This window comes from Caretta caretta, chromosome 26 (genome assembly GCF_965140235.1).
Source record: "Caretta caretta isolate rCarCar2 chromosome 26, rCarCar1.hap1, whole genome shotgun sequence".
Lineage (NCBI taxonomy): Eukaryota > Metazoa > Chordata > Testudines > Cheloniidae > Caretta > Caretta caretta.
In genome coordinates this window covers 2,287,629-2,359,204 of record NC_134231.1, presented here as the reverse complement: position 1 = coordinate 2,359,204, position 71,576 = coordinate 2,287,629, and the positions used below count along the sequence as shown (strand labels likewise).

Sequence of the window (71,576 nt, the reverse complement as noted above, 5' to 3'; positions counted from 1 at the left end):
GGGATTTGATAGCTGCTTTTAACTACCTGAAAGGGGGTTCCAAAGAGGATGGCTCTAGACTGTTCTCAATGGTAGCAGATGACAGAACGAGGAGTAATGGTCTCAAGTTGCAGTGGGGGAGGTTTAGATTGGATATTAGGAAAAACTTTTTCACTAAGAGGGTGGTGAAACACTGGAATGCGTTACCTAGGGAGGTGGTAGAATCTCCTTCCTTAGAGGTTTTTAAGGTCAGGCTTGACAAAGCCCTGGCTGGGATGATTTAACTGGGAATTGGTCCTGCTTCGAGCAGGGGGTTGGACTAGATGACCTTCAGGGGTCCCTTCCAACCCTGATATTCTATGATTCTATGGTCAGGAGCTCTCTCATGACAGAGGGGCCTGGGCACAAAACCTGGATCTGGATTTCCAACACTCCATAGCTTGGAAAAGTTCAGACCCAGGGGTTTGCTTCAGGTCCATCCCTAACTGTAAGGGACTCCTTAAAAGGTGAATCACATGGGAGACATGAAGGGTGGGAGACTCTGGGGAAGCTTTGGGGTGTCACAAACTTTTTAATGCTGAGTTTGGTGAAATATTTTCCAGGCCTTTGTCTCTCCCTCATTAGAACCCCTGATCTTTTTTTCAAGGGAAAACTAAATCTAAAAGAAAAGGAGTACTTGTGGCACCTTAGAGACTAACCAATTTATTTGAGCATGAGCTTTCGTGAGCCACAGCTCACTTCATCACTTCATGAAGTGAGCTGTGGCTCACGAAAGCTCATGCTCAAATAAATTGGTTAGTCTCTAAGGTGCCACAAGTACTCCTTTTCTTTTTGCGAATACAGACTAACACGGCTGTTCCTCTGAAATAAATCTAAAAGGTTTCTAATTGCAAGTCAAAAGAGGGTCCATCTCAGCCTTCTGCTACAAGAGCACATCTTATTTATTTTGGCTGTCAGGAGCATGCATCCAGAAGCATCCTAGCCCAGAGATGAATGCGACTACTTGCTCTGCTTCTAGGAGTAAACTCAGACCTACCGCAGCCCCAAATTTACATGTGTCCAAGCCAAGCAGAACTTATACTTCCAAAGTTTCAAATTTTCTTTATCTAGAATCCATTTTTGGATGACAAATGAGTTCCCCCTTCCTTACCTGTTACCTGCTCCACCAGCCTGACTTCAGAGGCACAAGCACCCAGAACTCCTGCTGAAATAACTGGGAGATGTGAATGCTCAGAACCTGAGCGCTGGAACAAGAGGGACCTAGCCCCTTCAGAAATCCTAGTCATGCTTTGTGCTTCACGGGTCACTTACAAAGCAACAGAGCCTGATTGTGATCTTCCACTAGGCTCATGTTGGTGCAGCGTAATCTCCCACGTTATCACTACAAAAGGTTTTTTGTCGTCTCCTCGTAATAGCTCACCTTATCTAATCACTCTCATTATAGTGTGCATGGTAACACCCATTGTTTCATGTTCTCTGTGTATAAAATCCCCACTGTATTTTCTACTGCATGCATCCGATGAAGTGAACTGTAGCTCACGAAAGCTTATGCTCAAATACATTTGTTAGTCTCTGAGCTGCCACAAGTCCTCCTTTCCCCCCTGTACATGAGCCATTCTGGGTGGGTTCACTAAGGCAGCATGTGCAGTACTGGGATCACAATCGTATTGCTTTCCTTTAATGTTCACCTCTTTACTTTCTGGGCCTCGTTTGCATTGCCCACTTCAAGCTCCCTGTCCCACTGATTTTCTACAGCTATTGTGCTTGTCAGTCTGTCTTCAGTACCAACGTGGTGGTTTTGTCTCCTCTCATCCCTAACATGCTTATGTTTTCCTTCGCAGATTGAGAGCTTCTTGTGCCATCTCTTGAAATATCAGATCAAGTTTTCTCTTCCTTTCCAGTTGTGCATGACAATATTTGCTTGTTTCTTCCAGCAAATCATTTATTTTTCCCTGCTGGCTGGTTACGGGTGCGTTGTGTGTTTGTGTTGTAAGTTACTAATGCAATGGGCTATCTAACTCTAGAATGTTAATCATAGTAAATGGCCGTCAGCAGAACTGAGTTTGTTCATGGCAGGGCCAGAACTTCAAATGCTTTAGCACAGGTTTTGGAACTTGTCACGCTTGCAGAGATTTTTCAGCTAGACTGTAAGCATTTTATGGATGACTATCTTTGTTATATGGGTACGATGCCTAGCACAATGGGCTGTTGATGATTAGGGCTGCAAGCAATACACATAATAAACAGACCAAGGTCTCAAACTGCCTGCAGCAAGCAAAGCGGAAATAAATTGGATTTGTTAGAACTGCCGGCCTCTTACCTTTGAAAGTTCAGCCTTAGGTGTTTCTCAGCCAGTCTCCTCTTTCTGCATGCAATCACTTGCACACATCATTTTTGTGCCCTAAGGTTTGCATCTCCACTTGTGAGGTAACTCCCTTCTCCAAAAAGAAAAGGAGTACTTGTGGCACCTTAGAGACTAACCAATTTATTTGAGCATGAGCTTTCGTGAGCTACAGCTCACTTCATCAGATGTATACCGTGGAAACTGCAGCAGACTTTATATACACACAGAGAATATGAAACAATATCTCCTCCCACCCCACTGTCCTGCTGGTAATAGCTTATCTAAAGTGATCAACAGGTGGGCCATTTCCAGCACAAATCCAGGTTTTCTCACCCTCCACCCCCCCCCTTCTCCAAGTGTCAGTATATTTGTCTGCATCTGTAATTTTCACTCCATGCATCTGAAGAAGTGGGGGTTTTACCCACGAAAGCTTATGCTCAAATAAATTGGTTAGTCTCTAAGGTGCCACAAGTACTCCTTTTCTATATACAGGAACGTAACCTTTTCCTCCCACAAGATCTTGTTTGCATGCCCAAGTGAAAGGAGGTGGGAAAGGTCATGCACAAGTGATCTGCATACCCAACACACAGAATCCATGCTTTGAAAAATCCTCCCTAACGTCTACACTTCTACAAAGAGCCACTCTCTAGGCCTGGTATCCATGCTCGGTTGAGAAGACAGGAGATGTGTGTGTGGTTGGCTTTTTATATTTATAAGCAGTAAGATGTTTTTGAAAATTCTTTGTAAACAGCAACACTTTATACTGTGCAATTTACAGGTTTTGATGTGGCAGAAAAGGAGGGAGGTGAGGGTTTTGTCCCTGAGAAGCACAATCAAACAGATGGAAATGTTAATGAGCCAGCATTCCAGGGTGAGGAACCTTGATACAGGTGTCCTTGTAAGAGAGAGACTCTGCTTTGTAGCAGTGCACAGAGCAGAAGTGGGATTTGGAAAGTCTTCAAAGGACATGCCTGAAACCTCATTATAAAACACACAATCTGCTTGTTGGCATTAAGGCACAGCCAAGATCTGCCAGGGTCTTCTGTGAATTCTAATCAATGCTAGGGACCATCTTGGGAGGCCTGTTAATAAATAAAAAGGTGGTTCTTCTATTAAGGATCCATTGGTAAGAGTTGAAGGATGATGTGGTTGCTAGGTGTGTTAATAAATGGTTATTCCATTCATTTGGGTCCAACAGACGAATTATATTGCTTATAACAATCAACACATGACTCACCTGTGACATGCTTATGAAATTAGACCCCTTTCTATCTATTTAACAAAGTAACGTTAATGTAAAGTGTCACCAATAAGAGACCAAAATTCCCAAACCTGGCTGCCTGAACATAAGCTCCTCAGGACATAGACACTTGGGATGGGACTTCCAAAAGTTTGAGGGAATGATGTGCCTCCAAGTCCTTGAAAATCAAGGGATTTTGGCATTCGAGTCCTATTATTTCCTTCTGGAAATGCCACCCTCTAAATAAGAAGCCTCACTTCCAAAGTGCTGAGACCCACAAATTCCAGACTTCAGTGGGTTCACTGCTGAGTTCTCACTGCATGTGAAAATCAGACTGCTTTTATTCTGGTGCTGAAATATGCCCTTGAGAGCCTATTTTCAGAAATCTTGGCCTGGGCATCCATATCCTCTATGCAGCTCTGAAAATCCCACACATAGCACATTGTGGTGTTCACCTCCCTCTGCAGCTCTGGGGCCTCTGCAGGGCTTTTTCCTGCTGAACAAATCCTAATCTATATCCTGTTTCTGTTTCTTTGCAGCCTCATCTTCTCTGCATCTGCTTAGCCTTCAAAGGATTCCCCATGCTGCCAAAGGTCCAGACACACTCTTAAGCTCATTTAAAGTCCCTAGAACAGAATTCACATTTTCTGAAGGGTCTGGCAATGTTAAATCCCACTAGTCAACAGGCTGGGCGAACTAAGTGGTAAAGCAACATTGCTCACATCTGACTGCTCTCAGATGGGGCAGCAAGCTGAGCAATCCTGGACTGCAATCTCAAAAGTAAAAGCACTCTGCATTCCGAGCTGGGGTGGGAAACTCATGCGGTCGTATTTCAAACCCTGCCTATCTGTTGAAGGGTTTTTTCCTCCCATTGCTGTAATAACTAAGCACCTTCTGTACATCAATAGCAATAACCAGCTCCTTAGTGGAACTCTCGGTCTCATCTCCCTCCTAAGGTAAAACCTCTAGAGGTATTTCCCTTTTTTCCCTCTTTGGCTCACTGCTTGTTTTTTTTTTTTAATGGGGTTTTTAACTCCTAAGGGGTCCTGTTTGGATAGGTAGGGGTCAGTGTTGAAACATCTCTCTTGTACTGGCGGAAGAGGGTTTTTGAAGAGGAAGGTTCTGCAATCTCTCCTACTGACAGCTGAATGCTGTGCCTGTCAGATATTTTTGTCTTCGAATATAAACATCGTTGTGGATGTTTGCCTGCTTGGATTCTGCTGCTGAGCTGGGGCTTTGTTTAAAAAACACTCCTATTGCTTTGCGAAAGTGAATCGGTGGCACCAGGCTGAGATGAGCAGAGTCACTCAAGCTGGAGTCTTAGTCGTATCAACGGGAGCTGCTGCCCGTTGGTGGGGGCACAACATGGGTTTGGGATTCACTGCTCCCTTTGGTCCAAAATCGCTTGACTCAGAAGTCATCCAGGCCTGTTGCAAAGCTTCTTCCTCCAGTCACTTAGCAATGAGTGGGGAGGGCTGACTAGCTCTAAGGGTGGGTGTTGGAGCTGGAGGGGGATCTGAATGCTGCACCACAGTGACAGGGTGTCTAGTCTGACACTTGAAAACACTTGAAATGCACGTCGTCTGTTCCAGACTAGTAACTCCTGGGAGCAGAGTGTGTTTTCCTCTCCAGTTTGTACAATGCTGAGCAGACCTCCAGAACGTCTCTCAGAATGAGGCAATGGCTCCATCCCCTTGTGTGATTGTCAGCAGCTCGTGTTGAGCGCCGAGAGGTACCAAAAGCGATATGATACCCCGGCATGTTAGAACCTCAGCGAACTGTGAAACTCCCTTAATCCGAGTCCCACTTCTGAGATGATTCATAAATCTGGAGCTGGAGTGTACGTTAGCTCTCAGATGTCAGATTGCAGGGGCATGGGGCACACATAATTAGGAGTGGGTGGGAGGGTCAGGTTTAGAAGAGGCAGGTGACAAATTAATTTTCTTTGTGCGAGAGAGACACATTTCTTGCCTTTCCAGGCTCACTGAATTTCTCTTCTTGTATCACTCCAGTGCCCTCCCTCAAGCCCTGCTGTGTTAAAGATCCTCCATGGCATAATTACCAGCTCCTCATTTAAACATGAGGGTTGAATGAAGCCCAAGAGACCAAAGAAACAGAATTCCAATCCTGAGTGACTCTTCACTCCCCCTTAGCTTGTTGTTTAAGCCTAGGTACGGCTGCCTAATTGGATCTGTTTGTCTGGTGATTTGTCCACGGGCTGCAAGCATTGCTGAACACACATATAGCTAAATCCCCAGTGACTACAGGCATCTTCCACTGTCATTGACTTTACTGTCTGTGATGCCCTATCTGTCTGACTAGCAGGGAGGGGGACAGGATTTGTGTTAGCTGCTGAGGATTGGTAAATAACAAGTTCCCTTACTATTCCTCACCTAGGGGCCAGAGTGTAAAACCTAGAATTATAGACATGTAGGGCTGGAAGTGACCTCGAGGTCTTCTAGCCCGTTCCCCTGTACTGATCCAGGATTAAGTATACCTAGCCCATCCCTGACCGATGCTTGTCTAACCAGATCTTGAAAACCTCCAGTGATGGGTATGACAGATATGGTAACTTCCTGCAATATCCTGGGCAAACTTTAAGTTAATAAGTGTATGTCTCACTCTTGACCAGGGATCGTATGTAATTCCATAGGGAAGGGGGACTACAGCCCTCCAGGGACTAAACCATAGGGGGTGATTGGGCAAATTGACTTGGGTTGTAACCCCTCCAGGGGGGTACTGCCACCTGAAGAGGCTCGCATATGCTGCTTGAAACTGGATTCTCTAGAGACCAACAGACCAAGAAAGGACTTTCAGTAAATAGTCTGAGTTAGAACTGACTCAGGACCTGCTTTCTGATCCACCAAATGGATAGGGCATTCTGTCCAAGGGAGGCCCCAATCCTTCCTGGGAAAGGATGGAGGGACTTGACCTATTCATGGGAGGGGGGCTTGTTTTCAGCAAAAGCTGTTATGAACTTGTAACCACAGAAGCACCCTGTTGTGGGGTTTGAAGGACTGTTGACTTGCCAGACCCTTGCTGGAGGTTGGGTGACCTCCTGGTAAGATGTATGCATGTCGGCTCTTATCGTTTTAAGGTAAAGCATTACAGAGAAAACATGAAGAATAAATGTGCTTGCTTAGAAAGAGTTGCGTGATGACTTCACTGTAGGCCATTAGGCTGTTTATCGCTTTTGAGGGAAAACAGCAAAGCAAGCCTCCTTAAACAGTCTGGCTCACTGCGGAATTCACAATATAGGCAGGAAACTGTCCAGCCATGGAAAACCCCAGCCAGGGGAGAGATGCACATCTGCCCAATTGAGGTGATGGTTGAGGAGACCAAGCCTGAGAGTAGGTGCCCTTGGTGGACCACAGAGGGGGAATATGGGTGCGATTGCTCTGAGCTGTGACAATGGGGATTCTACAACCTCCCTAGGTAACCAGTTCTAGTACTTAACTATCCTTCTAGTTAGAAAGGTTTTACCTAATGGCTAACCTCAATCTCCCTTGCTACAGATGAAGCCCATTGGTGCCGGTCCTACCTTCAGTGGACATGGAGAATTGATCTCCATCCTCTTATAAGAGCCCTTACCATGTTGGAAGACTACTACATTTTATTTCAAACCCAAAGGCAAAAAATAAGATGCCATAGGCTGCATCCCCAGCTGGTTTAAGTCACTCCATTGATGTTGACACTGTTTGACTCCATTTTACACCAGCTGGGAATCTGACCCATGGTCTAATATGCTTCGTGAGCCAATTGATCATATCCGCTGGAGGCAGGCTCACACTCAGCTACTCACTCTGAGCAGCCCGGGGCTTTGGGGCGGCTGAATTTTTCCACTTGAGCTGATCTATAAGTTTTTTACATGATGATTTTATTTAAAAAAATCTGTCCCTGTACTCAGGACAAAGGCGGCCAGCTCATCAAGTGCGTGACTGACTTGCTGCCACCTTTCAAATGGCAGCTGCTTGCCACAGAAGCATCTTCCTCCAAGCTCAAGCTCAGTTCCTGGGCAGCAACTTGAAGAATACCTCCAAGGAGGAGCTCTCTATGCTCAAGTATTCTGTGCTCTTCAAGTGTTCCAATGAGGGGATATGCAACGATGCTTGATAGCTGTTTCTGAGGCTATGCTCTTTCCCATTGCACTAGTGTCTGTAGGCAGTGTTCCCTTCCTAGCAAAATGCAGAAGGGCTGCAAATGCCTCTTAATAAAGCATTTGCATAAAATTGCAATTGCATCAGTGTTCGGAGCACTGGAGGCTGAAATGCTCCCCTCAAAGTAATAGTGTTTCTGGCCACTTTTTCCTCCAGGGACAATTTAAATACTAATCAGGCCATAGCAGGCTGGCTTGGCTCTTAAGGGACAATTATGCAATTCCAGAGGGAGGCACGCTTTGAGTACTTGGACATTTTTATGCACCGCTCTCGGACTTCCAAAAGGATAAAGGCAATCTATCTAGAAACATTCCCCCTTGGTCTCGGGTGAAGGAATGACACTCACTGACCTTCCCAAAGTGTGACAACTCTAGCTAGGGCAATATAGACTTCCTGGGCCTGGTTTTGTGTTTTTTCCCATATAGCAAGTCTGGATGCTTGCAAATGCTTTGGAGCACATGCTCACACAACATTCACGTGCAAATTATCTGCCCAATGCCTAAAGTGTGCAAGGTGCTGTACAGGGCAAATGGAAGGCCCCAAAGTGCTTATGATCCCTGTGTAGACAAAACCTGTTTAAGAGCAATGCTCAGTGGGAGATAGGGAGAATAGGTCTCTTTCTGCCCCTTTTCCAGGAGTGGACCTTGGACTTTGTGGAGAGGCCTTTACAAGCCCCAGAAGAGGGAGTGCTATTGGGGACCCTCCATGTTTGGATGGGGAAGAGGAGTCAACACGCAGATATAGGGAGGCACAGTAATACAGTTCTCTTTACCCATGGCTGGGTCCAGACCATGCTGCGGTGTGTTCTTTCCTTGCTTGTGTAGATAGAAGTTTGTCATAAGTATGTGTGAGAACCATGCTATAACCCTGTTTGAGATCTGTGATATTGGTTCTGTGCCACTATTCTAATATGATTTGGCTAAAGGGCTAGATTTTCAAAGGTATTTAGGCACTAGAAATGCAGTAGGGGAAGGGGTGTTAGGTACCTGACCCGCTTAGGTTCCTAATGCGATTTCAAAAGCTCCTGTCTGCATCTTTAGGTGCCCAAATACCTTTTCCATTCCATAGTGACCAAATCTCAGTTTCACCAGGGCAGTCCTACTTTTCTATATGGTGTCCCAGGCCTTTCTCTCAAACCATCTGACATGACCCAGATTTTAATGTCATCTGCCCACACATTTGGGGTAAAATTTTCTAAAATGCCAAAGTGAGTTACGCATCTTTCTGAAAGTGAGCCTAGGAGCTTATTTAGAGTTTATTGCTTGACTGGAATTTGCTCTGTATTTACCTGGGTGGGTGGGAATGCAGTGGAACAAGTAAGTATGAGGAACAATGTTTAGGATGAAGCTGAAGGAGAGATCCTCTCAGAGCTGTTTTTTTGCTCCAACTGATTAACTGGACTTGTTCAGTGTTACATGACAAACTCATTCCGACACACAGTTACTGGGAGGTAGAAGCTATTGTTTGTGCGTGTTCTCCATTGCTCTAAGGTGACAATCTCATTTACCAGGTCCTTGCCCCTCTGGTATGATAGCAGGTGCTATCTTTCTAGCTGTTTTCCTGCATGCTGATGACTGTTTTGGCCTAGCTCATAGTGTTCCCCGTGTGACCTGCCAGGGTCAGAAATGTATGTTGTTTCTCAGCTCCACAAAGATAGCCTGAACATACTGTCTAACCTCAGGTGGCTGTCATTACAGAAGCAGAGAATAAATTTGTAACTGCCTGCATTCTTGACACATTTCCAGATTATACAGGCACGGACCCAGTTTCAATGCAAGTTTTCTGTCCTGTGTCTCTCTAAAACAAAACAAACCCACAAGTGCAGAGAAGACAAGTGATCCAGCAATGCTTTATCCTTGGAAACCTGGAGTGCTGCACTAGGAGAGACTTGAGCATGTTCAATCAGCTGGGACCAAGCTGCTATTGGTAGAGATGGGTAGGTAAAACTATTCTTCTCCCTGGCCACGGCAAGTTCGTGGTTAAGTGTCTGCCAACAACGCCCTGACTATCTAACCCACCAGTGCTTTCATGGGGTGTTCTCCCCATCAGCACCTCCTTGCTGCAGGGATGCTTCTTGGAAGGGTGGGTTTGAGGTGGGTCAGCGTGGGTCATGCTGTCATGATGAACGCTCCAGATGTCCTGCAGTGTTAACAACGTGATGTGTGCTCCATGAGGGCCCAAAGGCCCCGCTCAAGGATAAGGGCCCCTTGGTGTAGGAGCTGTACAAACATCTGTCCCTTCAGTTGAGGACTAGACTTTCAATCTAGCTCACGGCATTGGGCTATAGGTGTCACAATGGGAGCTGCTGGGGGCTGAGTCTGAACTGGAGTTTGATGCCACGGATGCTAACACACATGACTGCCACTGTCCTGTTCTCAGCCCTAGATCTCCATGAAGACACTACACCGATGTCCCCTTTTTGTTGTCCCCATTTCCAGAGGGATAGTCAGGCACAGAGAGGCTAAAGATGTTGCTACAGTTGGAAAAATTAATCTGAATTAACCAACAGTGGATTAGTTAAACTGTGTTAAACCGTGTTAAACCCCTGTGTGGATATTCTTTGTTCAGAATTAAAGTGGCCTTAATTTGGTTCAGTTTAATTCACTTTGAATTAAGGTGACTTTAATTCTGAATAAGAGGGTCCACACAGGCTTAAGAGGTGGAAATGAGGTTTAAATAATCTGCTTTTAAAAGTTAATTTACATTAATTTTCCTGAGTGTCCTTGGCAGCTAAGAATGAAACCTTGCTCCGCTGCCTATCTGTCCCTTGCCCTATTTGTGGGCCCTGGCGCGCCCACTTTGACACATCTGACACGTTCCCAGCTTTCTGCTTGCATTGATACACTGTGCATTCTGCATCTGCCTTGCAGTGAAAACTCTTCCCTGCTTCCCCCCTCCCTCCGTGACCCCAGGTTTCTAGCAAGTATGATGTCCTCTGCCTCCACTTTACCCCTGAGGACTGAGCAGTGAGGCGCTTCCACCTAGATCCCCCTCGTTCTCTCTTAGAGCACCTGGCCAATCATATTGTAGTCTTTTGCTCTTTCTCATCTCTCCATCTAAGTATTTCTACAGCTCCTATCACTGTGGTATCTAAGCTCTGGAGTCCCACCCTCCCCCCCCCCCCCCCCCCCCCGTCCCCAGTTGGCACTGCTGGGAATTATTTTAAATCACAGTAGGAAACACAGGTTTCATGTCTCCCACAGCCTCCTCTCTGGCCAAGTAATGACAAAAGTAGTAAACTGTTTAGGGTGATTCTCTGTTACACTGGGGTAGTGTAAAAGGGCCTTAAACTGGCTGCAAACCCTATGTCAGTCATATTGGACAGCTCCCTCTTCAAAGCCACAGTACCAGTTGTTCTCTACAGTGAACTGAGAACAGCAGCATCGGAAGGGAGGAAGAGGCAGTATGCCATAGCCATGCAGCCTAATCTGTTCTGTGACACATCTAATTACCAAGGCTCTTCACTGAAAGCCCCTTCTTGGAGCGAGTCACTGGAAAGCATGAAGAGGAAAACTGCGAGTGCGAAAGGATTCCAGGCTGTTGCCACACCTCTCATATGCAGAAGTGAGGCTCCCTTTGGCAGTGACTGCATTTCAGTGGAAGGGGCAGGCTGCACAGATGCTCAGCGCCCTGCCATTGAACTCTTTACCAGGGACCAGAGCTTCACTGTGCTCTGGAAGTCATGGACCCAGGCACGTGCCCTCTTGACCATTAATTTAGTGGCTGCCAGGGAAATTCCTGCATTCAAAGGGTTGATTATTTTGGAATTTTGTTTAAGACATGCAGACACAGCCTGACCACTAGTGGCATATCACTGCTTCCAGGGGAATGGGCCTTGCCTGGCTACCCAAGGAAACTGCTCTCAGGAGCTGAAGAGAGTGATCAGAAGAAGCCCACGTTATTACAAATAGGGCCCTGCTTGGGAGGCATGCAGGATGCAGCACTCTAGGGAGACATACTCCTACTGGATCTGTAAATTTATTAGTCCAAAGTGGATATGCTTGAATAATGCACAAATGCTTATTCCCCCCGGAGGCCTTTAAATGAGTTAATTTAATTGGGCATGGCTCATTCAGACCACGCTGTATGAATGTAGGCTTGTTCTTTAGATCTTATTGGACAAATTCTGCTGTGGTGTAAGCAGTTCCAATCACTGATGTAAATAGAATCAAGTCCTCTTATACCAGTGGTGAATTGAGCTTTGCCATATATATTCCACACTAGCTATATCCCCTGACAGCAGCTTCCTCTGTCTGAGTTAGCAGTGTGATGGAGGCTGCCAAAGAATACATCACAGTTTCCAAGGCCATTCCACTGGATGTTTGTCTAAAAGATCTGCTCTAGGAATTATTTTGGGGAAGTTCAATGCCGGGGTTATGCCAGAGGTCATGATCACACTAGTCCCTTCTGGCCTTGGAATCTATGAACCTATTGTTTATGGTTCATTTTGGAAGCCTGAAACCTGCCTGTTTTTCTTACCCATGTTTTCCTCTGTCGATGCAGGGCTGCCAGGGGGCTGGTGGTTGCTGCAGGGTGGGTGATGCATTATTGTAGGGTTGCTGTGAAGAGTGTTTTGACTGGGGTACAAGAGGGCCAAGCTAAAGTCATCCCTGGGAAATGGGGTAGAACTCAGCGTGCACTTGGGAGAGTTGCTAATCCCACATAAAGGCCGAGGATTTGCCACTGTGCTGTGAGGTTTATGGACAGAATATTTTCACAAGTCTGGGGGCAGGCTCAGAGCTCCAGTGCTGAGAGGCACCTATTGCTTCTCACCATGCCCTGTGCAGGAACCCCACATCTTCACCCAAGGCCCCACCCTACTGTGCCAGCCCGCTCAGAGCCAGACGAGAGCCAGGCCTTCCCAGGCCGTAGGAGATGTAGAAGCCTCCCAGGGCAGCAGCTCTGCCTATGCACTCCCAGGGGGACCCCATTAAGTTGAGATACTAATGGGCTGGGACCATGGAGAGAGCTTTGCAGCATGGAGGCCAGCGAGTAAATTCCACAACACCAATGAGAAGTGCCTTGCTGCTCTCGCAGACAGTAGCTGCCAATGGAGGACACAGCATTCTCATTCCCTCGCATCCATGAGTTTACCATCTTGAACAAAAGCCCGGGGGCTGGTCAGAAATGACTGCTGCGTGATACATATTCAGCACTGCAATGAGCACAGCACACCAAGCCATGCTGGGCAGAGAGGAGCAGGCCTAGAGCAAGGACATTGCCTCGAGGAGTTATTAGAATTGCAGCAGATTTACCCACGGATGACAAGCCTGTAACCGTGTTCTCTCTCAAGGAGCTCGTTTTCACGGGCTCGCTCATCTACCAGACTGCCTGCTGCTCTGTTTGCACAAATGATGTACAACTGGAGGGTAATAAATACATAGGAAAGGATTCAGGGAACGCCCTCTTGGTTACCTAAATAACTCCCAAATCGGCGCAAGGGCCTTTCACGTCATTCTCGCTCTTTCTCCTTGACTTCCTCTTGCATACGTTTGCTCTGGGCTTTACTCTTGCTTCCCTCCATTACAGTTAAGCCCTGCTCACATTGCTTTTGCTAGCATGATCTTCCCCAAGGCCTCTGGCACCCCATTTTTCAAAGGAAAATTCCCCCTCCATACAAGGCAGGAGATCCTGCAGGATCTGGCTTGTAGTGTTTTGCTCTTGAAAAAAACAGAAAAAGCTCTGGCAGGAAGCTTGAGCAGCATGATGCTGAGGAGACTGCGAGGGCTCAAATCTCAGGGGAGTAGGCTCCGTAGCCACAGGGAGGGCTTCTCACCTGCATAAATATTTGCTAGCGCGGGACATGCCAGCTATGAAATGGAGTAATCGGGCATGGCTAACTGCACACAACACAGCTGTTGCTGGTACATTTGCACTGCAGGGCGCATGGGCAGAGTGCTGGCAGCAAAGCTGCTTGCTTTGTCTGGAACAAATGGCAGGACCGATCAATCCGTGGAGAAGCGGGTGCATCCCACGTGCTGGAAACCCTAGGGGAGCTTTCAGTGCTATTTTGCCAAGCCACCTGGAGTCTCTGCGTTCGCTCATCCAACGTGTTTGCTACCAAATGAATTTCTTAAGCACTTGGTGCTTGAGCTGGGGGACAGGAGAGTGCTGGCTGACGGTGCTGGCAGAGCCATATTCCCTGCTGGAGCAGCTTGTCAAGCAGCCCTGACTGTCCCCGCAATTAGCTCCTAGAACTGTGGATTTAACGTTTGTGGCTTGGCTGCACTAGAGTTTTACCTCCATTTTCTCCAAACCTTTCCCTAGGAGAAGCCACAAACATCTGGGCAATGGGCTCTGTCCACACTAGCCTTTACAAGCATGCTGCTAACTGTCTCGAGTGAAACGTCAGTCAGTCAGCTGGCTGGAGGTAAACATACCCCTTGGGGGCTTGATTATCCACGTGCCAGCTAGGAACTTCTTTAATCCATCATAAAATGGAATAATTGGGTGTGATTAACTGCACCCAGCACAACTGTTCCTGGCACGTTTCCACAGCAAGGTCCACGGGAAATGCACAATTTGTGCAGCTATTTGCACAGATGCATCCTGATTGCAGAGAGGGGGCAAAGCACTGCCAGGTCAGAAGGGCAGCACTTCACACCCACTGCACACTTGCTTCGCACGAGGGCAAAGGGCTACAAGAGGAGGCGAAACAGTGGAAAATCTGGCTCATATGTCTTTTGTTGGCCAGAGCAACCAGGTCTGGTTCTCCGCTCTCGCACACCAAGGTGAATGAGGAGTAACTCCACTGAAATCGAAGGAGCTGGCCCGGTGCAAGATCAGAATCCGGCCCCAAGTATTTAATATCTCATTCACCAACTTCACTAGTTAGTCACTGACTTGTGAATGAGACGCAAAACAGGGTGTGGTCAGGATACGGGTCCTAGCGCGCCCACGTTGACACGTCCGACACGTTCCCAGCTTTATGCTTGCATTGATTCACTGTGCATTCTGCATCTGCCTTGCAGTGAAAACTCTTCGCTGCTTCCCCCCCGCCCCACCCCAGTGACCCCAGGTTTGTAGCAAGTGTGATGTCCTCTGCCTGCGTTTTACCCCTGCAGGACTGAGCAGTGAGGCGCTTCTGCTCTTTGTCAGGGGCACGTTCAGCTGTGGCGTGTGTTCGGCTCAGCCTTCGAAAAAAGACCCCCATTCAAAGTGGATCACAGCCACACAATTCCCCTCCTAGGCCTAGCCTGCTGCTGCCAAGATTTCCTTTGTTTGCTTTCTGCAATTATCTGTTGCCCTAATTCAATGGCTGTTCGTAATTACAGGAGCTGGTGGCAGTGCTGGGATGCCAGGTGTCCCTGAGCTGTGTGGAGATGGAAATTCCAGCTGATTTTCTGATTTCTGCCCCACCCCCCCAATACCTGCATTTCAGTTACTCAGTGAGGATTCATGCTTCACTATGATGGGTAAGAAACCCCCATTTCAACAATATTCTGTCTTCACTGGAATGGAATCCGCAGGCACAGCATGAGAGGAAGGATGCTGTGTTAACACACCGGATGGGATTCGCAAGGCGCTCAGTTAGCCACCTGGCTCTGCCACAGACTAACTGTCTGACCTTGGGCAAGTCACTTCGCTTCATGTCTCTATGCCTCAGTTCTCCATCTTTATCATGGGGGGAGGTGGAACAGTGCTTCCTCTCTGCCTTGGCTATTTAGGCTGGGATTTTGAAAGGAGCTAGGCTCCTTTATGTTTCTTTGAAAATCCCGTGAGATTGTAAATTCTTCGGCGCAGGGGCTGGAGTTTGCACTGGTTTGGCTACATCAGTAGCTAAAAAACCCATTGCAGAGCTGGAGTCCCAGGTTCAGCACCACTGCAAGTTCACCCCCACCAATGTACCTGCACCCTTACGGCTGGTCTGCACTGGGGCATGAAAAATACGAGACCACCAATAAAGGGCTCCGCAGGATGGGGATGGGTTCGGCACAAAGGCGCTGGCTCACTAGTGGCTGCCCATGGTGGGGGGGGGCCACTGCCACACTGTGGCTTCCGCAGACATCCCTCCCTATCCCAGTCATTAAGTTTTTAGGGCAGAGAATAGACTGTTTAAAATATTAACATTGGCACAAATGTCTCACTTCCCGCTGCCAACAAAAACATCTCTCTGCCTGATGCTTGTCAGGATGGGCTTGGGAGATCCCCCCACAGCTCTCCTTTCAGAAGCAGCTTTGCCCTTCTCATTAGATCCTATCCAATCCCATCCTATCGGGAGGTCAGACTAGACGATCATAATGGACCTTCCGACCTTAAAGTCTAAAGTCTATGATTCTATCCTTAGAGTAGCGTCTCCTGGGGTCCCCTCCCCCTCTCTGATTGCTCTTTTAATGACTCATTGTCTTAAGAGCCTATTGTCATTATCACCACTCTATCTTCCTTTGTTCTCAGCAAAGATTTGGGTTCAAAGTGCAATTTCACTTGTCAGAACATCTATCGCTCATTAAAATCAAGTCCCTTGGGCTCTGGACAACTCACTTGTTAGTTGTCAAAATGTATGTATTTAAGACTGAGCCTAATTGTCAAAAGTTTTAGCCATACCATTGCCGACGCCCACACAAAATACATGCAGTTACACAGGTCGGGAATTTGCATGGCTCCATACCTGCGTCCTTCGTTATCATTTATAGATAGGTAATACGTAGTCGCCTCAACCATGTTGGGGCCCCATTGTGCTAGGTGCTGTACAAACATAGGAAATGTCACTCCGTGCCCCGAAAAGCTAACAATCAAAGGTTCTGACCCTGCCAAGATGTACATGTGCAGAATTTTAACCTCCTCGATAGTCCAGTGAAGGTGGCTCCTGCACTGCTCCTCCATTAAAATCCAGGCAGATGGGACAAACAAGTGGATGGGGAGGAGGGAGGACAGGATAATGAAAATAAGCAAATGCTTAAACAGAGAATAGCTGTGTGAGCAGTATCTCGCCATGGGCCTGGCCAGATGTGCAGTCTCCCAAGGCAAATATCCAATTTGCACATGCAGGCACTTTAATGGACTTCGTAATTTTTCCCTTGGTGAATGATTGATTTGGGTTTTGGTAGCTGCAAAGCTTCATTCTCATGCTCCTGCCTACACTCTGATTCTCAGGCATAGAGCACCTAGGTTGACCAGACAGCAAGTGTAAAAAATCGGGACAGGGGGTAATAGGAGCCTATATAAGGAAAAGCCCCACATATCGGGACTGTCCCTATAAAATTGAAAAGGAGTACTTGTGGCACCTTAGAGACTAACCAATTTATTTGAGCATGAGCTTTCGTGAGCCACAGCTCACTTCATCAGATGTGTACCGTGGAAACTGCAGCAGACTTTATATACACACAGAGAATATGAAACAATACCTCCTCCCACCCCACTGTCCTGCTGGTAATAGCTTATCTAAAGTGATCAGCAGGTGGGCCATTTCCAGCACAAATCCAGGTTTTCTCACCCTCCACCCCCCCACACAAATTCACTCTCCTGCTGGTGCTAGCCCATCCAAAGTGACAACTCTTTACATAATCAAGTCGGGCTATTTCCTGCATAGATCCAGGTTTTCTCACTTCCCCCCCACCCCCAAACACACACAAACTCACTCTCCTGCTGGTAATAGCTCATCTAAACTGACCACTCTCCAAGTTTAAATCCAAGTTAAACCAGAATATCTGGGGGGGGGAGGTAGGAAAAAACAAGAGGAAACAGGCTACCTTGCATAATGACTTAGCCACTCCCAGTCTCTATTTAAGCCTAAATTAATAGTATCCAATTTGCAAATGAATTCCAATTCAGCAGTTTCTCGCTGGAGTCTGGATTTGAAGTTTTTTTGTTTTAAGATAGCGACCTTCATGTCTGTGATTGCGTGACCAGAGAGATTGAAGTGTTCTCCGACTGGTTTATGAATGTTATAATTCTTGACATCTGATTTGTGTCCATTTATTCTTTTACGTAGAGACTGTCCAGTTTGACCAATGTACATGGCAGAGGGGCATTGCTGGCACATGATGGCATATATCACATTGGTGGATGTGCAGGTGAACGAGCCTCTGATAGTGTGGCTGATGTTATTAGGCCCTGTGATGGTGTCCCCTGAATAGATATGTGGGCACAATTGGCAACGGGCTTTGTTGCAAGGATAAGTTCCTGGGTTAGTGGTTCTGTTGTGTGGTATGTGGTTGTTGGTGAGTATTTGCTTCAGGTTGCGGGGCTGTCTGTAGGCAAGGACTGGCCTGTCTCCCAAGACTTGTGAGAGTGTTGGGTCATCCTTTAGGATAGGTTGTAGATCCTTAATAATGCGTTGGAGGGGTTTTAGTTGGGGGCTGAAGGTGACCGCTAGTGGCGTTCTGTTATTTTCTTTGTTAGGCCTGTCCTGTAGTAGGTAACTTCTGGGAACTCTTCTGGCTCTATCAATCTGTTTCTTTACTTCTGCAGGTGGGTATTGTAGTTGTAAGAAAGCTTGACAGAGATCTTGTAGGTGTTTGTCTCTGTCTGAGGGGTTGGAGCAAATGCGGTTGTATCGCAGAGCTTGGCTGTAGACGATGGATCGTGTGGTGTGGTCAGGGTGAAAGCTGGAGGCATGCAGGTAGGAATAGCGGTCAGTAGGTTTCCGGTATAGGGTGGTGTTTATGTGGCCATTGTTTATTAGCACTGTAGTGTCCAGGAAGTGGATCTCTTGTGTGGACTGGACCAGGCTGAGGTTGGTGGTGGGATGGAAATTGTTGAAATCATGGTGGAATTCCTCAAGGGCTTCTTTTCCATGGGTCCAGATGATGAAGATGTCATCAATATAGCGCAAGTAGAGTAGGGGCTTTAGGGGACGAGAGCTGAGGAAGCGTTGTTCTAAATCAGCCATAAAAATGTTGGCATACTGTGGGGCCATGCGGGTACCCATAGCAGTGCCGCTGATCTGAAGGTATACATTGTCCCCAAATGTGAAATAGTTATGGGTAAGGACAAAGTCACAAAGTTCAGCCACCAGGTTAGCCGTGACATTATCGGGGATAGTGTTCCTGACGGCCTGTAGTCCATCTTTGTGTGGAATGTTGGTGTAGAGGGCTTCTACATCCATAGTAGCCAGGATGGTGTTATCAGGAAGATCACCGATGGATTGAAGTTTCCTCAGGAAGTCAGTGGTGTCTCGAAGGTAGCTGGGAGTGCTGGTAGCGTAGGGCCTGAGGAGGGAGTCTACATAGCCAGACAATCCTGCTGTCAGGGTGCCAATGCCTGAGATGATGGGGCGCCCAGGATTTCCAGGTTTATGGATCTTGGGTAGTAGATAGAATATCCCAGGTCGGGGTTCCAGGGGTGTGTCTGTGCGGATTTGATCTTGTGCTTTTTCAGGAAGTTTCTTGAGCAAATGCTGTAGTTGCTTTTGGTAGCTCTCAGTGGGATCATAGGGTAATGGCTTGTAGAAACTCGTGTTGGAGAGCTGCCTAGCAGCCTCTTGTTATCTTGTTATCTTATCACATCCACCAATGTGATATATGCCATCATGTGCCAGCAATGCCCCTCTGCCATGTACATTGGTCAAACTGGACAGTCTCTACGTAAAAGAATAAATGGACACAAATCAGATGTCAAGAATTATAACATTCATAAACCAGTCGGAGAACACTTCAATCTCTCTGGTCACGCAATCACAGACATGAAGGTCGCTATCTTAAAACAAAAAAACTTCAAATCCAGACTCCAGCGAGAAACTGCTGAATTGGAATTCATTTGCAAATTGGATACTATTAATTTAGGCTTAAATAGAGACTGGGAGTGGCTAAGTCATTATGCAAGGTAGCCTGTTTCCTCTTGTTTTTTCCTACCCCCCCCCCCCAGATATTCTGGTTTAACTTGGATTTAAACTTGGAGAGTGGTCAGTTTAGATGAGCTATTACCAGCAGGAGAGTGAGTTTGTGTGTGTTTGGGGGTGGGGGGGAAGTGAGAAAACCTGGATCTATGCAGGAAATAGCCCGACTTGATTATGTAAAGAGTTGTCACTTTGGATGGGCTAGCACCAGCAGGAGAGTGAATTTGTGTGGGGGGGTGGAGGGTGAGAAAACCTGGATTTGTGCTGGAAATGGCCCACCTGCTGATCACTTTAGATAAGCTATTACCAGCAGGACAGTGGGGTGGGAGGAGGTATTGTTTCATATTCTCTGTGTGTATATAAAGTCTGCTGCAGTTTCCACGGTACACATCTGATGAAGTGAGCTGTGGCTCACGAAAGCTCATGCTCAAATAAATTGGTTAGTCTCTAAGGTGCCACAAGTACTCCTTTTCTTTTTGCGAATACAGACTAACACGGCTGTTCCTCTGAAACCTATAAAATTGGGGCATCTGGTCACCCTAAGAGCACAGCTCTGGGGGTTGTGCTGGTGGAAACAGTCAAAGAGCCTAAGCAGAACAAATAAATTAGAACATCCATGCAAGGAGCTCAGGGTCTGCGCCTATTCCTACAAGAGTCAGTGGGCGTTTGCCTTAACTTCTGTGGAGCTGGAAGGGACTATTAGTTATCTACGGTCTTTCAGCAGATACGGATGGCAATTAATTAATTGAGCAGTAACGGCATTAAAGTCAGTGCTAGAAAATCAATTTTAAAATTGCTGAACAAGCCTATGTCTTCAGGGAATTTATCCACTGCCATCTGAGACCCAGACTATCCACTCTGTGCTTGGAAATGACCTTAATTGGGTCTTTTAGTTACTAAGTGGCTTAGCTGGTCTGAAGCTGAGACTCCCCTTGCTGCAGAGCAGCGGCTGCTCTTTGTACTTGTACTTCTTGTGTTACTACCTCACTCAGGGTGGCTTCAGCAAAGATAAGAAGGGCATGATACAGCTCCATGGCAGAGGATGGTCAGCAGGGGGAGTTCAGATTTGTGCCATAGGAAATAACATTCAGAAGCATAGAATGGGCCAGAGTCATCCCTGGTTATAAATTAGGCCTAATATATGTTTAGCGTCTGATCCAGCTACCTGGGTGTTTGCTTGACAGGGACTGTGAGAAGGCTGCGAGTATGTTCCATGTTAAAGGTGTTTTTCTGCTGCTTTGATTTACTGCATGGCTGAGCTAATCAGTGACCCATATGTCATTATTAACACTGCTGGCTGGCTGAGCTAACAGGCTACCCTGCGTGAGTGGCTAATGCTGCTGAGTGGTCATCAGGATGTTACTCTGAGTTTTATTAATTGTTAGACGGCCTTAGACCAATGTCCTTTGGTGTGGACATTTTTATGTTTAAATCCAAATAAGTAAATAAACTGGGCTTGATGAAGAAATGCACTGGACTAGGTAATCAAGCCAGCTTAGAATGGCCGATCTGCCATGTAGACACTCATATACGATCTGTTGGCCTGCCTTTGTTACTGTGTATGGCACAGTGGTCTGATCACAGCTCTGAGAGCCAGGAACTCCTGAGTTTTGTGACTCGGAGAAGGGCAATTTCCTTCTGTGCCGCGGTTGCTGAGGGATTTGATTTGTCTGTGTTTACACAGTTCTTTGAAAATGCAGAGCACTATAGATGTGGTTATGTTGCTGTTTCTGACCTCTTAATCTTGAGCTGTAGCTCACGAAAGCTTATGCTCAAATAAATTGGTTAGTCTCTAAGGTGCCACAAGTCCTCCTGTTCTTTTTAATCTTTCATGCATTTTTTAAGTGCCATGGGTTGTTTTTTTCCATCACCCGACTGAAGGGAAGGTAGGAGCCTTGCAGAAGCTCACAGGCATGAGTAGCTGCAGTCTCTTTAATGAGATGAGTGCTTCTGCATGTGTTTGTATTTGTGAGCTGTCCACTAATGGGCAGGGAAATTATTGTCCATTATCTGAAGCAACCAAATATCTCTAGTCTCTTCCTTTCAACCAGCACCCATGGGCTATGGCCACATACCAGAGATAACAATGACGATAATACCTACTTCATATTTAGTGCTTTTCATCCATAGTTCTCCAACGGTGTGTCTGCACAGCAAGCAGAAACCTGTGGCAGCGAATCCCAAAGATTGGGGTCCACAGACTCGGGCTCACGCAATGGCACTAAAAATAGTGTGTGTAGATTTTCAGGCTGAAGCTTGGGGGTCTGACGCTTACAGAGTGGGGCTGCTTTTAGCACCACAGAGCTAGCCCTGTTAGCCCGAGTTTGTAGACCTGGGCTCTGTGACTTGCTGCAGCAGGTTTTGGCTTGGCATATAAAGGTACCCAAAGTGCCCAAGAGAGGAAGTAAGCTGTCCAACTCTCCTTGCTCCAGGGGACTTAGACTCCAGAAAGGACTGCTAGCGGCTGCCTGTCTTAGAGAAGAAATAGGGCTTAGCTGTGATGGATATAAAGGGGGTTCTTTATGTAGTCTGCTGGGCACAGATCCTGGTTCAACACAGCCTAGTGCTACCGAGTGTCACCACACCGTGTCTTCCTGGCCTGGACTCGACGGCAGTCATGGAAAGGGCTGTTGATGCCGTGGCTCCAGTCACATCTGCCAGTGACCTCTCTCCAGGACATGTGTTTCTCTGGGCACAGAGGGTGCCTTGTAACACAGGAACAAGGGAGCATCCACTGACAGGAAAACACAGCAAAGTCAAAACTGACAAAAGGAAGTGCTTTTTTTACTCGATGCATAATTTGACTGTGGAACTCAATACCACAGGAAGCAGCTGAGGAAAAGAATTTAGCAAAACTTGAAGAGGGACTGGATATTTATATGTATAACTAGAATCGCCAGAGTTAATGTTATAATTATCCTAGTTAATTTTTGGAGGAGCTATAAAGGCTCCTAATTCAGGGCTTCCACTAATCTCTAACTATTAGGGATTAGGTTGAGACCTGTATGGGGGCAGATTATACCACATCTGCCTGTGGCAGAGTTCTCCCACCTTCCTCTGAAGCTGCCCGCTGTCACTGACAGGGTCTGGAACCGTCTGGACCTGGGGCCCGATCCAGTCTGGCAGGGCCTGTGTTCCACTGAAGTCTTTGCTCAGGCAACACAGTGCAAGGGAAGAGGAGCCAGTGGGTTGACATTGGGTCAAGAAGGGGGACTGAACAGGAGAAGTGGTGGGAGCCAGGGAAGGGGGGGAACCTTGAGCTCAGGCAGGAGTGGGGGACTGTCTGGGCTCGGAAGCAGGAGCGCTGGGAAGCACTGAGTTTGCAGTCCACACTGACCCCGGTTATTCCAAGGGAGTAACGTTTCCTTTTGACAATAAAGGCCACAGGGCTCCAGCCAACTTGTCCATCGCCCCACGTCACCCTCTCCGTAGTAGCTCATCATATGGCTGTGAGGGACGCTGAGATGATACGGGCCGCTTGCTTCTTTGCGTCGCAACCATCTGCCCAACTGAGCGCAGCCTGGAGAACATTTGGCTTGTTTGTTTCATTTCCAAGAGCTGAGGTTTTCCCCCTTCCCTGCCCCAAGAAACACACGAGAGTTTACCCTGCTCCTGAGATGTGGTTCTTAAAATAAAATAAATTGGCGTTTCGAAAACAGGCTGGCATGACTGGAATGCCAATGAATGGGCCGCACTACCTGATTGAAACGTACCAACAAAACAATTCTTTCGTGTGTCAGGAATGCAGCCCATTGTCAGAGGGAAATCTGAATTAATGAGTCATTGCAATAATCCCAGGAGGCCAGGCAGCAAGTGACATGTCCAACTCGTCTGAATTCAGGCAGCGCAGTTCCACCCTCCATTTCCAGGTGCATCCTTTGCAGCCTCCTGCCATGTCCGTGTCCAGCATGCATGTGAGCCTGGCACAAACACCAGCTCCTAACCCCAGGCACATCTGGAGTGGACCTGCAATGAGGCTCTCTGACACAGGTGGGATTGAGAACGTGGGACTGTGACTGTGTGTAGGAGCTGATGGACCCTGCCAAGGAAGGCTGGCCTTGTGATTAAAGCATTGGATTGGGACTCAGGTGATCTAGCTTCAGCTCCTGGCTCAGACACTGGCTTCCTGTGTGACTGTGGGAAAGTCTCTTCGGGTGCAATTTTCAAAAGCCTCTAAGCGACTTTGAAGCCCGAGTCCCCTTTTCATAAGTGACTTGGGCCCCTGGAGCCTGAGCCTAACTGAATGGCAAGGCCTCCTAAGTCACCTAGGCACCGGGAGAATGTTGTCCATTGTGTTTCTGCACCTCAGTTCTGCAAAGTAGGGATGATGATCCTTCCTTTGTCCTGCCTTGCTGTTTAGGTTGTCAGTGCTTCGTGTCAGGGGCTGTCTCCTACTACGTGTGCGTACAGCACTAGCAGCATGGGGCAGGGGCCTCTAGATGCTAGCGTACAGTAGCTCATTGACACACACGCACACCCCAGAGCCACCCTCAGAACCTGCCGCAGCCGGGAATGCGGACTGGGGTCTCAATGGCGTGCACGGGCACGCTGCCTGGTGTACCTTGTAGAAGGAGCTGGGCCTGAATCCTTGGCATTTGGGCTGGCAGATTTCTCAACCTCCCTTTACACGTCCCTTGGTTTTTGAGCCGTTGATCATGATCCTGTCCCTGTGCATCAGGTACATGATTGAAGCCAGTAGAAGCTACCGGTGCTCAGCACCTGTGCATATCAGGCTCTAAGAGTTTCCGAGCAAGGATTTTTCACTAACAGTAGTGATACCTAGGCTAGGTCTACACTACCACTTATGTTGCTCAGGGGTGTGAATAAGCCACCCCCGTGAGAGACATAAGTTACACCGACCTAAGCGTCAGTGTGGACAGCGCTATGTTGGAACAAGAGCATCTCCTACCACCATAGCTACCACTGCTCCTTGGTGGGATAGTCAAGTTGCCCGGAGAGCTCCCTCCTGTTGGCTAAGCATGGTTACACCGAAAGCACACAGCTGCATCAGTGCAGGTGTACGGCTGTAAGCTCTCCAGAGTAGCTATAGGCCTTGCTCTTCTGAAGCGACTCCCACCCAGGAATCTCCCGGCTCGTTCTTCATTAAACCTCACAGTGCCCCAGGGAGCTGGAAAAGCATCATTGCACCCATTTCTCAGACAGGGAAACAGAGAAAGGGGCAGAGACTTGTCCAGTGCCTCCCTTGAACTCATCAGGCCCAAGGGAGTCATTAGAATTCATTATCTGTGTCACCCAACATGGTACCAAGCACTGTTTCCTCTAAGGTGTGTGCGTGTGTGTGCACACAGACCCTAAACCCTGCACACACGGCAAAACACCGCACGCACAACAATTTGCACAGAATAAATTTTTTGCACATACAGCCTGTCAAAAATTAGAGGGAACATCGGTACCAAGGCTCCTGTGTGAGGTATTGAGCTCTGCTGAAATGCACATAATAACAGTCCTAACGCCATCGTTTCTGTATTTCCCTTGACAAGCTACAGATCACGATCCATTGTGACTGCTGCTCAGCCAGACCCAGCGAGCGCTCCAGCCGCATCATGATAGGTACGTCACATGCCTCCTGTCCTTCATGGATTGTCCCAGAGGAAGGCATGTGGTGCAGTGACAGCTGGCAAGATGTGCTGGCTATTCCTTCCTCTCCCTCTGTACAGAGAACAACCCTACAGCCCAGCCACCCCCCTTGCTGAAGGAGCCCAGCTGTCCCAATGCACACTGCTACGTGCTTCTCGACTCCCCATTCTGCTTGTTCTGTCAGGCCCTCAACATGTGTACGCCTGCTTTCATCTTCTAAGTGGGGAAAGGTTTCAGAGTAGCAGCCCCGTTAGTCTGTATCCGCAAAAAGAAAAGGAGGACTTGTGGCACCTTAGAGACTAACCCATTTATCTGAGCATGAGCTTTCGTGAGCTACAGCTCACTCCATCGGATGTGAAGTGGGGAAATGCAGTTTGCTTGCATTTGATATGGCGGTGATCAAAGTCATTCAATGGTGATTTATGCCTTTGAACGTTCAGACAGATGCACACTGCCAATAGGCAGAAGTCTGATTCCTTGTGGGATGAAGAGGCAGCTACCGCAGATGCCCTGGTGCTCGGGACGGGTTTGCTGGATTGGCGTCGTATAAACATGCCACGAGAACTCTCCAACCCGGAGCTGCGTTAAGGTGTGAGTCTGCTGCCCTTATGTTCCCTGATACCCTCCTCTGCCAGCCTGCCCCCGACCCTCAAATCAATGGGACTCCAGTGAAATCCATGGGAGGGCTAGAATACCAGATCCTACTCTGTGGCAAGGCAGCAGGAATAGACACGTAGGGCTGCGTTATGCCATTTCAAATAGGACGGGGGTGTCACATTTCTAAGTTGCTGGCTGCTCTCATTTGCAAGGCCTGGTGTGCTGGGACATCAAGCAGTGAGCAAACCAGTTCAAAATGACAGGCCCCACTCCTAGCCAAGTGCAGCCAAGGTTTCAGTCTGGGTCTGGCCAGAGCGTATGCAAAATGCCAGTCACTAACCAGGAAATGGTATGTGCTAAAATCCTAGAATGGTGGAGTCAGGAACACAGGGCTGCTCGTACTCTCCCTTGCACCTACAGCTGCTAGTTTTCATTTGGAACAGGTTTTGGAGGAAAAATGGCTTTTTTTTATCAAAAAGTAAATTTCTAGAGGAAATGCCCCTTTCCAGCTGAATTTCCCCGGTTCTGATCAGGACTGGTTTCAGTTAAGGGGGAGAGGGGTTGGGTTTTCAATGAATCCTGAAATTTTTTGAAGAAAAACGTTGACAACATTTTTTTTTCACATGACCAAAAACTTCGAACACCACTGTCAATCCATCGGCGTCCGTGGGGTTACTCCTGATCTGCACCAGCCTGGGGCCCATTCTGTGCAATGTCAATCTGAAGCAAAGGCACTGCTGAAAGGGGACCCTTTCCCTCCCGCTGCGTCCCTCTGCCCCATCTCCCCTCCATCCATCGCCCTGAACTCAGTGAGAGACTGGGACAAAACAAGGAACTTCTCAAACTACCTCCACTCGCACCTCTCTGCCTGGCATTGGTCGCGCTGATAAGCCCCCTTCCCCCAAGGGCAGCAGAATTCTGCACTGCCCTGAACAGCCAGAGGTTCATTAGTATGCTTGGCTTCCTACCTCAAAGTCCTGATAGCTGCTGACCCTGAGCCTTTCCCAGCGAATCACATCCCTTCAGATGCTATTTGCACCATGGCAATGGGTTTCGGAGTGACGCTCGAATGGCAGATTCCATTAAGGAAATAGCTGTCAAACACGTAAAGTGAAAGTGAGAGCCATCAAGTGCTGCTGGAAACCCATGGTCTGTCTACACTGCCTTGTAAACTTGGGCTCAAGCTCAGCTTTGAGTCCAACCCCTCCCCCCACTACCACATGCGTAAGAACGGCCCTACGGGATCAGACCAAAGATCCATCTAGCCCAGTGTCCTGTCTTCTGACAGTGGCCAATGCCAGATGCCCCAGAGGGAATGAACAGAGCAGGTCATCATCAAGTGATCCATCTGCTGTCACTCATTCCCAGATCTTCTGGCAAACAAATCTTCCTGACTTGGCCCTCAGGTCTTAGGGGTTGGGTTCAAGCCCAAGTCCCACTGGGATTCAGGGCCAAGCCCTGTCACTTTGCAGTGTGGATGCAGCTCAGGCCTGGGTTTGTAGGCGACTTGAGTTGGGTCTGTGTGTAGTATTGTCACTCCAGCCTAGTCCAGCAATTGTAAACCTGGGTTTACAACGCAGGGAGGACGCACGAGTGCAGGCTTGGAAAGACCAAGTCTGCAGCTGTGGGTCCCACAGACCCCAGTTTATGGTGCAGTGTAGATGCACCCGGACCGGTCTCCAGAGAGTCCTCTGAATCAGCCAGTCCAGTAAACAGTCATGTTCTCATTCCCTGCTGCTCTGATTTGAGACGGAGCTGGGGTGGGGTGGGTAACTCTGTGTGGACCTCAACACGCCACAGGGCCAGCGGCTGTTCCAATACTGTTCCAATACTGCACAGTCCATAAGGGGAGCCCTGCATTGACTAGGAAGGAGGCTGAGTGGACTTCCCATCTCAAATTTCTATGATACTCAGTTATAAACGAGATGTTCAATTAATTCTTTTCCTGAAGTTGTTTTAATGGTAACTCTTCCTTGCGTAGTCTGGTCATGAGTTCTAATCCTGCCTCTCTGTGCCATTCAGTATGTTACTTGGCCACTCTGTGCTTCAAGTTTCCCCAGAACCTCCCTAGGGCATTGTGCAGATTACTGAGTTAATGTCTATGTGTAGTGCTTTGAAAATGGAAATTTCTGTAAACATGTTCAGTGTTATTGGTCTTCATTGTTCTGCTATGTCAGGTGAGCTCTGAGGGAGGAGAACTCAGCACGTAGTACTTAACGGAGGAAGGATGGTCCTGTGGCTTATGTATAGAACAGAATTTAGGAGATCTGGGTTAAATTCCCTGCTCTGTCACTGACTTGCTGTGTGACCTCAGGCAAGTCACTTAGCCTCTCTGTGATTCAGTTCTCCCTCTGTAAAATGGGCAGGATATATCTCTTCACCCACCCTCCTCTGTCTTGCTCATTCAGACCCATGAGCTCTTGGGGGCAGAGACGGTCTCTCACTATGCATTTGTACAGGCCCCAGCACAGAGAGGCCCCCCAATCTCAGCTGGGACTCCCACATGCTAATATAATATTATTGCCCCTTGAACTCACACTGGATCAACAGACACTCCAGCCAGCTGATTCTGAGTTATACTAATAAACGTAGTTACACTCACTCTAAGGCCCCTTTCCCCTGCCAGAGCACTGGGAAGGGGCCCTTGTGTGAATGAGAATCAGCCCCAATCTGTCTCCAAACACATAAAGCACCAGCAGTAATTGGGCAGTCTCTGGGAATGAGGAGTTGGGTTTGGATCACCCATAGGGTTGTTCTCCAAATCCCGCTGACAAAGGGCAGCATTTCCATTCACTGGGAAGAAGGTGGAAGGAAACCTCCCAGGGAACAAACCCTTCTTGGCATATGAGAGCACTGGGTGTGTGTGTGTTGTCATATTAATTGAATAACTGTATAATGCAATGTGCTGGCAACAACGCAGAAAAACAACAGTTTTTGCCACTGTAGACAAAGTGATTTCAGAGGTGTTAATTAATGAGTTTCTAAAAGCCCCCTGCAGATGAGTTGTCATAAATATAAAGGGAAGGGTAAACCCCTTTGTCAAGGTTCCTCCCCCACTCTGAACTCTAGGGTACAGATGTGGGGACCTGCATGAAAAACCTCCTAAGCTTATCTTTACCAGCTTAGGTCAAAACTTCCCCAAGGTACAAAATATTACACCCGTTATCCTTGGAATGGCCGCTACCACTACCAAACTAATACTGGTTACTGGGGAAGAGCTGTTTGGACGCGTCTTTCCCCCCAAAATACTTCCCAAAACCTTGCACCCCACTTCCTGGACAAGGTTTAGTAAAAAGCCTCACCAATTTGCCTAGGTGACTACAGACCCAGACCCTTGGATCTTAAGAACAATGAACAATCCTCCCAACACTCGCACCCCCCCTTTCCTGGGAAATGTTGGATAAAAAGCCTCACCAATTTGCATAGGTGACCACAGACCCAAACCCTTGGATCTGAGAACAATGAAAAAGCATTCAGTTTTTACAAGAAGACTTTTAATAAAAAATAGAAGTAAATAGAAATAAAGAAATCCCCCCTGTAAAATCAGGATGTAGATATCTTACAGGGTAATTAGATTCAAAAACATAGAGAACCCCTCTAGGCAAAACCTTAAGTTACAAAAAAGATACACAGACAGAAATAGTTATTCTATTCAGCACAATTCTTTTCTCAGCCATTTAAAGAAATCATAATCTAACACATACCTAGCTAGATTACTTACTAAAAGTTCTAAGACTCCATTCCTGTTCTGTCCCTGGCAAGAGCAGCATACAGAGAGACCCAAACCCTTTGTTCCTCTCCCTCCTCCCAGCTTTTGAAAGTATCTTGTCTCCTCATTGGTCATTTTGGTCAGGTGCCAGCGAGGTTACCTTTAGCTTCTTAACCCTTTACAGGTGAGAGGAGCTTTCCCCTGGCCAGGAGGGATTTCAAAGGGGTTTACCCTTCCCTTTATATTTATGACACGCCCCCCAAATCTCAGCTAGGGTGAAACACTGGCTGGGATTTCTTCCTGGAGCTCTAGGAAAAACAGAGTTAATAAGACACATGCATCTCTAAATATACTACCAAGTACATAAAGACTAACAATATTTTCCACATCTCAAGGATGATTTTAACCAGTTGATTCTGGGAAACTTTCACGGGAGAGTGCATCAGCCACTTTGTTAGAAGCTCCTGAGATGTGTTGGATGTCGAAATCAAAATCTTGGAGAGCTAAACTCCACCGAAGAAGTTTTTTGTTAGTTTCTTTGACGGTGTGAAGCCACTTCAGTGCAACATGGTCGGTTTGCAGGTGGAAACGCCGTCCCCAAACATATGGGCGTAGCTTTTCCAGAGCGTAGACAATGGCGTAACATTCTTTTTCAGTGACTGACCAGTTGCTTTCCCTCTCAGACAGTTTTTTGCTGAGAAACACTACAGGGTGGAATTCTTGATCAGGTCCTTTCTGCATTAAAACTGCTCCCACACCACGCTCGGACGCATCTGTGGTTACAAGGAACGGTTTGTCAAAGTCTGGGGCCCTTAGTACAGGGTCAGACATGAGTGTCGCTTTAAGCTTGTTAAAGGCCTTCTGACACTTTCCGGTCCACTGAACAGCATTTGGCTGTTTCTTTTTGGTTAGGTCTGTCAGTGGGGCAGCGATTTGGCTGTAGTGCGGTACAAAGCGTCTGTAATAACCAGCCAAACCTAAGAAGGATTGAACCTGTTTCTTTGACTTTGGGACAGGCCACTTTTGGATAGCATCCACTTTGGCCTGTAGGGGGCTGATAGTTCCTTGACCCACCTGGTGTCCAAGGTAAGTCACTCTGTTTAGGCCTATTTGACACTTCTTAGCCTTAACAGTTAGTCCTGCCTCCCTTATGCACTCAAGGACTTTTTGTAGATGTTCCAGGTGGTCTGCCCAGGAATCCGAAAATATGGCCACATCGTCAAGGTAGGCGACTGCATATTCTCCTAATCCCGCTAGGAGACCATCTACAAGTCTTTGGAAAGTGGCGGGTGCATTTCGCAGCCCGAAAGGGAGTACATTAAATTCATACAGCCCGAGATGTGTGATGAAGGCTGACCTTTCCTTGGCAGATTCATCTAGCGGTACCTGCCAGTACCCCTTGGTTAAGTCCAAGGTAGAGATGAACTGGGCCCGTCCCAGTTTCTCTAATAGTTCATCTGTGCGTGGCATTGGATAGTTGTCTGGGCGAGTTACAGCATTTAGCTTACGGTAGTCCACGCAAAAACGTATTTCCCCATCTGGTTTGGGAACTAGAACCACTGGAGATGCCCATGCACTTTCAGAGGGGCGGATTACCCCCATCTGTAACATATCCTGGATCTCCCGTTCTATAGCAGTTTTAGCTTGAGGAGACACCCGGTAAGGTTGGACCCTAATTGGGTGAGCATTACCTGTGTCAATGGAGTGGTATGCCCGTTCAGTCAGTCCTGGGGTGGCTGAGAACGTTGGCGTGTAGCTAGTGCACAGCTCCTGGATCTGCTGTCGCTGCATACGCCCAAGGGTCATGGAGAGGTTCACCTCTTCCACACCACCAGCACATTTCCCTTCGTAGTAAACACCTTCAGGCCACTCAGCGTCGTCTCCTCCCTGGGCTGTAAACTGACAAACCTTTAATTCTCTGGAATAAAAGGGCTTTAGAGAATTAATATGGTACACCTTAGGCTTTCGGTTGGAGGTGGGGAATGCTATGAGATAATTAACAGCTCCCAGGCGCTCCTGGACCATGAATGGCCCTTCCCACGATGCTTCCATTTTATGGGCCTGGAGCGCCTTTAAGACCATGACCTGGTCTCCTACTTTGAAGGAACGCTCTCTGGCATGCTTATCATACCAGGCTTTTTGCTCTTTTTGAGCATCCTGTAAGTTTTCTCTAGCAAGGGCTAAAGAGGTTCGGAGGGTGTTTTGAAGGTTTAGTAAAAAGCCTCACCAATTTGCCTAGGTGACTACAGACCCAGACCCTTGGATCTTAAGAACAATGAACAATCCTCCCAACACTTGCACCCCCCCTTTCCTGGGAAATGTTGGATAAAAAGCCTCACCAATTTGCATAGGTGACCACAGACCCAAACCCTTGGATCTGAGAACAATGAAAAAGCATTCAGTTTTTACAAGAAGACTTTTAATAAAAAATAGAAGTAAATAGAAATAAAGAAATCCCCCCTGTAAAATCAGGATGTAGATATCTTGCAGGGTAATTAGATTCAAAAACATAGAGAACCCCTCTAGACAAAACCTTAAGTTACAAAAAAGATACACAGACAGAAATAGTTATTCTATTCAGCACAATTCTTTTCTCAGCCATTTAAAGAAATCATAATCTAACACATACCTAGCTAGATTACTTACTAAAAGTTCTAAGACTCCATTCCTGTTCTGTCCCTGGCAAGAGCAGCATACAGAGAGACCCAAACCCTTTGTTCCTCTCCCTCCTCCCAGCTTTTGAAAGTATCTTGTCTCCTCATTGGTCATTTTGGTCAGGTGCCAGCGAGGTTACCTTTAGCTTCTTAACCCTTTACAGGTGAGAGGAGCTTTCCCCTGGCCAGGAGGGATTTCAAAGGGGTTTACCCTTCCCTTTATATTTATGACACCCTTTGAAATCCTTCCTGGCCAGGGGAAAGCTCCTCTCACCTGTAAAGGGTTAAGAAGCTAAAGGTAACCTCGCTGGCACCTGACCAAAATGACCAATGAGGAGACAAGATACTTTCAAAAGCTGGGAGGAGGGAGAGAAACAAAGGGTCTGTGTGTCTGTCTATATGCTGGTCTTTACCGGGGATAGACCAGGAATGGAGTCTTAGAACTTTTAGTAAGTAATCTAGCTAGGTATGTGTTAGATTATGATTTCTTTAAATGGCTGAGAAAAGAATTGTGCTGAATAGAATAACTATTTCTGTCTGTGTATCTTTTTTGTAACTTAAGGTTTTGCCTAGAGGGGTTCTCTATGTTTTTGAATCTAATTACCCTGCAAGATATCTACCATCCTGATTTTACAGGGGGGATTTCTTTATTTCTATTTACTTCTATTTTTATTAAAAGTCTTCTTGTAAGAAAACTGAATGCTTTTTCATTGTTCTCAGATCCAAGGGTTTGGGTCTGTGGTCACCTATGCAAATTGGTGAGGCTTTTTATCCAATATTTCCCAGGAAAGGGGGGGTGCAAGTGTTGGGAGGATTGTTCATTGTTCTTAAGATCCAAGGGTCTGGATCTGTAGTCACCTAGGCAAATTGGTGAGGCTTTTTACCAAACCTTGTCCAGGAAGTGGGGTGCAAGGTTTTGGGAAGTATTTTGGGGGGAAAGACGCGTCCAAACAGCTCTTCCCCAGTAACCAGTATTAGTTTGGTGGTGGTAGCGGCCAGTCGAAGGACAACGGGTGGAATATTTTGTACCTTGGGGAAGTTTTGACCTAAGCTGGTAAAGATAAGCTTAGGAGGTTTTTCATGCAGGTCCCCACATCTGTACCCTAGAGTTCAGAGTGGGGGAGGAACCTTGACATGAGTCAATAAAGCAAGCAATATATCCAGCACTAATTGCCTGAGTGTGGAAGCCTTCATACTGGATTGATTTCTGATTTAAGTAGGAACCACCCTCTCTGCACAATTGAGTGTTTTGTTCCTTCTTCTGTCTGCCAAAAGAGCTAGTTATACGTGCAGGTGATGGATTCAATTGAGAACAGGGCCTTTGGCTTTTCTTCCAGGAGACTGGACAAATGAGGATTAAGCTTCAAGTTTAATTTACTGGACTGCAGATGAAAAACAAATTCACAACATCCTCCCTGAATCAGTAACCTGCCAGCCATGTTTGGTATGATGGAGCAGCCAGGGGAGGCCCTGTAACAGAAACAGATGGCCTCAAGGTTTGGACAGAATCAAGTGTATTCTTGATACATGGATTCACCAAGGGAAGGTCATGCCTGACTAATCTAATCGCCTTCTATGATGAGATTACTGGTTCTGTGGATGAAGGGAAAGCAATGGATGTATTGTTTCTTGACTTTAGCAAAGCTTTTGACACGGTCTCCCACAGTATTCTTGTCAGCAAGTTAAGGAAGTATGGGCTGGATGAATGCACTACAAGGTGGGTAGAAAGCTGGCTAGATTGTCGGGCTCAACGGGTAGTGATCAATGGCTCCATGTCTAGTTGGCAGCCGGTATCAAGTGGAGTGCCCCAAGGGTCAGTCCTGGGGCCGGTTTTGTTCAATATCTTCATAAATGATCTGGAGGATGGTGTGGATTGCACTCTCAGCAAATTTGCGGATGATACTAAACTGGGAGGAGTGGTAGATACGCTGGAGGGGAGGGATAGGATACAGAAGGACCTAGACAAATTGGAGGATTGGGCCAAAAGAAATCTGATGAGGTTCAATAAGGATAAGTGCAGGGTCCTGCACTTAGGACGGAAGAACCCAATGCACAGCTACAGACTAGGGACCGAATGGCTAGGCAGCAGTTCTGCGGAAAAGGACCTAGGGGTGACAGTGGACGAGAAGCTGGATATGAGTCAGCAGTGTGCCCTTGTTGCCAAGAAGGCCAATGGCATTTTGGGATGTATAAGTAGGGGCATAGCGAGCAGATCGAGGGACGTGATCGTTCCCCTCTATTCGACATTGGTGAGGCCTCATCTGGAGTACTGTGTCCAGTTTTGGGCCCCACACTTCAAGAAGGATGTGGATAAATTGGAGAGAGTCCAGCGAAGGGCAACAAAAATGATTAGGGGTCTGGAACATATGAGTTATGAGGAGAGGCTGAGGGAGCTGGGATTGTTTAGCCTGCGGAAGAGAAGAATGAGGGAGGATTTGATAGCTGTTTTCAACTACCTGAAAGGGGGTTCCAAAGAGGATGGCTCTAGACTGTTCTCAATGGTAGCAGATGACAGAACGAGGAGTAATGGTCTCAAGTTACAGTGGGGGAGGTTTAGATTGGATATTAGGAAAAACTTTTTCACTATGAGGGTGGTGAAACACTGGAATGCGTTACCTAGGGAGGTGGTAGAATCTCCTTCCTTAGAGGTTTTTAAGGTCAGGCTTGACAAAGCCCTGGCTGGGATGATTTAACTGGGAATTGGTCCTGCTTTGAGCAGGGGGTTGGACTAGATGACCTTCTGGGGTCCCTTCCCACCCTTATATTCTATGATTCTATGATTCTATGATTCTATTCTGTGCAATTTCATTAGCAGCGGTCGTGGAGACGGTTTTCCTGGGCTCCCTTTCCCTGATGCCTCTGGCTTGAGTGGGGAAAACTAATCCAACCTGATGTTTTATGGTGTGATCATGTGGTTCAGGACACATTGGTTTCAAGGCCGCTCTTTGGTGTAGGATTCATTTTCTCCTGGAACTCAGGTTGGGGCAAAATGCAATGGTCCCTTTTGGTCTTTAACGCATATGGGCAGGAATTTCTGTTGGCATCCAGGATCTAGTTTTCTGCATTTAAATATTGAGATTCCCTGCTAGATTAATTAGGAAGGTTACAGCACTAGTTTGGAAGCTCATTTTAGACTGTTCTCTTTATATTCAGTTCTTTCTGCTTCCAATCCCCTTTGTTCTTTGGAGTTCTTCCTCCATTTCTCGTTGCCACAAATCCCAGAAATCCAGAGAAATGACACAGAACCCATTAAAACACTGGAATGAATTTCCCTCTGTATCGCAGGAGCAAGACACAGGCGTGAGGAAAAATAACTGATTCACAGTGTGATTATGAATAGACATGAGCTGATTTAGCATGGGCGTTGTAACTAACAGGAAATAGTTAGGCTATTGTTTGTACAATTTGCATGAGCTAATCTACATTCAGAGAATGGGTACAGATGGATCAAAGAGCACAACAGACTCATGTTCTAGCAGACCTGTGTGGCTGACACCTGCTCAGGCTGTGTTGCCAGTGAAATCTCCAAGGGCCAACCACTGGAACAGGCACACTGTGTATTCCACATCACAAGCTCTGCTGAGGGGCTCTGAAATGGCAATGCCCATGGGAGACATACAGTTCTGCATTGTCCCCAAGCAACCCCTGGCAGCTGGGGAGATGGTGAGGTGAGTTCTCCCCTCTGACACAGCAATGTGAATCTGGAGTAACTGCAACTGCTATTACTCTAGAGACACAAGTGTAAATGAACAGAATTTGGCTCATGGTCTTTGGTGATGTCTGTTATTCCATTGTTTCAGTAGTTCATTGTGTCCACGGGGGAATTTTTGCTGAGCAAAGTGCCAAGCGGTAACAAAGTCCTAGTCCGTACTAGACGAGTGCACTGGCTGAAATAAATCAATCAGAAAATTGATCCATTATACTGGGGAAAACCCCTAATCCAGGTGCACTAAACCAGTCTAACCCTTGCCTATTTCACTGGAACTTACTGACTCAGCTGAACCTGTTTAAATAAAGGTTAAACCATCTGACGTGTATCTGTTAAGGGTTTGCACTTGTTGAATTAGATTTTTTTTTTTTAATCTATTTAGTTAAACCGGCTCATATTTCTAGTCTAGTCAGGGTCAAAGAGTAGGAATGGTGAAAAGCATCAGGAACCTGCCTGCTCCCATGCTTGAAGATAAGCATCTGCTTACGTGCTCTGATGGACTGGGGCCTAGATTTTTTTATTTATTTATTTATTTTAAATCCGTTCAGTTTTAAAGTGATCTTAGCACCAAAAGGGTGGCGTGTTTATTGTGGCACTCTCCCTGGATACAGCTGCAATTTCTTGTGTAACACTGCGGAGCTCCTGGAATGGTTCAGCTTGTGTACTGAAGTACGGCCCTTGGAAGGTTGGAAGAGCATCCAGAGAGAGACTCTGGCTGCCCCATCAGCTTTGGGATTCTCTTCTGCACATATAACAGATGGGGCGGCTCCACCGCAGGAAGAGCTTGACAGACAGCACTCTGCTAAAACAAGAAGACAAATCCTCACAGATTTTTTTTTTTTCAAATGCAAAACTGAATCCTGACCCTGTGAAATACATTTTTCCACCCCCAAAACACCACATGCTGATTGCAAGCCAAGGAAACTCTGCATGCAGTTGTAGTTTTAATACATGGACATTTTATATGACAGCTAGCCTCAACTAGACACTGAAAGCGATTGACAGATATCTGTGCATCAGTAGGAATATTGAACAGCAGCCCCATGTGATTCCTTGTGCATTTACAAAACAGAATATGAATAGCTAGGTACCCAGGCCTGAGGGGAAAATACTCATCACTGCACACGCATCACCGTGACAAATAAAAGTGACATTTGCAAATGGAAAGAGACCGCATTCCGATCTCGCCAGTCATTTCAATCATCCCATGCTTTGCAGACTTTGTTCAGAGGGGTGATTTTATCAATATCCTGCAAGTGAAGTCCCTGTTTCTGGGCCTGTCCATTCTGCATGAGGCAGGGGGATTTGGCATGCAGGTTCTTGAGGCAGATGGAGTCGGAAGATTCCCTGTCTGTGAAGATCTTGTTGCGAGTGCTGAAGCCACTGGTGCTGCCCGTCACCTTCTCCAAATAGGCCTTGTGGTGCCCTATGTCCTCCGAGCAAATCTGGAACTTGAAGGCTGTCTGGAAGCCCCGCTTGAAGTTCTCATTGAAGTAGCCATAGATGATGGGATTGACGCTGCTGTTGGAGAAGGCGAGCCAGTGTGCAAAGGGGAAGATGTAGCCTGTCAGCAGGTTGATCTGGTTGTCATCCAGCTTGGTATAGTCTGTGAACAGCATCAGGGTCCACAGGGGCAGCCAGGAAAGCATGAAGAGCAGGGCCACCAGAATGAGCATCTTGATTACCTTGACCTTCCGCCTGGAGACAGCAGCACTGCAGCACTCCTGGTTCTCCACCCTGTGCTTGCTCACCGGGCCCGATGACCTGTAGAGTTTGATGCCGATCCTACTGTACATGACCATGATGAGGGCCAATGGGGCCACGTAGATGTGGGCAAAAAGGACAGTGGTGTAGACCTTGCGCATCTCGCTGTTGGGCCAGGCCTCGTAGCAGGAATACAAGGGGTAAGCCAGGCTCTGGTTGTCATTGTACACCATGTAGTGATCCTCAATCTCCACCACTGTGAGCATGACAGCAGAAGGGCACATGATGGTGATGGCCAGGACCCAGATGACCGCAATGGTGTTCAGGGCCTTGAGCAGGCTGAGCTTGGATTTAAAGGGGTAAATGATGCATCGGAACCTGGTGCAAAACCAACACACAGGTAGGTGAGTTCTACTGAGAGAAACTTCCACAGAGCAAGACTCAAATGGAGTCTAAGCACAAAGCAGTACGGGGTTCTCCTGGGACATGGTGCATGATTACCTTGGGCCAAGGATACTGGTAGGTAACTCCCAGATCATGTCTTTTTGGGCCCACCCACAGAGGTGGAAAGGGGCAGGGGTCCCTACTATCTAATCCAAACACTTGCTGGGTTTTTCAAAAGCTCTTAGTATTGGCCTAATTCAGCTTCCATTGAAGTCATGGTAAAACTTCCATTGAAAGAGAGAAGGGGTGAAATCCTAGATCATTGCTAAAATGCCAGGATTGACTTCAACAGAGCCAGAATTTCACTGCTTGCGTCTTTACACTGTACCCCCATTCTGTAGTGGAGGTACTGGTTGTTGATTCCTTGTATTACCGTAGCACCAAGGAGCCCCAGTCCTGCTTTCTGCTTTCAACTACCTAAGAGGTGGTTCCAGAGAGGATGGTTCTAGACTATTCTCCGTGGTAGAAGAGGACAGGACAAGGAGTAATGGTCTCAAGTTGCAGTGGGGGAGGTTTAGGTTGGATATTAGGAAAATCTTTTTCACTAAGAGGGTGGTGAAACACTGGAATGCGTTACCTAGGGAGGTGGTGGAATCTCCTTCCTTAGAAGTTTTTAAGGTCAGGCTTGACAAAGCCCTGGCTGGGATGATTTAATTGGGGATTGGTCCTGCTTTGAGCAGGGGGTTGGACTAGATGACCTCCTGAGGTCCCTTCCAACCCTGATATTCTATGATTCTATGGACTAGGCCCCTGCTCTGCTAGGCGCAGTACAAACACAGAACAAAGGGATGGTTTCTGCTCCGAGGAGCTGATGATATAAGTATAAGACAAGCACAGCAGGTGGGGACAGGCAGACGGGGGAGCACAAGGAAACACTGAGACAGTGCTGGTCAGGATGATAGGCCGTGGTCTCAGGACACCAGCAACATGACTGTTGTCAGGTTTATGTAGGCTTCACGGCAAAGGAGGTTTAAGGAGGAGGATGAGTAAGGTTTGTGGCTGTGGAGGGGATGCTTGTTCCAAGCGTGAGAGGCAGAAGGGGAGAGAGCTTTTAAATGAAAGCCCAACCCGTTTGACAAAAATGGAAATTTTTCATGAGTTTCTGTTTGATCAAAAAATCCATTTTCCACCATTTAAAAACAAAACAAAACAAAACCCACCACCCTGCCACCTTCCAGCACTACCCCTCTTTCAGAGAAAAACTTTCAACCAGCTCTAAAAATAACATTTTTCTTAGGACAGAGGGGTTGCCAGATTAGCTCAGACCAGGAGTCCCTCTTGCCCAGTATCTCACCTCTGACAGGGGCCAGTACCAGCTGCACTCAGAGGAAGGTTCAAAAAAACCTGCAACAGGCATTTACAGAATCACCTGCACAGAGGAAAATTTTCTTCCTAACTCTGATCAGTAAGAAGCTGGCATGTGCCCGGAAGCAGGAAGGTAGAACCAGTGGCCTACCCTTCCATTCCAGTCTTATCTGGAGTTTGCAGGTTCACTCATAAAGTCAAACTCCCCCAATTATCCTGCAGCACAAGACTGCAAGCCAAGGAAACCTACATTTGATTGAGATAATTATCTGCCTTTGCCACATTGTGCTGATGTGAATGGCTGCGAGGAGGCACATGGCTCTTAATGATTAAAACGTACGGGAGTGGAAATAACCTTTTGATTCTGGCTGTTTCTTATTTGAAACCATTTTGGAGTTATTAATTCAGCTGTCCCATAACTGTTCTCCAAGTAATTGAGTTTTTAATTGAACATAGTTGTCTTGCAAAAATATCAGCCTTTGAAGCCGTTCACGCTCAGCATAGCGTCACAAATTTCAGACGTGAAAACCCTGGCATTGGGACTGGATAGCTCAGGGATTGATCAAGGGAAGAAGAGGCACCCCCAGCAGCACACAGCTCTGTCCTGCCCCTTGTGCTAGCGGGTCCTAGCTGATGGCTGCTCAGGGCCCTTGTGTGGAAGGCGCTTGGGGCTTGCATGTGGGCAGGCATCTGCTAGGCAAAAGTCACCAGCAGAACTGTCCTGGACTGGCAACATAGCAGCTACGGCCAGGCCTGCCCTTGGAAGGCTTGGCCAGTACCGCTCTGCTGGTGTACTAGAGCAGCCAAGCACTCCCAGTGTGGACACCGCTTACACCAACGCTGCACTTTAGATGCTACTGTCTAGCTCATGCCTGCCTCCCCCTTTTGCCAGCACACCTCTGTTGGCCACAAATCTCACCCCTGACCAACAGAGCTATGCAAGCCGAAGTTCTGCGGTGTCGACCTGGCCTAAGGGCCAAATGGGCCTTGAGGCCTGAGTCACATTCGTGCACCGAGCAAGGTTCCCCCTCCACACCTTGGCAGGGCAGTGTGGGGAAGCTGCTGCTGCACCAGGTACTGCCAGGGCTGTGGATAAAGAGCCTGCTCCAGTCCCGGTGTAAATCTATGGGAATCTTTCCCCATTGATCTTAATGAGAGTCAGAAGGGGTTTCCGAGCCCTGTGCTTTGAACCTGGCAGTTGGCACCGGATTTGCTTTATTTAAAGTCAGGGGGTGGGGGAGCTTCCGTTTATGCTGCTGCAGCTGCACTGTCCCTTGTGCAGCCCCTTCTCACCTGTCCACCGCAATCGCCACCAGCGTGAAAACAGACGCGGACACAGACATACCCTGAACCAGCCCACTCATCTTGCAGATTCCATTGCTGAAGGGCCAACCTAGAAGAAAACAATCAGACACGGGTCAGTGTGAGTCTGGGGGAAGCAGAAGCTCAACAAACCCAAGAGGTGCAGTTTCAACTCAGGTTTCAGCGTAGCAGCCGTGTTAGTCTGTATTCGCAAAAAGAACAGGAGGACTTGTGGCACCTTAGAGACTAACCAATTTATTTGAGCATAAGCTTTCGTGAGCTACAGGTCACTTCATCGGATGCATACCATGGAAAAACTGAATGCATCCGATGAAGTGAGCTGTAGCTCACGAAAGCTCATGCTCAAATAAATTGGTTAGTCTCTAAGGTGCCACAAGTCTTCCTGTTCTAGTTTCAACTCAGTTGCTGCAGCATGAAATGCCAATGCAGTTTGCTTTCCCCAGGGGAGATCACATGATAGAGAGATTGGGAGAGGATGCTGTGGCCGAATACAGCACTAATTGCAGGCTGCAGCTGAAAAGCATCCCTGCAGCTTGCACATTAAGCCCCTACCCGTCAGAGAAGCTGTTGGGGGTGATTTCATCGTTAGCGGCTCTTCTCTACCAAAGCAGCAGTCATCTCACTCCAGAAACTCAGACAAGTTAGCATCTTATACTTGTATATGAAATGTCCACCTGAGAACAATTGGCAGATCTGGGGAGTGATGGGGTGTGGGCCTGGGCAATCATGGGGTGCTGCAGGTCAGGATCGAAGGGGACTGGCAGAGCCATGTGAGGGGGGCTGCAGGACAGATATTAAAGAGCAGTGTGGAAGACCAGACTTGGAGCAGCAAGCCCTGTGGGCACTGTTTCCCCTAAGCTGTGCGCGTGTATGCGCACACACAGATCCTAAACCCCGCGCACATGGCAAAACACTGTGCACACAAAAATTTGCACAGAAGAAATTTTTTGCACACACAGCCTGTCAAAAATTAGAGGGAACATTGCCTGTGGGTCAGGATTGATGTGCCTTAGCAGGGCTGTGTGGGAGCTCTGGACTTGCAGTAGCAGAGATTGTTCACTGGCAGAGCTGCCAGGGTCCCTGGGTTGGGAGGGGTCACAGCAGGTCTGGACTGGTGTCGCTTGGCAGAGATGTGTGTGGGAAGTTTATACAGCATCTCCTCTCCCTGCACCTGGGCGGCACTGTCAGCCCCTCACTCCAGCGAGCCAAGAATTCATTTAGCAGTTAGAGAAAATGAGAGACATTTCTGTGGCGAATTTAGCGAGCGTGTCTCAGAGCAACCCAGTGTCCTTAACAAGCCAAGGGCTTTGGGTGCCAGCAACCATAAAAGCTTCAATGTGTTAGACAGTCCTTGTTTTTTCCAGGCTCCAAGCCTGAGACCACACAGATGCCAGCTGCCTCCTGCCTGAGCCCTCTGGCTAGGGCATTATTCCAAGGTGCTCCTGGGCCAGAGCAGGAAGTGCTGAGCTATTCACCCCTAGCCAGGCCTAGGCAGCACAGCAGAACAACCCCTGGGTGCTCTAGTCGAGAGGGGAGGGAGCTGCTGGGCTCAGCAGACACGTAGTGAAGCCTGTGGGAACAGCATTGATCCCTGTGGAGAGTCCTGGCCTGGGGACAGGCCCAGCCATCACTGGGCCAGCTCGGGACTGGAAGAAGAGACTCTCCTGACCTGTTCTACCATATGAGAGGCACTTCCAGCAGCAGCCCCACACCTTTCCGTAGGGACCAAGGGCCTGATCCCAACAGGGGGCTCATTTTTCAAAGGTGCTGAGCAGCTGCTGATCCTATGGAAGCCACTGGGAACTACAGAGACTCAGCCTCCTTTGCAAACGAGGCAGCATTTATTTAGGAGTCTGCCACGAGGCACCCAGGTTTGCAAATGTTGGCTAGTTTTGCACCACTCGCACAACCCTAAATGATCCCTGTCTCTCTCAGGTGTTCACACCTTTGGATGCTCCCCATGGAGCTGCATTGCCTGTGTTCCTAAGGCTGCTTTACCTCTTAGTGGTTTCCTTACACTTAGCATTTATAAGGCAATTTCCTTCTTCAAAGGAATGAATAAGTATTAGCTGACACCTCCCCTCTGAGGCAGGTGTGTATGTAAATGGCCCAGAGCAGTGAAGTTATGTGCCTGACAACCCAGAGGAAACTGGGATTGGGTCAGTCCTGTGCTCAGAGCACTCAGCAGTGTCTCTCTTCTCATTAACTCTTTATTAACTTATTAACTCATTAACTCTCTTCTCATTAACTCTCATTAACTCAAATTGGATACTATTAATTTAGGCTTAAATAGAGACTGGGAGTGGCTAAGTCATTATGCAAGGTAGCCTGTTTTCTCTTGTTTTTTCCTACCCCCCCCCCCCAGATGTTCTGGTTTAACTTGGATTTAAACTTGGAGAGTGGTCAGTTTAGATGAGCTGTTACCAGCAGGAGAGCGAGTTTGTGTGTGTATGGGGGTGGGGGGGATGTGAGAAAACCTGGATTTATGCAGGAAATAGCCCGACTTGATTATGTAAAGAGTTGTCACTTTGGATGGGCTAGCACCAGCAGGAGAGTGAATTTGTGTGGGGGGGTGGAGGGTGAGAAAACCTAGATTTGTGCTGGAAATGGCCCACCTGATGATCACTTTAGATAAGCTATTACCAGCAGGACAGTGGGGTGGGAGGAGGTATTGTTTCATGATCTCTGTGTGTATATAAAGTCTGCTGCAGTTTCCACGGTATACATCTGATGAAGTGAGCTGTAGCTCACGAAAGCTCATGCTCAAATAAATTGGTTAGTCTCTAAGGTGCTACAAGTACTCCTTTTCTTTTTGCGAATACAGACTAACACGGCTGTTACTCTGAATCTTGTAGGTGGGACACTGCTGGGGGTCTGGCCAGCACAGAGAGCACTCAGTGTCACCCTCTCTCCTTACCTGTGATTAAATTGTCCACGAGTGTGGTGGGCACACAAAAAATCCCAACCAGCAGGTCGCTGATGGCTAGGTTGAGGATAAAGAGGTTGGTCACTGTTCTCATCCGGCTGTTCTTCAGCACAATGAAGCAAACAAGACTGTTCCCAACCATGCACAAGGCAAAGATAAACAAGTAGGAGATTATATAGATAGCGGCAACAGGCAGGGAGTGCTGGTAGTAGGGCGAATATGTCAAGTTCCTTTTATGGCTCGTTAAAGAAGAGATCGTCTTGTTGATTCTGCCTTCTGACTCCATCCTGGGGTCATCCATGGCCTGGCACGAATTTTGCTCAGCTGTGAAAGACAATAGGAGAATTATGGAAATTTCAGTGTTTTGACAACAGAGAAGTTTCAAGTTGGAAGAAGGTTTGTGACAAGACACTCAGAAACAATGGGTATCAGTGTGGTGCAGATATAGAAACTGAGATAGGCATGTGCATAGATAGATAGAGGTGCCTGGGGATTGATGCAGAAACGGGTATAGGTGGATCAGTGAAAGATAGAGAAATGAGAGCAGGAAAGATAGAGAAATGAGAGAAGGAATATTTGTACAAGACTGGTTTCAGAGTAACAGCCGTGTTAGTCTGTATTCGCAAAAAGAACAGGAGGACTTGTGGCACCTTAGAGACTAATCCATTTATTTGAGCATGAGCTTTCGTGAGCTACAGCTCACTTCATCGGATGCTAATGCATCAGATGAAGTGAGCTGTATCTCACGAAAGCTCATGCTCCAATAAATGGGTTAGTCTCTAAGGTGCCACAAGTCCTCCTGTTCTCTGTACAAGACTATTTCCCTAGATATGTACAAACTAGCTTGGAATGTGTCAAATGAACTAAACAACTTATTAACTCATAGGCAGCACATTAATGGGAGAGGCAAGGTTGAAGGGGGGAAAATCCACCCAGCAGAAAAGTCATCTGCGTAATTGGCATTCCATTATTGCATTTGTGTAATCAGTGTAGGAACATAATGAGGGTGATCACAAGGACACCATGGGAGCAGGCGGTGCAGTCTGCTGTGTAATTATCATGCCTTTTAATGGGCAGGTACCACAACAAGGCAGATCCCCAGCTGGTGTGAATTGCCAGAGCTCCACTGAAGGCAATACAGCTCAGGCCGTCTACACCAGCTCAGGATCTGCCCTTCTGTTTTCAGACTAATTCCATCCCTTGCGCTTTGAGTGTTTCTCTTCCCTAAAGGAGATTTGCATGCAAATTGGCTGTCAGTGCCTGAGTTTTCTGCTGATGTCCTTGCTCAACAAGAAAGAGAGTCAGACTCTCACAACAGCACAATTATCTTCTGCACAGCAACCAGCAATGAGGCACCCATCAGTGTTGTCTGACCTCATGAGGGGATGGAGCAGCAGGGGCCGTTGAGCTCTGAAGGAGCAAAGCTGGCTTTGGGGTTGCTAATAAGGGCATGTCTCCACTGCAATAAAAGACAGGCAGCAGAGCTGAGGCTGGCCCGGGGCAGCTGACTTGGACTCGGGCTGCAGAGCTATAAAATTGCCGTGTGGACGTTCAGGTTCAGGCTGCGGGTATGGCATGGCTCATCCTTTCTCCAGGGCTTGTCCCACTTTTATTGCCACTGCATGTTAAAGAGCAAAGGACTTTTAATAATAGGCCTGTAGTGAAGAAAGGAATGCAAGCATCCTGCTCTAGTCCTTCATCAAAAGAGAGAGTGCCTCACTACTACAGTGAGAGATGATTTACTGAAGAGGTAAGTAGCTAGGTAGATATTTTTTGTATTGCACATATCAGCCTCAAACAGTAATCAGGGCTCCAATGCGCTAGGTACTGACAGCCCCTGACCCAAAGAGCTTGCAATCTAGATAGATAAATCTGTATGGTGAGGGAGGGAGGCTAGATAGATACTGGAACAAATTATTAATCTGTTTGTTCAAATATAGAGGATAACAGGGTTATAAGGAATAGTCAATAGGGATTTGTCAAGAGTAAATCATGTCAAACCAACCTAATTTCCCTCTTTCACAGGGTAGCCAGCCTAGTGGGTAGGGGAAGGAGTAGCTGTGTTTATCTTGATTTTGACCCAGTCCCACATGACATTCTCATAAGCAAATCAGGGAAATATGGTCTAGATTTAGTGTCTATAAGGTGGGTGCACACCTGGTTGAAAAACCCTACTCAGGAGTAGATATCGATGCTTGTCTGTCCCTAGGTGGGAGGACTTCTCAAGTGATGTCCCACAGGGGTCTGTCTGGGGTCCAGTGCTATTCAGTATTTTAATTAATGACTTAGATGACGCAGTAGAGAGTAGGCTTATAAAATTTGCAGATGACTCCAAGATGGGAAGGATTGTAAGCACATTGGAGGACAGGATTAAAATTCAAAAAGATTTTGATAAATTGAAGAATGGGTCTAAAATCAGTAAGATGAAATTCAATAACGACAAGTGCAAAGTACTGCACTTAGGAAGGAAAAATCAAATGCACAGCTACACGAAGAGGAATAACAAGCTAGGCAGCAGTACTGCAGAAAACATTTTGGGAGTTAGAGTGACTCTCATGTAGAAGGAGTCAATTTGGGGCTGTATTAACAAGAGTGATGTCCCATTGTTCCTGTCTGTAAGACACGGGAGGTAATTATCCCAGTGTACTTGGCACTGGTGAGGCCCACGCTGGAGGACTCTGTCCAGTTCTGGGTACCACATTTTAGGAAAGATGTGAACAAATTGGACAGATTCCAGAGGATAGTAACACAAATGATAAAAGGTTTAGAAAACCTGATCGATGAGGGAAGGTTGAAAGAATTGGGAATGTTGAGTTTAGAGAAGAGAAGGGGGGGGGGGGCGATGGGGCTGATAAGTCTCCAAATATATGAGGTTGTTATAAAGAGGACAGAGATCAATTGTTCTCATGTCCACTGAAGGTAGGACAAGACATGATGGGCTTAATCTGCAGCTAGGGAGACTGAGTTAGATATTAGGAAAAGCTTTCTAACTCTCAGGGGAGTTAAGCTCTGGAACAGGCTTCCTTCCAAGGGAGGTTGTGGAATCCCCATCACTGGAGATTTTTAAGAACAGCCTGGACAAACACCTGTCAGGGATGGGCTCGGTTCACCTGGTCCTGCCAAGGACAGGGGGCTGGACTCGATGACCTCGCGAGGTCTCTTCCAGCCCAGTATCTCTGGGATGGATGGATGCCTGCATGCATTTGGATGAGATTTTCTGCATTTACATCCAGCGAAAATACAAACTGGAGGGGATGAACAATCCTCTCCTGCCCCTGCCCCCTTTACAGGAGCTGGTCTACATGGGACATAATAGGCCTTTTTAATCTCTAATGTCTCTTATTCGCCAGCTGAGTTGCCCCTGAGCAAAGCACTGTGTTACAGTGGGAATGCTATGAACATCCTACTAGAGGGCAGCTCCGGGTGAACGCCCTGAAAGCTTTGGCCAGACAAAGGGCAGGTTCTGGGCTGTCTGGTGCTGTCGCTGTCAGGTCTGAGTGTCAGTTTTTAGCTGTCAGGCTCAGTCCAGGGGGATTTCCAGACACTTACTCTAAGCCCTGTCCAAACTCCCTCCCCCAGCCATTCCTAAAAGCTGAGGGCTGGGTCACACTTTCAGGCACAGCCCTGAGGAACAATCAGTGGGGAAGCACAAGGAGCCTGGTCCTCAGAGAGGTTCCTCCATGGCACAGACTCTCATCATTCCCCGCTGGGGCTCTGTCAGCGACAGCCCTTTCCAGGGTGAAGCGTACTCCACGTGCAGCCAGCCAGCTCCCATGGGTTCCACGGGGAACCAGGGCTTTGCCCCCTTGCCCACTCTCTATCCAGTTACTCCCAGGGAAGCATCCCTGCATGCCAGGGCCCCAATCCATGTGACCCTATTGCAGGCCAGGCACAGGGGGTGTGATAGTCCTTACCCCCATCCCCCACACACGCACACCCTTGTGCAGAAGGCCCTGGCATGATCAAGCCACTGATCTTTAACTTTCCTGGCCATCCTGGCACTGCCCACGTGCTAAGAATTGTCTACTCAGCACCTCATCCAGATGGCTGAATTCCTGGTGCGGACCATCCCAGGCTGACCCCCTACTGTCTGGCAGTGTGTAATTCTCCCCCACTCTCTGGAGCGACAGTGCTTTACTCCGGGAAACACCCCACACCCCACTCTGCAGGGCAAAGCCAACCAGGCAGGAGCCTCTTCCCCTTCATGTGACTGGCTCCTCCTCATACCTTGTTCCAGGGCACTCAGGAGTTCATCTAGGCTGTCCAAGCTACACCCCTTGTTGAAGTATCTCCCGCATGCACACATATCCCTCCCATTGGGAACAGAATCGCGGCACCAAAGAACAAGGTTACAGGTGGCCCGGAGATCAAGACATGCAGACAGTTTTCTGTTCCTGCTCAGCCACCTGGAGGGAAAATGTTCTGCTGACGTAAGCCTAATCGATAAACACAGAGCGGTCATTGTCACATCCTTCAGGGCCCCGTTCAGCTGCACAAGAATACGAGCAGTTCCCGTCACACTCCTTCCACGTCTAAGGCTATCGCTATGCTCCCACAGCAAGCACCAACACTCATGCTTCAATTCTATGCACGGGCTGAATGATCCAGAGCCCTGCCGTTAACTGGTTGCTCCAGTGAATTGATTTTGACCATTAAGGAAGCAGAAATAGATCATGTTAATCTAATAGAGCTTCCAAAGTTCCCTGCAACATTTAGGGCATGTTTTTGTCTGATCCAGGGAGGGGTTTGTTCTGGGTTTGAGAAGTTATTAGTGCAAATTCTTTCCTTGAGTCTCTTTCTGCTTTGTTGATCAATGACCCATCACTTACTGGGAAACATAAAATACCTACAATATCTATTTCTTCATCATTCTTGATATTGGCGGGGGACACAGATTTTGCATCCATTTCAGCTGCCAGGAGAATAGCACCACTTCTCTCTAGGGCAGCTCTGCACAATATCAGGAATTATTTAGTTTCTTACCTGCGTCCTCTAGGAGTTGAGGGAATCTTCCTTTCAGGCTGGCAGAAGAAGCTATCAACTTCCCATTTAAAATCTTATATTTCCAGCACAAGAAGAATGGCCAGTAAAAAAAGAAAAAGAAAGGTAGGTCTGATCTCTAAATTATCTAAGCTTAACCCCTCAATCCATGGTGGAAATAAAATGCCAGCCTGTTCTGTGGTGATAGATGGGAGGTGCTGTTGTTTCTAATATGCTTATCTGCCTGAGCTCAGACTGAATGCAGACTCCTAGGTCCCCTCTATTATAAAGACAAGAACAGTGATGTCACTGAAAAGGCTTCAAAATGCAAAGAGACCAGTTGGAAGAACCTCTTGGTGTGAGTCTCTCTGTCACTCTCTCGCTCCTCCCTCCTCCTCCTTAAAGACCCCATTCCTTCTCACTCTGCAGTTGTTCAGATCGTTTGGTCAAATAACATTTTTTTTAAACATCCCTCTTAGAGAGGCAAGATGGTTTAAATCGAAGCATTGAATCACAGTGGGTTAGAAAGCCCAATCCTGACTCGATCATGCTGATACGTTTATTTTGGCATGCATGGAAAGCGTGGGGATGTACAACCCCTTGCCTGCCTCTTCGTCCCAGCCTCTCAAAGCACTTTACAAACACTCATCGAGCTCTGCAGCCCCTCGGGGAGGTAAGTGTTATCCCCTAATGTACAGAGGGGGAACTGGGGCACAGAACAGTGCCTTGCCCAGTAGAAAGCAAAACCCTTCCCTCCCAGCCCCTTGCGCTGAATGAATGAGCTCATCAAGCTTATGATTGATGATGGGCCAAACAGCTCCATACAGCCTGTGCAAGGTGCAAGTCCAGTATTTTCACCCCCTGATAAATGCAAGCGCCCCTGTTTCTTCCTCCCCCACAGCCTCACCCAGGAGTGTTTCAACAGCATTAGCTTTTGATTGAAATCTGCTGTACGTTAAATGTTGTTTGTTTAAATGTTGCATAGCTTCACAGCATCCTTGAGCTTGTCTAGCACACAGAGTCACAGCACATTGTTCACTGTGATTTCCGATGCTAATTGAGCCTGGGAAGATGCAACCGTATCAGTCACAAATTGGGACATGCAGCTCGGAAAGTTCCTTCCACCAGGAACATGCTGAAGAGGAATGCAGGCTCAGTAGAGGCTGCTGGGATGGGGAAAAGGCACATTTAAAATGTACACATTCCAAGCCCTCTAGAATATGTACCGAGAAAACAAACACACTTAAAGGTTTCCTCTGAGTCTCTGCATAGTTTTGCGCTCAGCCTTCTGTCCCTTGCAGTGGAGTCATTTATGGACTTAGGTGGAAGGGAAGCACTTAGGACAATCGTACCAATGGGTGTTATTTAATTAGGTTCTGCTAGCCTGGGCAAGGCATGCTAATGCTTTGGCTGGTCATATGGGCATTTCCCAGGGGAAGTTACAGCCAGACCTGTCCTCTTAACCTGAGTATATACTGGGATGAAATTTAGCAGATAAATCTGAGGCAGGTTAGGCACAAAACTAATTTCTCTCCTGGCTGTTTTAACAACAGAAGCCTGTGTAGTGAAGTGAAATATCTAGGCGAGAGAGATGCTATTTGTCTCTAAACAAATGCAAGAAGTATGATGAATAAACAGGAAGAACTGGAAGTATTAGTACAATAAGATAAATTATTACTTAACTGTAAAAGCAGCAAAGAGTCCTGTGGCACCTTATAGACTAACAGACATATTGGAGCATAAGCTTTCATAGGTGAATACCCCTTCGGCGGATGCATGTAGTGGAAATGTTCATCTGATAGAGCTTCCAAAGTTCCCTGCAACATTTAGGGCATGTTTTTGTCTGATCCAGGGAGGGGTCTGTTCTGGGTTTGAGAAGTTATTAGTGCAAATTCTTTCCCTGAGTCTCTTTCTGCTTTGTTGATCAATGACCCACCACTTACTGGGAAACATAAAAAACCTACAATATCTATTTCTTCATCATTCTTGATATTGGGGGGGGGGGGAGACAGATTTTGCATCCATTTCAGCTGCCAGGAGAATAGCACCACTTCTCCCTAGGGCAGCTCTGCACAATATCAGGTATAAATATGCAAGCAAGAATCAGGCTCGGGATAACGAGGTTAGTTCAATCAGGGAGGATGAGGCCCTCTTCTAGCAGTTGAGTGTGAACCCCAAGGGAGAAGACACGGCTTTTGTCGTTGGCGAGCCAGTCATAGTCCTTGTTTAATCCTGAGCTGATGGTGTCGAATTGGCAAATGAACTGAAGCTCAGCAGTTTCTCTTTGAAGTCTGGTCCTGACGTTTATTTGCTGCAGGATGGCTACCTTGAAATCTGCTATTGTGTGTCCAGGGCGGTTGAAGTGTTCTTCTGCAGGTTTTGTATATTGCCATTCCTAATATCTGATGTGTGTCCATTTATCCTTTTACGTAGGGACTGTCCAGTTTGGCCGATGTACATAGCAGAGGGGCATTGCTGGCACATGATGGCGTAGATTACATAGCTGGATGTGCAGGTAAATGAACCGGTGATGGTGTGGCTAATCTGGTTCACACCTCAACTGCTCGAAGAGGGCCTCATCCTCTCTGATTGAACTAACCTCGTTATCCCTAGCCTGATTCTTGCTTGTATATTTATACCTGCCTCTGGAAATTTCCACTACATGCATCCGACGAAATGGGTAGTCACCCACGACACCTTATGCTCCAATACGTCTGTTAGTCTATAACGTGCCACAGGACTCTTTGCCGCTTTTACAGATCCAGACTAACACAGCTACCCCTCTGATATATGACTTAACTGGCATCCCAGAGGCTTGGTGGGATAAATCTCATGACTATAATATAGATATAGAGGGCTATGGCTTATTCAGGAAGGACAGGCAGAGAAAAGAGAGAGGTGGTATTGCATTACATGTCAAGAATATATACACTTGTTCTGAGGTCCAGAAGGGGGTGAGAGGCAGACCAGTTGAAAGTCTCTGGGCAAAGCTAAAATGGGGAAATGCAAGGGTGACATCCTGGTAGGGGTCTACTATAGGCCACCAAATCAAGAAGAGGAGGTAGATGAGGCATTTGTAAAACAAATAGTAGAAATAAACAAAACGCAAGACCTGGTCACAATGGGGGTCTTTTCCAACAGATGTCTGGGTAGTTATATAGCACAATACAAAATCATAGAATCATAGAATATCAGGGTTGGAAGGGACCTCAGGAGGTCATCTAGTCCAACCCCTGCTCAAAGCACGACCAATCCCCAACTAAATCATCCCAGCCAGGGCTTTGTCAAGCCTGACCTTAAAAACTTCTAAGGAAGGAGATTCCACCACCTCCCTAGGTAACGCATTCCAGTGTTTCACCACCCTCCCAGTGAAAAAGTTTTTCCTAATATCCAACCTAAACCTCCCCCACTGCAACTTGAGACCATTACTCCTTGTTCTGTCATCAACTACCACTGAGAACAGTCTAGAGCCATCCTCTTTGGAACCCCCTTTCAGGTAGTTGAAAGCAGCTATCAAATCCCCCCTCATTCTTCTCTTCCGCAGACTAAACAATCCCAGTTCCCTCAGCCTCTCCTCATAAGTTATGTGTTCCAGACCCCTAATCATTTTTGTTGCCCTCCACTGGACTCTTTCCAGTTTTTCCACATCCTTCTTGTAGTGCGGGGCCCAAAACTGGACACAGTACTCCAGATGAGGCCTCACCAATGTCAAATCACATCCCTCGATCTGCTGGCAATGCCCCTACTTATACATCCCAAAATGCCATTGGCCTTCTTGGCAACAAGGGCACACTGTTGACTCACATCCAGCTTTTCGTCCACTGTAACCCCTCGGTCCTTTTCTGCAGAACTGCTGCCGAGCCATTCGGTCCCTAGTCTGTAGCGGTGCATGGGATTCTTCTGTCCTAAGTGCAGGACTCTGCACTTGTCCTTGTTGAACCTCATCAGATTTCTTTTGGCCCAATCCCCTAATTTGTCTAGGTCCCTCTGTATCCTATCCCTACCCTCCAGCGTATCTACCTCTCCTCCCAGTTTAGTGTCGTTTGCAAACTTGCTGAGGGTGCAATCCACACCATCCTCCAGATCATTTATGAAGATATTGAACAAAACCGGCCCCAGGACCGACCCTTGGGGCACTCCACTTGATACCGGCTGCCAACTAGACATGGAGCCATTGATCACTACCCGTTGAGCCCGACAATTAGGCCAACTTTCTATCCACCTTATAGTCCATTCATCCAGCCCATACTTCTTTAACTTGCTGGCAAGAATACTGTGGGAGACTGTGTCAAAAGCTTTGCTAAAGTCAAGGAACAACACGTCCACCACTTTCCCTTCATCCACAGAGCCAGTTATCTCATCATAGAAGGCAATTAGATTAGTCAGGCATGACTTGCCCTTGGTGAATCCATGCTGACTGTTCCTGATCACTTTCCTCTCCTCTAAGTGCTTCAGAATTGATTCCTTGAGGACCTGCTCCATGATTTTTCTAGGGACTGAGGTGAGGCTGACTGGCCTGTAGTTCCCAGGATCCTCCTTCTTCCCTTTTTTAAAGATGGGCACTACATTAGCCTTTTTCCAGTCGTCCGGGACTTCCCCCGATCGCCATGAGTTTTCAAAGATAATGGCCAATGGCTCTGCAATCACATCTGCCAATTCCTTTAGCACTCTCGGATGCAGCGCATCCAGCCCCATGGACTTGTGCTCATCCAGCTTTTCTAAATAGTCCCGAACCACTTCTTTCTCCACAGAGGGCTGGTCACCTCCTCCCCATGCTGTGCTGCCCAGTGCAGTAGTCTGGGAGCTGACCCATAAATTCTTGGCATTTACTGGGGACAACTTCTTATATCAGAAAGTGAAGGAAATAAGCAGGGGGCAGCCCTTTTAGACCTGGTTCTGACCAAAAGGGAGGAATTGGTAGCGAATCTGAAAATGGAAGGCAGTTTGGCTGAAAGTGACTGTGAAATGAGAGATTTCATGTTTCCAAGGAAAGGACGGAGTGAGAGCAGCGGAATAAGGACAATAGACTCTGACTTTAACAGACTACTGGCATGCAAGATCCAATGGGAAGAAACTCTAAGGCATAAGGAGTTCAGGAGAACCGGCAGTTTCTCAAGGAGACAATATTAAAGGCACAACTGCAAACCATCCCAATGCAAAGGAAAGACAGGAAGAAAGTCACAGGCCAATATGGCTCCATCCGAAGCTTTTTAATGACCTGAAAATCAAAAACGAATCCTACCAAAAGTATAAATATGCATGAATTGCTAAGGAGGAGCACAAAAAAAAGAGCACAAGCTTGTATGGACACAACCAACCTCTAAGGCAGAAAATGAGTCATGCATAGGAAGGGACATAAAAGGCAGGAAGAAGAGGCTCTTTATACGAACTGAGAACATGACAAGAAGTCCTCTACTTAGCTGGGAAGGAGAGCTAATGACTGATGATATGAAGAAGGCTGAGATGGTCAGTGCCTATTTTGCTTCAGTCTTCACTAAAAAGGTTAATGGTGATCAGATACTCAACACAATTAATATTCAAAACAAGGGGGAAGGAACTCGAGCCAAATTAGGGGAAAGAACAGGTTCAAGAATATTTAGATGTATTCAAGTTGGCAGGGCCTGATGAAAGTCAGCTGAGGTACTTATGGGCTCAGAACCTTTAGAATCTTTGAGAACTGCTGGAGGACAGCTGAGGTCCCAGGGGACTGTGGGAAGGGAAAACACAGTACATCTCTTTAAAAAGGGGAACAAAGAGGACCTGGGGAATTGTAGACCAGTCAGCCTAATTTCAGTACCAGGAAAGATACTGAAACAAATTATTAAACAATCAATTTATAAGCACCTAGTGGAAAATAGGGTTATAAGGAATAGCCAGCATGGGTTTGTCAAGAGCAAATCATGTCAAACCAACCTTATTTCCTTCTTTGACAGGGTTATTGGCCTAGTGGATGGGGGGAAGCCGTAGATATGAGAGACCTTGATTTTAGTAAAGCTTTTGACACAGTGCCACGTGATATTCTCATAAGCAAACTAGGGAAAAGTGGTCTAGATTAAATTACTTGGCTAATGGAGGGGAGAGTAGGCTTATAAACTTTGCAGATGACACCAAAATGAGAGGGGCTGCAAGCACTTTGGAGGACAGGATTAGAATTCAAAATGACGTTGGCAAATTAGAGAATTGGTCTGAATGCAGTGTGAAGGAGGGAAGGAAGGGAAAATCAAATGCAAAACTGCAAAGTGGGAGATAACTGGCTATGCGGTAGTACTGCTGAAAAGGATTTGAGGATTACAGTGGGTGACAAATGGAAGATAAGTCAATAATGTGATGCAATTGCGAAAAAGGTTGCTATTCTAGGGTTTATTACCAGGAGTCTCATATATAAGACACAAGAGGTAATTGGTGCTGGTGAGGCCTCCGCTGGAGTACTGTGTCCAGGTCTGGGCACCACACTTTAGGAAAGATGTGGATAAATTGGAGAGAGCCCAAAGAAGAGTAACAACAATGATATACGATTTAGAAAACCTGATCTATGATATAAGATTTAGAAAACTGGGCATGTTTAGTCTTGAGAAAAGAAAACAGAGGGGACCTGATAAGTCTTCAAATATGTTAATGGTTGTTGTTATACAGAGGACGATGATCAATTGTTCTCATGTCCACTGAAGGTAGAACAAGAAGTAATGGGCTTAATCTTCAGCAAGGGAGATTGAAGTTTGATATTAGGAAAATCTTTCTAACTCTTTGTTAGACTTTCTAAACTTTCTAACTCCAGTTAATCTCTGGAACAGGCTTCCAAGGGAGGTTGTGGAATTTTTGTCATTGGTGATGTTTAAGAACAGGTTGGAAAAACAGCTGTCAGGGATGGTCTGGGTTTACTTGGTCCTGCCTCAACACGGGGGGGTGGACTTGATAATTTCTCGAGGTCCCTTTCAGCCCTACAGTTCCATGATTCTGTGCTATTCTTATTTATCTGTTTCCACACCTTTCTTGAATCTTGCCAAACCAGTTGTCTTAGTAATATTAATCCATAACCCTCTCAGTGCTGACTCTGGTATACTTCATTCTGAAAATATACTGACCATCAACATGGTAAAAATAATGGTCCTGACTTTCAAAATTGCTCAGCATCCAGCAGCCCCCCCTGAGAACAATAGAGAGCTCCCCTGACAGATACGCCCCCCTGCCCTACTGGGAACAATGGGAGCTGCTGGCTGCTCAGCATTTTTTAAAATCTTGCCATATGTATAATTCCCCATCATGATAATACATGCCACAAACCTGAACTAACCTAGTAACCTTCCTATGCCCTTGTAAACTGGGCATTTTACAGATGGGGAAACTGAGGCAATAAATGGTTAAGTGGGTTGCCCAGAGTCACAAAGCATCATTCAGAATCAGGATTAGAACTCAGGAGTTCCTACAGCCTAGTCCTGTGAGTGGAGCACTTAGCTGCCATTCACACATAGAATACACACATGCAGGTAGGCTGGATTCTGCCCCCTTTACACATGCCCCCCACTCCATATGAAATACTGTTGAACACACACACACCCCTCACCATGTCTAGTCTGGGGTCTGAGCCATGGGTAGCTAGTGACCAATGCTTTTATAAAGTAAGTGCATAACTGCCATTTTTCAAAGCAGGAAGAGCTTGTGCTAAAGGATCCAGAAACCAAAGGAAGCCCAAAATAATGAAAGAGCTCATCTGCATACTGCATTGCAAATGCAAATCACCCTGGCATCCTGGGATTTTTCGCTTAGACCATTGGCAACACCGTCCATTTGTCAGGTTCATAATTAAAGTTCAGCTGAGATCTGTATGCCAGGGATGGGCTACCAAGTCACAGAGCAAATCGACACAGCTGGTCTGAGGCCAGCCAGATGCTCGGACTCTGGCAGCAGTTACTCTCAGCCTAATGCCTGTGGATTGCTAGAATCAGTCGCTTTAACTGCTTCTTGCCCAAGGGCCCTCTTCCTGCAAGGCAGAATACACTAGCCTTCTGTATAACCACACGTCATCTTTATTCCTTCCCTATTCCCTCCCTGAACTCTATGCCCCTGCTGTCCTGGTCTTTACCCAGTCTTTATGCTCTGTGTGGCAGGACAGCTGTCGTTAGTGAGGTCTGTTCTCATTAGATATGACTGGAATTTGTAATGCCGGTAGCACTCAGCTGTCCTAGGTGAGCTCAGACCCCGTTGTGCTTGCTTGCGGTGTATACACTTAGTGAGAGACAGTCCCTGCCCCCAAATGGCTCACGATCTAAATAGACAAGACTGGGAGAATTGAAGGATTATCACCCCTATTTTATAAGTGGGGAGCTGAGGCACAGCTAGATTAAGTGATTTGCCCAAGGTTGTGTGTGTGTGTGTGTCAGACACACACACACACAGAGCTATCATAGCTCAGTGGAGCAATCAGCACTGCAGTCTTTTGTGCTTCTCCAAACCAAACCGCAAGCACTGAACCTTCGTGGTTCCCCCATCACGGGTTGCTAATGGCTGCTTGAAACCGTGGTTATCAAGGGGCTTTACAATAAACAATTTGTTCCTAGAACCAAAGTGTCCTCTGACGGCTGGGAAAGGCCTATCACGTAAAAGGTGCTACTACAAATAACGAATGTAAAAGTCGGGGGGGAGGGAATCCCCCAACTCTGCAGCACATGGCCCTCAGTCAGCATGGCTGCACCAAACCACGCTGCCCCTGCTTGCTTTACTATGTGCTGCCCAGGGACTGAGGTTTGCGCTCAGGTGTGTGTGTGAGATGAATGCAAAGCTGATTCCGAGGAGACGTGTGGTGCCTGGATGCTGCGGGAGATCAGGCAGGGAGGCCTGAGGCTGGCAGGTGCCATTTGGGGCTAATTGGCATTAGTGGAGTGGGTGTCTAAATGTGACTGGCTGGAGCCGGGCTCAGTTGTATTTTCCAGCAGACTCAGAATGCCCCTGGTGGTGGGCAGGACGTGGTATGCCTTTAATCACCAAGGATGAAATACAGCCTGGTACAAAAGTCTGCTTGAGGCCCATGAGCCTTGTGTAAACCTTCAGACTCCAAATCTGTTCCAGTCCCTGCACATTCTGTCACTGACTCCCACAGTACCAAGGTTTGGCCTTCATTGCTGGGCTCAGCTGGTTCCCAGAATCTTGGACAGGTTCTTGGGCAGGGGTCGCTAAACCCCATCTGCATGGCCTGGGTCCCACTGAGTGTAATGTTCTTGTGGAGAGCAGGAAAGTGGAAAGGAATAAAAATGGCTATTTCTCCTTTACAAAACCTGATTCTGTGTGTGAGGAGCAAACATGCCCCGGATGCAAGGGATTTAACCATGTCTCTTGGGGGTCACAGCTGTGGCTTCAGTTTGGGATTAGCTGGGAAAGAACAGACACAAATTCTTCGGGCACATGAAGCAAACCCCTGCCTGCAGGTTGCTACTTCCCCACCAATGTGAGATTTGCATTAAGTGTGGGCACGATTCCTCCCAGCCTTACGCCTTGGGCCTGTGTAAATGGGTGTAAAATGCTCCCCTTCTGGTTTGTGCACATTATGCACAGGTGTAAACGCCTACCTCAGGGGCAAGCCCCAGGTGCAAGGCAGGCTAGGTGCAAAGCCACCTCCTTGTCCTCCTTTAACTCCCTCCTTAGAGTCCTTCTCCAGCATGGGCCCTACAAAAAGCTGGGCAATGGACAGGCAGCTGGTGCTTGCCATGCTGACTGGTACCAGCTCATTGGCACTTTGTGCCCCCTTTCATTTGTTTGTATGCTCCCAATGTCCATGGTCTCACACTTCGATGGCAAGCTCTTTGTGGGAGAGAACGTCCCTTTGCTCTATGTTTGTGCAGCGCCTGGCACAATGGGCCTCTGATCCATTACAGGGGCCCTGGGTGCTACCACAATACGGGGAGAATCCGACCCGATGTATGCGCTTGATGTTCGTCCTGGTGCATTTTCACTCTCCTATCTGAGGGAAACAAGACTGCAAATGCTTCTAAGGGCCACGATTGCATGACAGTGCATTAGCTCATTTAACTGTATCCACTAACAAAGGGAAGTTAGTGTTATGTTTTGCTAGCCAGCCTGTTGCTCAGGTGGCTAACTACAGTTATTTCATTCCCCACCCTGTGCTAGTGGGGGAGAGCTCACTCCATCCTTTAAGTCATTTGGATTTGAGTCATTGTTTTCTTGACGTTTTTCTTTCTGTAATCTGAAAGGTGCAGCCAGCTCCTCTAGTGCTGAAGCTCCCTCATAAAAAGATTGCAGTAAATAATAATTAATCCAATCATATTTCAATGCTGCCTAAATCCTACAGGATTTCAAAACTGGTTATAAACATAGGTGCGAAATACTAAACACCCTCCTACAAAGGTGTTCCGGTAGGATAGCTGGAAAGCCAGTCCATTTTACAAGTGTTGTTATTTATCAGCATTTCCAAGGTACCCACCATCAGCAGAGGACAAAGTACCTCACACACAGCTCCCTTAGCCCCAGCCAGGTACCATCACCTCCACGCTGTCGTTGGGGTAACTGATGCCCTGAGCAAGGCAATGACTTGCCCAGGGTAACAGAGAAAGGTTAGGGCAGCACACTGAGCAGAATCTAGATTGCCTGACTCACTGGCCTCCACTTTAAACACCAGGCCCTGCTGTTTCCCCAGGAAGGTCTGATTCATTTTGAGAGTCATCACTGACATTTTTAGGACCTGATTGTCCATATCCCTGCACCTTGTGTCATCATTGAGACCAGTGCAAGGTGAGTGTAAATTCTACCATAGCATTTTGCACAGACTGTGCACTGGTGTAAATGACTGCACAAGGCACAGGGCAATGGAGACTCAGGCCCACAGTGTTCAGAAAATGCTGCAGCTGCAAGAGAAGATTAACCAGACTGTATTATCCTGGTAGCCTAGGGCCCTGCTAGAAAATACAGTAGAACCTCAGAGTTACAAACAGTAACTTCGTCGGGACAGGAGGTTGTCCATAACTCTGAAATGTTCCTAACTCTGAACAAAACCTTATGGTGGTTCTTTCAAAAGTTTACAACTGAACATTGACTTCATACAGCTTTGAAACTTTCCTATGCAGAGGACAAATGCTGCTTTTAACTATGTTAATTTAAATTAAACAAACACAGAAACAGTTTCCTTACTTTGTCAAACTTTTTTTTAGACTTTCCCTTTATTTTTAGTAGTTTACATTTAACACAGTACTGTACAGTACAGTATAGTATTTGCTAATTTATATCCTACCTGTCTAATGTGTTAAGCTCAGTTTGCAGTTTTGTTTATTTACTTAGGTACTCTGCTTCGATCTGTTTGCTGTCACTTATAATCACTTTAAATCTATCCATTTGTAGTTAGTAAATTTGCTTTTGTTTTGTATAAAAGCAGTGTGTGGAAATTATAACTCAGGGCAGAAAGCTGTTGCATCTCTCTCGCCACATTGAGGGAGGGAGCGAATTTTATGAGCTTACACTGTATAGTTCCCTATGCAGTGCAAGACGGTATAATTTTGGGTTTACACTCCAGAGAGGGGGTGCGTGCCTTAGCAACTGGGAGGTGCCTTAGCTGAGCCTTCCCATGCAGAGCTGATCTCAACATCTTTGTGAAGCTGCAGCTGGGTGTGTCCCTAACTGTGTGTATGCTGGTGAAAGAGCAAGCTTGGAGAGCTTGGCATCTTATCACAGCACCACAGTGTGAAAGGGAGAGGAGGCTGGTGGGTCAGGTGGGCTCAGTGGCAAGTGGCACCCTGGGGGGAACCTGTTACAGTGGATCCCTTTTAAAAAAGCCCAAAATACCTCTAATGATTATGTGCAGGCCGACAAGGAGTGAGTGAGATATAGATGCGTGGAGGCAGAGGAAGGGAGCTGGCTGCCCTGGGGGAGTGTGTGGAGTATAGACAATGAGGCTACATTTAGGCAGCAGCTGGGAGGGTGCTTCCCAGCTCAGGTAGACGTACTCGAGCTAGCGCCTAAAAATAGCAGCGTGGCCACACCACCTGCGTACAGGCCCGCCTGACCCTCTGGGTACGTGCATGGTGGGGGCTAGCCCCAGATGCAGACTGTGCTATTTTTAGGCGCTGGCTCAAGCAGAGCTAGCAGGTGTGCATCAACCCACACTGGGAATTACACCTCTCAGCTGCAGGTCAGATGTGCCCAGGCAGAGCTGCCAGCCCTGGGAGAATGTGCAGAGTACGGACGTATCGAGGGACCGCCTGGGTTCCAATCCCAGCTCTGAGAGACAGCATTGGAGCACGGTACTGGGAGTCAAGACGCCTGCTTTTGATTGCTGGCTTTGCCACTGGCAGCATGACGTGGGCAAGTCAGATAAACGCTCTGTTTACGTCTTTGTCAGCTGAGGATAATGACACATACCTATCTCCAAGGGCAGCTGTGAGGCTCTGTTAATCAATGTCTCCAATGAGGTACTTGGGTGAAAGGCCCAATAAGCATACAAATGAAATTACTATTCTTTTATTAGCTTCAAAGGCACCCTAGTCTGTGCACAAACCTAGGCTTGTGAGTGAGAATAACTTCTACAGCTCACACTGACTCGAGTGGACCCCACAGTATTTCAGACCCTGGGCTAAATCATTCTCTTGTCCATTGCCCCATAAGGCCATGTGAATCCTGTGGTGGAGAAATGACAAGAAACTTCTGTTTGCTCCAAGAAAAAGCAGTAGTTACCGAGCTGTGTTTCAGTGCAGAGCCAGCCCCAACCCACAGTAACTCAGGCACCACACAGAACGATCCACTCCAAGATAGCGCAACTGGGGACAAGCGCTTACCTGAAAGAGCTGAGTTCAACTGGATTGCTCTGAGTAATGAGACAAATGACTTGAAGTGCAAGCTGGTCTCGTAGGGCAAAGTGCTGACGGATGGAAAAGGCAGCTCCGTCTGATGCTTTAATTTCCTTTTAAGTGTTGTGCTAGCTGCATAATGTTAAAAGCAGAAAATGCTCTTGTGTGTCGTGAAGGGGGACTGTGAAAAGTAACTAAATCGGGCCAGGTGGAAAATTCCCAGCACAACAGCAGTGCTGGCAGTTATCTGCTGATGGGGGTTTGCTGTAACTCCACTATCCATCCGCCTCTCTGTCTGAACCCCTTGGTCCAGGCAGCACCAGAGTTTCCCTCTCTGCACTACCCGGACAACTGTAGGACAGCACTATTGCATGAAACAGAATAATTAATGTTAAAAAAAGAATAATCAATGTGTGACTCAGGGACTTTTCGAGAGAGCAGAATCAATTATTGAATCTCTTACATCAGACACACACACATCCCCCACAGCAGTGACTCCATCTTGCTATGCTCTCTCAACTTGCTGCTGGAGTATTCCCCTTTGCAAAAAGAAAAGGAGGACTTGTGGCACCTTAGAGACTAACCAATTTATTTGAGCATGAGCTTTCGTGAGCCACAGCTCACTTCATCGGATGTGTACCGTGGAAACTGCAGCAGACTTTATATACACACAGAGAATATGAAACAATACCTCCTCCCACCCCACTGTCCTGCTGGTAATAGCTTATCTAAAGTGATCAACAGGTGGGCCATTACCAGCAGGACAGTGGGGTGGGAGGAGGTATTGTTTCATATTCTCTGTGTGTATATAAAGTCTGCTGCAGTTTCCACGATACACATCCGATGAAGTGAGCTGTGGCTCACGAAAGCTCATGCTCAAATAAATTGGTTAGTCTCTAAGGTGCCACAAGTCCTCCTTTTCTTTTTGCGAATACAGACTAACACGGCTGTTCCTCTGAAATCTATTCCCCTTTGCGTTACCCTAAAGCACAGGCCCTCCTCAACTGGGCACATTCCAGTGGGACCATAAACAGCAACGAAAGCAGGTAATAGTTACTTTCAGATGTGGACCATTATATCTGAGGACCATTTTCCTTGCGTCAGTAAGACACAATACCAGCTGAACAGAGACTTCAAAACTCTTTCCTTCCATCACACTTTCGAGCAGTGATTCTTCTGCAGAAAAGGACCTGGGGATTACAGTGGATGAGAAGATGGATATGAGTCAAGAGTGTGCTCTTGTTGCCAAGAAGGCTCCTGCATTAGTAGGAGCATTGCCAACAGATTGAGGGAAGCGATTATTCCCCTCTATTCGGCACTGATGAGGCCACACCTGGAGCATTGCCAGTTTTGGAGTACCTCCATTGTTGGGCCCCCCCACTACAGAAAGGATGTGGACAAATTGGAGAGAGTCCGGCGGAGGACAACGAAAATGATCAGGGAGCTGCGGCACATGACTTACGAGGAGAGGCTGAGGGAAGTGGGCTTGTTTAGTCTGTAGAAGAGAAGAGTGAGGGGGGATTTGATAGCAGCCTTCAACTATCTGAAGGGGTGTTCCAAAGAGGGTGGAGCTTGGCTGTTCTCAGTGGTGGCAGATGACAGAACGAGGAGCAATGGTCTCAAGTTGCAGGGGGGGAGGTCTAGGTTGGATATTAGGAAAAACTATTTCATGAGGAGGGTGGTGGAGCACTGGAATGGGTTCCCTAGGGAGGTGGTGGAATCTTCATCCCTAGAGGTTTTCAAGGCCCAGCTTGACAAAGCCCTGGCTGGGATGATTTAGTTGGGGATTGGTCCTGCTTTGAGCAGGGGGTGGGACTAGATGACCTCCTGAGGTCCCTTCCACCCCTGATCTTCTGTGATTCTCAGTGGATACAGGATCTTGTTTTCTGGCTACACTAAGAGCCCTGAAATCGACTGAAGCACATGTATCACCCCCAGTGGGGGAGAGAATTGGGGGGTTCTTCAGAGACACCCTGGGAAATGAAGTTGTAAGTTTTGATCTTCCAGCTTCCATGAGCTTAGTGTTAGAGAAAGTCAGGAGGGAGCTGAGACAGGGCACCAGGAGCTGAAGAGACAGACAAGAATTCAGATTTCCACAGGGATGAATGCTAAGAATGGACTGTAACAAACAGGAAGGCTACAGCACACTGGGGAGATTTTGCCCAGTGCAAGGTGGAAAATTGAGTCCCCCGAGTTTGCCAACAGACTGTGCATCTCACAGTATCCACTTTCATTGCACAGTCTTTGCAGCATGGATCAAGGTGGATCCTCATTGAGGCTGTTCCAGAATCCACCGCCCTAGTCCATTGAGAGAGTGCATTAAATACTACTTAGACATATCAAGCCTGAAAAATCTCACCAAGCCAATTAAAACTGCTCCCTGATTGCTGAATGTAAGGGTTTCACTTGGAATTTGCATAATTTCCAACCTTCTCTCATCAAACTAATTCTCTTCAGCTAATGCATCTTTCCCATGTCTGCTGCTGTCTGACAGGAATAAATACGTGTTTGGGTGACATTTCCAGCACATAGAAACGGATTACAGAGGGAATTTACACTTAGAACATGAGAAGTTATTTCCAATCTGTAGGGCAGTTGCTTCGGATTTGCTCCTTTGGGACACATAGGGCAGAACTCACTCACTTGGTCTCAGCTTGGCACCTTTTTTCTTTGCTTTAAGGACCTCCTAGTGATCATTAAAAAGAAAAGAGCTTTTCCATATGTTTTTTTTCATGTCAGGACTTGTGCAAAGAATTGCAAGGGTAAATCTTTGTGTCGCAATCTGTATATATGTATTTAGTAGAAAATCTCTCTGGTGAGAGTCCTGGGTTTTTGGGAATGAGACTGTTGATTTTATTATGCCTTGCTGTATTTCAGCTTGTTTCGGAAATTACATGACACTGCATTTGGGTCTGAGCACATGAGCTGCTTTTGAAAAGGTTGCCAGGTCCATAGAGTTCAGATTGTCATATGTGTAAGAGTGGGGAGAAGAGGCATGTGGCCTAATGCGCAGGACTGTGGATCAGGAGAACTGGGTACTGTTCTAAGCGCTGACTCACTTGGACAAGGCACTTAACTTTTCTTCTTCCTTATCTGTAAAATGGGGACAAATGTGGCCTACTTCACAGGCGTGCCAAGAATCTAAAATTAATTTATTTGTTCTTATTACTTGTATTCCTGTGTTCCTGCTAAGCACTGTCCAAACATATATAAACATATAGTGCCTGTTCCAAAGAGCTTATAATCAATGGCTCTGATCCTGCAACCATGCCCTTGTCCTTGTGCAGAGAACTAATGAATCTGACTGTAGGGTGGGGGCCAGGGTTTGTAATGGGCTTTGAGATCCTCAGATGGAAGGCTTTGTACACTGCAAGGTAGGGCTGCTATCTTTATCATTCGTACACATCTGTATTGACTCTTTTTGCATTTTGCAGAACCAGGTAAAGAGCATGAAAAACAATTTCTCCTGGGTCTTGGGCATAGACATTGAGAGAGAAAGTCACAGAAAAATCTCAAATTTATTGTAGGTGCCCTCAGGCACTTCACTCTTCTCTTACCACTCTTGGTATTTTCCTCTGGCACACATCTCCGTTTTAGCACACACAGTGCAGTGGGGGAAGTGGACTCAGGAAGCAGCAAATCCTGTAGCTTGTCTCAGTTCCAGTTTATCTCCTAATTTCAGGGCAGCGACACTAATCCAATGCTATTACTAATGCATCTGCAATGTTAATAAACTCAGGGGTGTACCCACACTTTTCCTAGTAAAGGCTAGAACTAAAAACCCGTGCCAAGGTTGAGTGTGGCATTTTACATTCTAGGTACACAACAGTATCAAGGGATTGAGGATGTTCCCGAAGCAGAGCAGATGCCCAGCTGCACCAGGGGACACAGGAACTCCACATCACAGGATCACCAGCACAGCCGGTCTGCACCTGCTCTTTGAACTGCGCAATGTTCTCAGTGGAGGGTAGACGATCAATGAATCTTTGCAGCTCAGCCATGAAGTAGGTCACTCGAATTATCTCCATGTTATAGAGGGGGAACAGGAGACAGAGGGGTTTCGTGACTTGCTCAAGGTTATAGCAGAGCAGTCTATGTCAGAGCCAGGATTGGGACTCAGGAGTTCTGACATCCGGGCGTGTGCTCCGACTGCTAGTCCAAAAAATCAGTGGAAGTTACATCCTGCAGAGTGAAACACCAGGTTCCAGGTCTGTCTCCTCCCACCATTTCCAAACTACGGGAATCACAAACTTCCACTTGCACAGCCAATGGGGATCTTGGGCCTGACACGCAGTCACACTACAGCCCCTGTCCACCGCTCTGGCAGCGTAGGAGTGTAGGATTTATTTTAATGTCTCATCCTTGGGCCAGCCTCGCTGACTGTGCGCCCTCCCTTCCAACAAGCACAGCATTGCATATTGTCCTGGGGTAGGTATGCGTGTCCCAGGGGGTAGCCCGGAGCTCACAACCCAGCTTTCAGGGAAAGGCTGCTACTTGCTGAACATTGATACCCGCCATCAACCAGCACAATCCCAGCAGCCGAATAATGTGGAGTGTGGGGAGAGCTGGTGGAGACGTGGTGTCTGGGGAGAAGGCAGCAAGCATGGGGAGACAATGAAAGCTGGGGCTCCTTGCATAGAAAGGGAAGGTCAACCATCTGGCCTTCTCCTGATTGCCAGCTCTTAGAGGATTTCTTCAGGCTCAGATTTGAATAGGACCACCCGAGCTATAATTAAAGGGGCTAAACACTGTTCCTCAGCTTTATAGCCTCTCCAAATATATCTCTACACACACACACACACACACACACACACACTTTAAATTGCTCTCAGCTGTTCAGGCGGGTGCTGTGCCCGGTGGGCTGGTGCTGCTCAGCAGGAAGAGCACTGCGCAGCATTTCAGAGGCATCTCTCCCTTGTCTACGTGCTCTATCCTACTTTGTGTTGCACAAGTGTCATTTGTTTAGCAAAGAGGTGCTGTGTTGGTATGCCAGAGCATAGGGGAGATGCAGTCCCTCAAGCACAGATGGGGGTTTGCCCCACCTAACTCAGAACATAGGGGAGGTGCCCTGCTGGGATCAGACTTGGAGGAAGGGGTATGCAGGGACTGGAGAACCCTTACAGTCTGGAGCTTTGTGACCTCAGCATTAACCTCTTATGTCTACGCTGCAGGTGGGACCGTGCGACAGCACACGTAGAACGATACATGCCAGCTCTGCTCGGGCTAGCATGCTAAAAATAGAAGTGTAGTGGGCTACAGCAGCCTGGGCAGTGGCTGGAGCGACAAGCCCACCCGAACCCCTGAGTACCTATGGAGGTGGCCACAGCCACATTGCTATTTTTAGCATGCTTGCTTGAGCAGAGCTAGCCTGTGTCTATCTGCCCGTGCTGAGAAGCACCCTCCCAGCTGCAGTGTAGACATACCCCAAGTTAGTTACAGCTCAGGCTCCTTACGCCACTGAGAGTCCAGGGGATGAAGAGTTGTTTGAACCTTTAAAAGAGAATGGAAGGTGAGACTTTCCCTAAAGTGTCTCTTTCAGATCAGCTACAGGACACCAGCTCCATTGCAGGTGAGAGGGAGCGGAATTGTCTCCTATTCCGATTACTGTGTGCCCGTTTGGCATCTGCACGCACGAGCTGGGCTAGATACCCATTGCACGGGTAAATGGCCAACTGGATCATGCACATGCAAAGCAGGTGAGCAGCTGCACACATATAAATGCACATGGCTCACCGGCCTCGATTCCCAACCCAGTAAGTTATCTCCCTCCTGAGCCTGGTTAGAGTTTGGACAGCAAACAGCTCTGCCAAATCAATCCGTGGCGGTCACAGGGAAACGAGTTAGGGCCGATGCACCATCCTGGCAGCATGGCAGGGGAGGCATTCCAGAGAGCTCTTGACAGTGGTTTATCATGCCTCACCTTACAGCATGGGCTTTGAAATCAGCAAGAGAGAGATGGTGGAGTCATCATGAGACTATTTCAATCATAAAGCGTCCACGTCCCTAAAGCGCTTATGAGAGGCCCGGGGGGGAGGGGTGGTATATGGATAGGGTGCTACACTGGGACTCAGGAGACCTGGGTTCTAATTCTTCCCACTGACCTGCAATGTGAGCTTGGGCAAGTCATTTTCCTTCCTACCCTTTGTGCCTTGTCTGTTTAGGGGTAAGCCCTTTGAGGTAGCGGCTGTTTCTCAGCGTGAGTCTATGCAGCACCCAGCACAACTGAGCCCTGAGATCAGCTGGGGCTTCTAGGCACTACTGTCAGATAATACCACTGGCCCCTGGTCTGATATGACAGGGTAGTTACAAAATTGTCATGCAAATGTATGAGGCCCAAACCTCTTCATGCCCCCCGACCTCCGGCCCTGACAGCGACAAGAACAGAAATGACAGGTTTCAGAGTAGCAGCCGTGTTAGTCTGTATCCGCAAAAAGAACAGGAGGACTAGTGGCACCTTAGAGACTAACCAATTTATTTGAGCATAAGCTTTCGTGAGCTACAGCTCACTTCATCGGATGCATTCAGTGGAAAATGCATCCAATGAACTGAGCTGTAGCCCATGAAAGCTTATGCTCAAATAAATTGGTTAGTCTCTAAGGTGCCACTAGTACTCCTAAGAACAGAAATGCAACCCTTAATCTCCCTGCCAAACCGCTGAGATGCGCCCAGGCAGGGGGGTGAGAGGAGGGCTGCTGGGCTGAGCTAGGGAGCAAGACCTTCAGAGTCACTTCAGCATGGGCTGCATGTCAGTAAAAATCTTAAAGGCTGGTGTGAGAGTGCTGCATGCGACTGCCCTGCCCTCCCAGGGGCACTGCCAGGGCCAAGCAGAGGCAGTGGTTACAGGGGCTTCCCAAACATTCCCAAGGAGAATCCCCAGAAGAGGAAATCCCTCCTAGGGCTGGATTCCTTTCCCTGTGTGCCTTTCTCTGCCAGTTCAAATGTACGATCCACATAGTCCACAGACCTCCCTGGCACAGCAATATCCACCTAAGCCTGAAGACTAATACAATTTCCTTCCAGCAATCTGTTGCTAATTCCAGTCCCATGCTCCTGACTGTTCTGCATAGCACACAAATGATGAGAGTCTGCTCCAATGAGCAGTTCTGTTTCCAGGCATGGCAAAATCCCTCCTTGTGAGCTTTTCTCCTCCTCTCTCCTCTCCCTCTTGCTATTTTCTCAGCCTGCTCAGGAATACAGAGCGTTGATCTGTAATTTCCTTGCTGACTACATCTCTCACCTTAATTGTGAGAGCCTCTGCTACAGTTTCCATTTAGCATTTGTCATTCCCTTCATCAGGCCTAACGTCTTGCCTCATCTAAATTGCTGCAATACCCCCAGCGTTCTCAGCCTGTCATTTCAAGGGGCTAATTTTCCTAGTAATCAAGCATCCCGGTGAGTTTCTTGTCTAAGTGAAAGGTACGGTTATATTCTAGGAGAATGGGTGGCAGAGGAAAGGAACGGATGCAATGCAAAGCCAGAACAAGCCAGGAAGTACTCCATTGCACGGCACATTGCACCAGCCTTTTATGGAGGCTTAAGCAATCTGCCACATAGCCAGCCTCATCTTAAAGAGCTCCAGTTAAATGAGACCCATACAGTCAGTCATTCTAAGAACACCTTCAAGAATGATGAGATTGAGTGTTCATAAGTGTCTTCCCCTGCCTCAGCTAACATATGTTAATAGTTTGGTCTGCCTGAGTAAGGAGCCAGATTTTCTGCTAAATCCTTGCTTATAAAATAGTGCTGGTCCCGGCCAGTCTCGGCTTCCTCAAGGGTCTGTGGGTATGCACGAGAGGGGGCAAACAAATTCATTGCAAAATCCAAAACTGGTCACAATTCAGCGCGTTTGCATTACGTTACAGACGCAGAGTGAGGCCTGGTGCCGCCGGTGGGTCCAGTCCACTGCTCCCTGCAGCGGTTAGCAGGACTCCTTCAGCTGCAATTCTACGTGGGGGTGTTAGGGCAGGTGGGAAGGTGCCAGCCTGACAGCCACGGAGACTGAAGGCCTCTCCATAGTCACAGGCCAGACAGCACAGTGCAAAGCTTCCCTCGCTGCCTCTCAGTGAGAACAAAGGGCAGGGGGATGCCTTTGACAGGCCTCACATCGTAACTGGGGCAGCTAACGCTGCTCACGCTGGCTTTAGAAGAGCTCATGGGAATGGCTGTCCAGACCTCACGCGGCACTTCAGAGACGAGGGCCCAGAAGCGGGTGACAATGACCCAGCCTGTCCCCGGTCAGTGCAGCAGGCCATGTGCTCTTGAGCACCATGTCCCCCCGAGGCCACCGTTTGCCTAGGAAGGGCAGCTCCCTGCAAGACACCTGTGTGCTCATGTGATCTCCCAATAACGTGCATCTCTCCCATGTAGCCCCCTTCAATCTAAAGCTGCTTAATTCAGAATCCTCTTTGACAGGACCACATAGTGTGAGCTTTGGAGAGTGCAAAGGAGACGCCTTGCTGCACTGACAGAAGGATTTACTACCGCAGCCAGGCAGAATATGAATGGGCTTCTCGGAACAATCAAACCAAGAGAGAAGTAGCTTGCTGGGACATAACACTAGGCCTGTTTGTGCCTATGCCACAGCCCGTGAGGTGTAATTTGCTGACATGACCCCTTTCCGTCCACAGAACCTTGTGAGTTCTGTTCCCTCGTCTCAGTGCTCCTGTCCTTAATGGACGTTCCCTGGCAGAGCATGCTGAGGTCCTGATTCTTCAGAAGCGGCCCAACTTAGCTTCCAGTCTGATGCCTGCTTTTCTGAGTGCAAAGAATTGCAGCATGTTATAAACTGTGCTCAGCTCCCAGTCAGGGAGTTATAAAGTGTTCCTGAAATTATTTGAAGGCACAAACTTGAGTTCTTATAGCAGAGACCTCTTACTTAAATCAGGCCCTAGACACACATTGCATTAGGTCATGAAAGGGCTTCTGAACCCACCAGGCCCTGAGTATTTATCCCACATTTTCTAACAATTAATAAGATTTTACATTTCCCTAGGGCTGTGCACCCAGAATAACTCCAGTGTGCTTTACAGCTGGATGCAAACATCACTTCTCTTATTCATGAAGTGCAGCCCCACCTGCGGTGGAATACCGTAACTAGTGAACAGTGTACAGCAACTCTGCACAATGGGTTGGGGCAAGATGTAAAGAAGAATCTCATCTCCAATTGACAGTGCAGGGAGCATGTGCTGGCCTGCAATTAACTGAGCTGAATTTGGCCAGAATCATAGATTTTAGGCTAGAAGGGACCACTGAGATTATCCAGCCTGACCTGCATAACCCAGGCCATAGAACTTCCCTAAAATATTTCCCGTTTGAATTACGGCAGATCTTTTAGAAAAACATCCCATCTTGATTTTAAAAAGTCCAGTGATGGAGAATTCACCACAGCCCTTGGTAAGCTGTCCAAATGGTTAATTACCCTCACTGTTAAAAATAATGTACACCTTATTTCCAGCCTGGTAGCTTCAATTTCCAACCATTGGAACATGTTATACATTTGTCTGCCACACTGAAGAGCCCTCTATTATCAAATTTCTGTTCCCCATGCAGGCACTGACAAGTTGTGATCAAGTCACCCCTTAACCTTCTCCTTTGTAAGCTCTTTGGATCTATCTCTATAAGACATGTTTTCCAATCCTCCTTCAATCATTCTCTTGGCTTTCTCTGGACCGTTTCCAATTTATCAACATCCTTCCTGAATTGTTGACACCAGAACTGGACGCAGCACTCCAGTAGCCATCAGATCTGTGCCAAATACAGAGGTATATAACTCCCCTACTCCTACTTGAGATTCCTCTGTTTACGAGTCTAAGGATCATATTAGCCCTTTTGGCCACAGCGTTGCTCTGACGAAGTGGGTATTCACCCACGAAAGCTTATGCTCCAATACGTCTGTTAGTCTATAAGGTGCCACAGGACTCTTTGCAGCATTGCTCTGGGAGCTCGTGTTCAGCTGATTACCCACCAGGATCTCCAAGTCTTTTTCAGAGTCTTACTTCCCCGGGTAGAGTCCCCCATCCTGTAAGTATGGCCCACAGTCTTTGTTCCTGGATATATAACATTACATTTAGCCATTTTAAAATACATATTATTTGCTTGTGCCCTGCTTACTAAGTAATCTAGGTTAACACCTTTCTCTATGAAAAGGGCCATTGCATCTTTAATGACCTTGGTTTCATATCCCCTTCAAAAGATGCCTGGCGCAGCTCCATTCTCTTCTGTTCCTGTTCTAATGTTGCACTCTTCATCACCACATCTGAGCATCTATCAGGCTGGCATGGGGAAAGTGACTCCCTACTGAGACCAGCTCCGCCAGGGGAAGGTAACTTCCCACTGAACCCAGCTCA

The 71,576-nt window shown here is 47.3% G+C and overlaps 1 protein-coding gene across 2 annotated transcripts; it reads right to left on the bottom strand.

Moving 5' to 3' along the window:
• Positions 1-36,583: 36,583 nt before the first annotated feature.
• Positions 36,584-48,720, bottom strand: LOC125626489 (neuropeptide FF receptor 1). Of its 2 annotated transcripts, XM_048829526.1 has the most exons (5): positions 48,449-48,720; positions 47,693-47,871; positions 43,457-43,789; positions 40,510-40,609; positions 36,584-37,845 (listed from the first exon to the last, which is right to left on the bottom strand). In XM_048829526.1, the coding sequence occupies exons 2-5, from the start codon at positions 47,769-47,771 to the stop codon at positions 36,960-36,962; spliced, it is 1,398 nt and encodes a 465-aa protein (XP_048685483.1). In that variant the 5' UTR covers positions 47,772-47,871; positions 48,449-48,720; the 3' UTR covers positions 36,584-36,959. The 2 variants fall into 2 exon arrangements, with proteins under 2 accessions (XP_048685483.1, XP_048685484.1); XM_048829527.1 differs by lacking the exon at positions 47,693-47,871.
• Between the last annotated feature and the right edge of the window lie 22,856 nt (positions 48,721-71,576).

Excerpts from the sequence above, each read along its gene's own strand:
- LOC125626489 (XM_048829526.1), bottom strand. The coding sequence starts at position 47,771 with ATGTGTGCATGCGGGAGATACTTCAACAAGGGGTGTAGCTTGGACAGC. Across the intron at positions 43,790-47,692 it reads CCTGAGTGCCCTGGAACAAG|CTGAGCAAAATTCGTGCCAG; the intron begins GTATGAGGAGGA and ends TGTCTTTCACAG. Across the intron at positions 40,610-43,456 it reads CGTGGACAATTTAATCACAG|GTTGGCCCTTCAGCAATGGA; the intron begins GTAAGGAGAGAG and ends GTTTTCTTCTAG.